This window comes from Lissotriton vulgaris, chromosome 10 (assembly GCF_964263255.1).
Source record: "Lissotriton vulgaris chromosome 10, aLisVul1.2, whole genome shotgun sequence".
Classification (NCBI taxonomy): Eukaryota; Metazoa; Chordata; class Amphibia; order Caudata; family Salamandridae; genus Lissotriton; species Lissotriton vulgaris.
The window spans coordinates 540,449,441-540,521,529 of NC_141698.1; the positions used below are offsets into that span (position 1 = coordinate 540,449,441).

At 44.2% G+C, this 72,089-nt stretch overlaps 1 protein-coding gene across 1 annotated transcript; it reads left to right on the plus strand.

Annotated features, from left to right (window-relative positions):
- The first annotated feature begins 18,545 nt into the window (after window positions 1-18,545).
- Window positions 18,546-53,415, plus strand: LOC147688487 (uncharacterized). Its single transcript, XM_086941380.1, has 3 exons — window positions 18,546-18,958; window positions 24,448-24,574; window positions 51,535-53,415. Exons 1-3 carry the CDS (start codon window positions 18,761-18,763, stop codon window positions 51,999-52,001), a joined length of 792 nt encoding a protein of 263 aa, XP_086797506.1. The 5' UTR covers window positions 18,546-18,760; the 3' UTR covers window positions 52,002-53,415.
- The last annotated feature ends 18,674 nt before the right edge of the window (window positions 53,416-72,089 follow it).

Here is a 72,089-nt window from a genome sequence, read left to right on the forward strand (position 1 = left end):
GACAAGTGACCACTGGTCTTTGGGAAGGGTACTCTGACTCTGAGGTTCTGTAGAGCTCTGCACTAAGACATAGCTTGGGCGCTATAGGAGCTTTTAACACACCGCACGATTGGCATAATTTCGGAGCGGAGGGTGAAGGCCCCAGCAGCTACGCAGGCAGGTCTGGGGCACCTTTGAGTCTGTTGAATAACCTTGTCATTGATGCCAGTTTCACGACTATGGGCTTATTCAACCTGAACCATGCCCACTATCACTTTTAATGCACTAGACTCTAGGGTTTAGCAACTAAACAATGTGCCTACAAGCCCACTCCCAGCATATTTTGTTGTTTGTTTTTTCCTTTTAATAAACAGCAACACCACGTTGAGTGTCCTTATACTCAGCTGCGGTCTGATGAAGCAGCACTTGAATCCTTAAGAGGGGAGCTGATACACACTGACCCTGATGTTCAATTACTCCATCTGGTTACACAGAGGTTTTTATATTCTAAATATAAATAAAGGCACACTTAGAATGTGATATGCATGAAATCACATTGTTTTTATCACTTGTATAGATTCAAAGAGGTTGTGTACGGTGAAACACACCCACTGGAATTAATAGGACCATGTACCAATATCTCCATTTGGTTTTTTGATCCTTTTTGTTTGTACTCTAGGTTGGCTGCTTTTCTCCAGGGTAACGTCCTACCCAGAGAAGAAGTGGTATGTAGAACCACACCACACACTGTAGATAGTTTTCATTTAGTCACTAGGTCCTGAGGAATCGCCAACTGATCTACTAGAGACATTTTATAGGCGAGAAACATGTTGACCACTAAGGGGTAGAGCGTAATTTTTGTCAGATTAAAACAAAATAGTCGCCCTCCTTCTTCTTTTTACTTTTTAAGCAGGTTTGATCTCTCCAGAATAAAAATAATTATAGAGGATTCCCTTACCTGTTTTAACCCACACACAACATCTACATCTTACCAGGCCTTTCACATCCACGGTACCTATACGGCAAGGAACAAAAGTTCTCCGATAAAGAGCCCCTTTATGGGTGCCCGTCGAGCATTGCAGCAACGGCTCGACGAAGAGCAGACCCATATGATGAAGCATGACAACTAGCTTGCTGGGTGTGTGAGGGTCCTAGTTCCGAAAGGACATATTCCCTACCTCACCACCACTCTGAGTACTCACCAGGTGGCCAACTTGCCACCCAGGAACACCGTACCTGTTTTTGTCTTCTAGCACTGCCTGATTGCCTTACAGGCCAGTCTAACTCTGAAAGGCTTCACAAACTGACTAAGCTATTTAGGTTTCACCTAGACAGTGCATGTGCTGTCTCTACGACACATTGTGTTTATATATAGAGGGCTTACAGCACACCCATAGCTCAACATTTGTTAGCTTCAGCATTGATCTCATTTCCTTCCTCCCTGTTTGTCTTTGCATGCCTGCATCATGTCATTTTTTTGTATTTGCCACACCCCAGGAGCATGGACCAAGTACTTTTGTCCTTCCACTGATCCCATTTTTGGAACGACTTTTTTCGGGGGGTTCAGGCACTCCATGAGTGCTTTTGTTTTAGGCCATCGCCCATATCCCTGTCCATGTAGCTTCTATTAACCCTTCCATGTTACTTCTTTTGCCTTTCAACCCCTGCCCAACAATGTAAGCAAATTAGCTCATGTATAACAGTTAATAGTTCCGTCATTGTAGCACAGAGTATACTTATCCTTGCACAGTAAATTGTGACTGTGATTCTGTGTTCCTTCTAAATAAAGAATGCTGCAACATTATTTCTTGCCCTGCAAAAAATCTTTACTGAAATAAAACGTTGTTTCTACTGCTTTGTTCTACTTTGTCCAAAATACAGTGATCACCAGTGTATGCCTCTGTGAAACATTGACAATACCCTTGAGAGTGGCTTCTCTTCAGAGATTAAGGACGACATAAAATTTCAACTAAGAGTCTGACATAGGCCTTTTTCTGCATTCCTCTAGACCACTGCAATGTATGCCACTGCACTCTTAGACTCTACTTTACACCATTGCCCTCGATGCCACTGAACTTGATGCCTCTGAACTCTATGCCACTGTACTGTATGCCACTCTACTCAGCAGTACTCTAGACTACCACTGCACTGTCACTCTACTCTACTCTATGCCACTGCCCTCTACACCACTCTAATCTACACCACTCTACTCTACGCTACTGCTCTTAACACCATTCTACTCTGCACCACTCCACTCAGCTCTGCACCATTCTACTCTACGCCGCTGCACTCTATGCCAGGCCACTCTAATCTACTCTTCACCACTTTACTCTATGCAACCCTACTCTACACCACTCTACTGTATACACTACTCTTCTCTACATCACTGTACTCCACACTTCGACAGTCTATGCCACTGTACACCACACCACTGCATTGTACACCATTGCAGTATACGCCGGTCTGCGCTACTGCATTCTGCGCCACTGCACTCTACATCACTATACTCTACTCTGCATCACTGCAGTCTATGCTACTGCACTCTACACTGCACCATTCCACTCTATGCCACGCTCCACTCTATGCCACTCCACGGCAGTCTACTTTTTTCTGCACCACTCCACTCTAAGCCACTGCACTCTACTTAACCTACACCACTCCACTCAGTGCCACTGTACTCTATGCCACTCCACGCCTCTTTACTCTGCACCACTTTACTCTATGGCATTGCATTCTAAGCCACTCTACTCTGCACCACTTTACACTGTACCACTGTACTCAACGCCACTGACTCTATGCCACTCTACTCTGTACCACTGCACTGAACGCCACTGTACTTTACACCATTGCACACTATGCCACTGCATTTTGCACAAGTCTACTCTACTCTGCACCACTTTAACCACATCGCTGCTGCGGCTATTCCGCCGCAGCGCTAAGAGGGCGGGGCAGCCGTGCGGCGGCCGCATGCTGGTGACGGAACCGCTCCGTCACCAGCCGCGGTTGGGCTGTGCTCGTGACGGAGCGCTTCCGTCATGGCCCGCCCCGCTCAATAGAACGCGCCGCGCAGGCGCGGCGGCCGGGCCATGACGGAACCGCTCCGTCATCAGCACAGCCCAACCGCAGCTGATGACGGAGCGGTTCCGTCATCAGCATCGAACCGGTTAAGCCACTGCACTCTACCATACACCACTTTACTATATGCCACTGCAGTATATGCCACTACAGTCTGCACCACTGCACTCGACTCTGCACTACTCCGCCGTACACTATTGCACACTATACTAGTCCACCCTGTTCTACTTCAAGCGTTTCCACTCCACCGTATGCCACTTTACACCTCTCCACTCTGTCACTCCACTCCACTGTGCACCACTCCACACCACTCTACTCTACTCTATGCCTCTCCACATTGTGGCACTCTATGCCACTCTACCCCAATCCACTCCACACAGTGCCACTCTACACCACTACACGTCATTTTACTTCACACTACTCTACACAACACCACTTTAATCTACTCCCCTCCACTCTGTCACTTGCTGCACCTTACAAAATGGCACTCCACTTTATGCCACTCCAGTCTGCGCCAATCTACTCTACCCCACTTCATTTCACTCTACACCACTCTATTCTATGCCACCCGACTCTATGCCGTGCCACTCCACTGTACGACACTCTAAACCACTCTACTCTACTCCACTCTATGCCAATGCACTCTACTTCACTCCACTCTATCACTCTATACCATGCCACTCTACGTCACTCTACAGCACTTCTCTCTACTGTATTCCACTCCATTCTATGCCACTTCACTCTACGCCACCCCAAACCACTCTACTCATCTCCACTCTATGCCATTCCACTTAATGATACTCCACTCTTTGCTACGCCTTTATACTCCATACCACTCAGCATCATGCCACTCCACTCTAATCTCCCCCACTCCACTCTGCTGTACAATATGTCTAAACGACATTGGCAAAGCCGATAGCTCTTGCATGGGCAAAACCTACTGGCCTTGTGTCCACCATGGCACACCATATCTATGCTAGTAATTTCTCTTCTGGGACTGGCTGGCCTGCTCCTATGATTGCAGTTCTCCAAAATTAATCCCAGAACTGATAACAGCCTTTAATTTATATGAGGTCGAAACAATGTTGACTCGTATACATTTAGACTCCTAAACCATGTTCTTCCATGCATCTTTCTAAGTCTAGTCGCTAGTTCACCGGTATACATGTTACTTCCTCATGTTTTGCGCTGTATGAGCACTTTCATCAGCACTCCATTATTGAGCAAATAGTTTCCAACGTATTTAAGGGTATGAGTTTAGTATTTCGGTGTTGGTCTGGTGTTATTGTGTGGTATTAAGTATATCTTAAATGATTCATACATCCATTAACCCATGAATAAGTCCACAGTGAACAATTGTTTTTGTGACACCATATTTCCAGCGGCCCTGATCCTACCATTTCTAGAAACTGAATGAATCTCTCTCAAGAGTGGGGCCCCCATGTGCAGCTATCTGTCATCCTCTTTAGTGCCACTACACACACAAGCGCAGCTGCATGTGCACAACAACACAGTACATTCAGCCCCTGCCAATCACGTGCAACGCCAAAACACTCTCCTGACCGGTCACACTGCATTTCCACACGCAATAGTACTTTATAAAGTCAAACCTTTCAATTGTCATTTTTTTTCTGCTCCGTTATATTCAAAAGCGGTACAAAAGGGGGTGGTAATGGACGGAGCATCTGAACCAATCAAACACTCACACCCAGTCAAAAGATCTGGGTTTAATCCATCACCGTTCTTTAGCCCACTCTGCCACCCCAGTTCAGACATGGCTATATGCAAATCAGTCTGACCCTGTGCCTGATGGGAACAGTCCAGCCCGAGCTGCCAAGCCATGCCTTCCCTGGACCGGAAACAAGCTTCCGAGGACCGGCATCTGGGGTGGCAGAGTGGGCTAAAGAACGGTGATGGATTAAACCCTGATCTTTTGACTGGGTGTGAGTGTTTGATTGATTCAGATGCTCTGTCCATCACCACCCCCATTTGTATCGCTTTTGGCCGCCATAAGTGTGGCAGGGTATGCTCAGACGTGAGTCCCTTGCTCACTTTGCCACTGGATTCAAGCAAGCCGGGCTGAAGACGGCTGGAATGCCAGAAACCGGTCCTCGGAAGCTTGTTTCTGGTCCAGGGAAGACATGGCTTCGCAGTTCGGGCTGGACTGTTCCCATGAGGCCCAGGGTCAGACTGATTTGCATATAGCCATGTCTGAACTGGGGTGGCAGAGTGGGCTAAAGAACGGTGATGGATTAAACCCTGATCTTTTGACTGGGTGTGAGTGTTTGATTGATTCAGATGCTCCGTCCATCCCCACCCCCTTTTGTATCGCTTTTGGCCGCCATAAGTGTGGCAGGGTATGCTCAGACGTGAGTCCCTTGCTCACTTTGCCACTGGATTCAAGCAAGCTGGGCTGAAGACGGCTGGAATGCCAGAAACCGGTTCTCGGAAGCTTGTTTCCGGTCCAGGGAAGACATGGCTTGGCAGTTCGGGCTGGACTGTTCCCATGAGGCACAGGGTCAGACTGATTTGCATATAGCCATGTCTGAACTGGGGTGGCAGAGTGGGCTAAAGAACGGTGATGGATTAAACCCTGATCTTTTGACTGGGTGTGAGTGTTTGATTGATTCAGATGCTCCGTCCATCACCACCCCCTTTTGTATCGCTTTTGGCCGCCATAAGTGTGGCAGGGTATGCTCAGACGTGAGTCCCTTGCTCACTTTGCCACTGGATTCAAGCAAGCCGGGCTGAAGACGGCTGGAATGCCAGAAACCGGTCCTTGGAAGCTTGTTTCTGGTCCAGGGAAGACATGGCTTCGCAGTTCGGGCTGGACTGTTCCCATGAGGCACAGGGTCAGACTGATTTGCAAATAGCCATGTCTGAACTGGGGTGGCAGAGTGGGCTAAAGAACGGTGATGGATTAAACCCTGATCTTTTGACTGGGTGTGAGTGTTTGATTGATTCAGATGCTCCGTCCATCACCACCCCCTTTTGTATCGCTTTTGGCCGCCATAAGTGTGGCAGGGTATGCTCAGACGTGAGTCCCTTGCTCACTTTGCCACTGGATTCAAGCAAGCCAGGCTGAAGACGGCTGGAATGCCAGAAACCGGTCCTCGGAAGCTTGTTTCCGGTCCAGGGAAGACATGGCTTGGCAGTTCGGGCTGGACTGTTCCCATGAGGCACAGGGTCAGACTGATTTGCATATAGCCATGTCTGAACTGGGGTGGCAGAGTGGGCTAAAGAACGGTGATGGATTAAATCCTGATCTTTTGACTGGGTGTGAGTGTTTGATTGATTCAGATGCTCCGTCCATCACCACCCCCTTTTGTATCACTTTTGGCCGCCATAAGTGTGGCAGGGTATGCTCAGATGTGAGTCCCTTGCTCACTTTGCCACTGGATTCAAGCAAGCCGGGCTGAAGACGGCTGGAATGCCAGAAACCGGTCCTCGGAAGCTTGTTTCCGGTCCGGGGAAGACATGGCTTGGCAGTTCGGGCTGGACTGTTCCCATGAGGCACAGGGTCAGACTGATTTGCATATAGCCATGTCTGAACTGGGATGGCAGAGTGGGCTAAAGAACGGTGATGGATTAAACCCTGATCTTTTGACAGGGTGTGAGTGTTTGATTGATTCAGATGCTCCGTCCATCACCACCCCCTTTTGTATCGCTTTTGGCCGCCAGAAGTGTGGCAGGGTATGCTCAGATGTGAGTCCCTTGCTCACTTTGCCACTGGATTCAAGCAAGCCGGGCTGAAGACGGCTGGAATGCCAGAAACCGGTCCTCGGAAGCTTATTTCCGGTCCAGGGAAGACATGGCTTCGCAGTTCGGGCTGGACTGTTCCCATGAGGCACAGGGTCAGACTGATTTGCATATAGCCATGTCTGAACTGGGGTGGCAGAGTGGGATAAAGAACGGTGATGGATTAAACCCTGATCTTTTGACTGGGTGTGAGTGTTTAATTGATTCAAATGCTCCGTCCATCCCCACCCCCTTTTGTATAGAGCGCTGGGATGCCTATTGGTAACCAGGCGCTATATAAAACTCAGAATAATAATAATAATAATATCGCCGTTATATTCAAAGGCACAACAACGCCTAACGCGATAAAGGCATAACGCTCCTCATCACACACAGCACCAAACTTCTTCCTGATAGAAAGGCCACACTTGAAACCCAAGCCCTTTAACCAAGAACAATGCAAGGACAGTGTCTACTTCTGCTCTGACGCTGGCAGCTGCCCCCCACCCCTCCTCTTACTCTTATACCCTTTCTTTCTGTCTAGCTCCTCCTCACTTACTGAAAACAGTGACTTGAAGAAAGGGTTCTGCCTTCTCTTTCCTTCTTTCGTTTTTGTCCCCTGTGAAGTGGATCCAAAAAAGAAAAACACTTTTGCTGGAATTGTCTTTTTCTGACATTTTTCAATTCCAAAGTGCAGCCTTCCACAGAGAGAAATAAAAGGTTTAAAATATGAAAAATAAATACATTACTAAATAAAGAAAGACAGAGTGGTTGAAAAGTGGCCAGATTTACTTTATTCACAGCCAAACACATTAGTGCCACTTTACAGAGCTACTTTTGTTTTCTCGTCTTTCTTTGAACAGCATTGTTTTCTTTGGCTGGGGAAGTGCACCGTTCATGGAGATGCTGTAATACCTGGTTAATGGGGTGGATTGGAGAACAAAATGTGTACAATGGCTCTGTGTTTATGGGTGTGATCTTTTTAAACTATACTGCTTACGTTTTGTAAGGATATAAGCAATGGACATTGAAAAGGGTCCCTTCTGGGCCCTGTTATCATGTCCTAAACATTTCAGGCAAAAACACTCACTGATTTCTGAATAGTGAGTGAAAAAGTGTTAAGGTAACCATGTTGTTTCTACTTACATTTCACTTGATTTACTTAATCTTCCATTCCCTATGAGGGTTTGCTTCTCCAGTATGTTGTTACTTTTTTTTTAAGGCAACATATTACCTTTTTGCGCAATTTGAATTTAGTCACATCCAGGTGTTTATAACGGGGCACAATTGGGTTGTAGCTGATGGAAGCTTGAGTTTCTCTAAGTGAGGCAGTATGGTGTTCAGTGGGGGAGAGGATGTGGCACTATAGTTAGAGCTGCTGAATTTGGATCTGTGGAACCAGGTTCAGCCTTCATGACTATCCCACCAGACCACTCTCCTGAGGAAGCACATTCCCATGCTAGACTTTAGAAGGCCCGCCAGACCTTGGACACCCAGGTGTCTTAACACCAGCATGTCGACCTTAGTAGCGGCAAGTGTGGGTTGACCTTGAAGGCCTGTCCACTACAATACATACTGAAGTTCACATTCAGGCTTGTGGGCAGGCCTATAAGGCAGCACACCCTAGAGCAACAGTGACTCTGTCACTGAGGTCACAGGACCCTTGAGCAGGTTAGGGCGGTGCGAACAGTGTGACCGTACTGGGGGCTGATTTCGGGTGGGCACGTAGTGTTTGCAAGTATATTATGGTTTTAAAAACACTTGCTGCCTCGCTCAAGGCCTTCAGCAATTTTGAGCAACAATAAAAATTTCATGATAACTCCAATGATTAAAGTTCTTCTTAGAGAGAGAACAGAGTTTTGTTTAATGGAAGGGTTACATCCTCGAAAGGTAGCGCAGAGGGTTAATATGCCTTCTGCAAAGAACATGTAACATACAGATCACAAAGTGCACATCACGTAACGAGGTCAGTGGGTTACTGCTTTTGACGGAGAAATCCTTCTGATACTTGCAGTTTATAAGTTAAAATCCTAGCATACAACAGTGAGCTATTAACTGTCATCAAAAAGAAGCTGCATGGAAACTGCAAGGTATACATTATAGCATTATTGTTTCTTCCTCCAGTCTTTGATTAGCCTAATGTTGCAAAAAGTGTTAATTTGGATAGAAATCCATTCTGATTATTAAAGTGAACCCCCAACCATGGTATTAGGTTTTAAATTCTGTGTTTGTGTTTCTCTAGACCAATCACTATTAAATTATACTGCCAACTAGCATGGTTGTCATGTGACTCCTACACCTTGTAGTCCTTTATCTTATGTAACATTTCCTATACAGTGATTTACACACATATGATTGATTGTCTCTGTGTAATGTGTGTTCTGACACCGTACACAATTATGTAAATCAAATTAAATGTATCTGAGAGAGTGCCGTTAGGGAGACTTGAAGGGCACTGTTAACGGGTGGTAGTGAGGGAGTTCTGTGGCGTAGTTGGTCATGGGGGGCACCAACAAACATTGTTGCAAAGGGCGCCACTAGCGCCACTAGCGCTAAAGAGTGATAAAGCCAGCCCTGCCCTTGAGGCCAGTCCGCCTCACCCATTGGTACCTCCACTGGCCTTGTTTAAGCAGTAGTAGCCATAACTCACCAGGGATCGTCAAATCAGGATTTGAACTCACATCAAACTAAGTTTGAAAACTTCACAGGCTCTCTGCTTCATGCACAATCATGTTTAACATGTGTTGCCTGCTGTGGGGATACTGGAATTATGCAGCAATGGGAGACAAAATTATGTTGCAGTGTTGACTAAATTACGCAGCAAAAAAAAAGGCTGCAGCGTAATGCAATATATTTTCTGATACTTTATTATTTTGACATTTTTACACGTGCTAACAATCTCTGCAAATATTTTGCCTCGTTGGTACCAGTGTAACATACAATGCAGCAGTGAGAAAGGTGAAACGTCAACCTTTGAAAAGCGCCTTTCCACTTTGCATCAGTTTGAGATACAAACAATGCATTAATTAAAACTGAAAGATTATGCAGCGGATGATGTATTATGTGGCAAATATGGCAGTGCCATAATTATATAGAAAGCATTTGCAAACTAGGATATTTTGCTATTCATATTTGAACTACTCTTGTGGGGAAAAAGGAGAAGTGCTAATAACAGAAACTGCACGGCTCTGAGACAAATGGCTTGTGATTCCACTTTTAAGTGTAAGTGGGACATTCCGTGATTGGAAACATATCCCACTTTGTGAATGTTTTTAAATGTCAATAACTCAATTCAATTGAATTCATGAAGCTTTATTCGGTGCATGTATATGACCATAAAAGCACAAAACAGAATATAACAATCCATTAAAAACACACATACATTTCCTAATTCATGAGCTAATTCTACAATTAATATTAACAATCAAAATGCATTAAAAACACATACTTTTCCTGGAGTTGATGCATTGGTTAAAAAACGTTGCAGTATAAAAACAGATGTCTGCCGATTGCAAGTTAAAAATTAAAGTCATAGCATGTTTAACTGTACGTACACCATATTTGACAAACATGGGTTTCAAAAAAGTAATACGAAAATTTGTGTACAGTTTACAAAACAGCAGAAAGTGCAAAGTGCTCTGAATGGATACACCATCACACATACATGGCCCAATTGGATGTTTCTTGATATTTGGGTGGGCCACTAAATAATGTGCCATACCAAATCTAAGTCTGGTTAGCCCAAATTTATGTGAATGCCTAGTTACCATGGTTAAGTACGAAGGAAAACCTTCCACTGAGCTATATCTGTTGTAAAACATGACAGTGGACATAGATCCAGTGGCAACAGCCTGCTTCCTCCCCCCATATGCCAAGAATATACTTTTCAATTCAGCTTTAGGTATCCTTGATGCTGCACTGGGATCAATTAAAATGTTCAAGGTAAAGATTTCTGAAAAACAGGCAACAACATATTTAACCCAAGGTATCTCTAGATATTTATCCAATTGTAAACAGTCCTCAATAATTGATCTGTTAAAGGACTTCTCATCCTTCAGCCAAATTGACCGCCAAATCATCAATGGCCTAAGGAATAACAGATAGGTTAAATAATTGGTGGCTAGTTCTCGATGACTCAATTCAGTTGGAGCTGAAGTGGGCAAAAATAGGAGCTTTTTTAGAAATAAATTTTCCTCCAGCTGTAAATTATGGACGCAGCTGTGGCCCCATACTCTTGCCCCATACAGCGCTATAGTAACACATCTAGCCTGGTAAATCTTGAGCATATCCCTTGTACGGCGATTCCCAACCTTCGCAGCAAATCTATAGATACCATGGGCATTCTTTGCCATTTTGTTCCGAATGTTGTTAAATTCATTAGTTCATTTCCTGTCTTTAGAGAAGGTAATACCTAGGTAACAAAATGTGTCAACCTGCTGCACCTTTTCACTGTCTATAAAAAAGCCATTTGACAATTTACTTTTGGCCCCACAGAGCATAATGTGAGTTTTCCCTTTATTAATTACTAATTTTCTGTCTTTAATAACGGAAGAAAAACTGTCCATTAATCGCTGTAATCCCACAGGGGTTCTAGAGAGTAAAACAGCGTCATCGGCGTATAATAACACCGGTACCGGGACACCTTTAATCTGGGGGGCGTCTGTATTAACCTTTTTTATAATAGCATCAATTCCATTAATAAATAGAATAAATAGGAGGGGGGCCACTACGCAGCCCTGTCTAATTCCTCTTTTAACACTGAATTTTGGGGTGCATTCTCCTTTAGTTCCAAAGCGCACACTAGTTTACAGTTTCTCGTACAGCCTAGCGAGAAAGAAAATTATACCATCGGGTGCCCGTAACGTCTACAAGGTTGGCTAAAGATAGAATGGTCTACCATGTCGAATGCACTACTCAGGTCTGCAAAGCAGAGGTACAGGGAGACCGGTTTCGCTTCTGTATATTTCCCAATCAGTAAATCAAGGTTGATGCACTGATCGAGTGTACCCCGACCCTTCCTGAATCCATACTGGCTGTCAGCCAGAATACCATCCTGCTCGACCTATTCCTCTAATCTCCCCAGTATGACTCTACTCATGATCTTAACTGAGGAGTCAAGGAGAGAAATGGGGCGATCATTTTTAGCGTCAGACCTACTTTCCTTTTTGTAAATGTGCACTATAATCGATTCTCCCCAGGTTGCAGGGGCCTCAGTACACACGGCTGCATTAAAAACGGTGGTCAAAAGAGGTCCCCAAACCTCTGGTGCAGCTTTGTAAACGTCTATAGGCACGCGTCCAGGCCCGGGGCTTTCCCTCCCTTGCTAGCACATATGCCGCATTCAACCTCGCTGACAGAAATATCCAGCGGCAAAACAGCCCATCCATTGGGACCGGCATCTATAATTCTATTAGAATTGAAAATATTAGAAAAATGGGCTATCCAACTATCACTCGAGACGTTAGAGGTTAATTCAGGTTTCTTTTCATCCTTAAGGAAAGAAGAATTAACCGTGGCCCAGAATAAGGTGCAATTTGATTGCTCTGCTGCTTGGTTAAGGGAATCCCAGGCCTGGTGCTGCAGTTCGCTCTTCCTCTGTTTGAGCACAAATTTATATTCCAATCTCAAATTAATAATTACATTTTTATCCCTAGGCTTTTTTGTTAATGCCTGCTTGAGATCAGTTAATGCAGCGGTACAGTAATGGGCGAACCATCCCGGTCCGTTCCTACGTTTCCCACTACTACGTCCAGTGAACTTAGCGTCAATAGCTTTATTGATTCCATTAAAAGAGGATAAAACCTTCTTGTGATAAGATCTACTTTCCAAAATAGAGACTATGCCCAGCAGGCTCTCCTTAATTATGGAGCTGATTAATTCTTGGGCCTTTTCCCCTGCCCATCTAAGCCTTACTCCATTGGTCCTGTGTGGTTCTATATTAGTGATTGTACTCCCTACACTGACTGCGCTACCTGCCCAAAAAGTAGTGTCCAGGATGATACAATTATGGTCACTTAATAAAGTTACATCAACTCTAAGGGGAGCACAGCAAGAGATGATATTGGAGGAGACAATCACATGGTCAAATACAGAGCTAGTATGCCGGTTTTTAAAGGTGGGAATGGGTAAACCATTTACATCTTTACAACACTCCAGTATTTCCATGTCGTAACAGCCCATGAGCTTATTCAATGCTTCCTCATAGCTGTTGTGCCCGAAATGCAGTACATCCCACCCGGCATTATTAGTGACCCCACAAACCTTTAGTGATGACAGTTCACATAGTGCAGTGTTGAAATCCCCAACCCAAATAAAATCAAAAACAACATTCACTCCCGAACATAAATCTTCGATGGCGCTGGCCAAATCTATTACTACTTTGACCCTAGTGCCATCAAACATGTTATTGTAATAGTTAATCAATAAAATGTTACAATCTTTGTCCTCAGTGAGCCAAAGTATCTGCACAAGTGTCAAAAAACCTTAAATAATCATGTGTATTTATTATTATTATTATTATTTTTAATTTTATAAGGCGCAGAGCTACCAAAATGGTTTCCTGGTGCATTTTGACAGAAAAAAAGGAAAGAGTTAAAAAAACAACCAAGTTATTAGAAGTATACCTGCAAATTATTGGTTAAACAACCAGGTGTTTAAATGTTAATTAAAATTTCTGAAAATAGTTTCGTTCATGTAAAGTGGAGGAAGGAAATTCCACAGATGAGGACCCAGGTAAGAAAAGGACCGCCCTCCCATTCGTGATAGTCTGGTCTTTGGAACTGAAAACCTAGCCTGGGTGGAAGAGCGAAGAGAGCGTGATGGAGTATGGAGTATAAGAGTGGACAATGGCCTATAGGTATTGAGGGGCGTTACCGGACTTCACTTTAAACATGTAGCTCAGGGCTTTGAACTTCACACCATTCTCAACCCTGAGCCAATGAAGATCACGAAGGGAGCTTGAAACAGAGGCCAGTCTAGGAATCTGACAGAGCAACCTAGCCGCCGCATTCTGCACCAATTGTAGTCTACGTATAACATCCTTATTGGCGCCTAAATACAGGATGTTGCCGAAGTGCAGTCTAGACGTGATAAGAGCTTGGACTACAGTCTTGGTTTTTTATTTTCTTTTTTACGTATATCTCGTAGTACTCCGGAGCTCTTGGAAATGCATACCCCCCTCATGTAGGTCTTGAATCCCTCCCACAACATTGCCTCCGTGTCAACTGACCCAGCGTTGAAGTCAAAGTAATCCTCAATTGCTTCCAAGACTTCCTGTCTGAATATCTCATCTAAGGCACGGTTTGGGAACCTCAACTGCCTCTCAAAACCTTCGGGACGAGGAATTTTCAGTGACATCAGTACCGGGGAGTGATCAGAATATGTTCTGGGCAGCGTTTGGAGCTCACGGAACCAGCGAGAAATTTCCGGAGATGCCAACCAATAGTCAATTCTGGTATATTGTTGGGACCATATATGCATACCAACGCAATCTTGTGGCTCAACATTGTGCCCACCACAATTACATATCTGCCTTCGACGTCATATGTTACAGAGTGACACTTGAAGGGGAGCCATTTATGTATGAGAATGGCTGCGCCCCTGGCATAGTTGCTATAGTTTGCAAAAAATCTGTTCGGGCCCCAGGAGCATGCGAACCGAGCCTGATGACTCGTAGGAAGGTGTGTCTCTTGAAGGAAGGCTACATTGACCCCGTGCCTAAGCAGATAATGGACAAACTGACGTAGTTTGTGGGTGTTGTTTAAGCCCCGGATATTCCATGTAGCAAGAGTGACGCCCGAAGGGCCAGTGTTGTAACCTAACTGTGCCATCTTAGTGACGTGATCTGAGGAACGAAGAATAACCAAAACTCGTACCCGTCTGACGTGACTATGAACAAATGTATCGTACGGATGTATGACATTACAACGCATGCTTTTACTACGCATGCCTTTACATCGCAAGTTTTACAACGCATGCTGTTACAACGCATAGTGTTGAGGGGTGCTGGATAGTGAATAATTTAATTTACTATTCCAACTCCAGTCCCCGTGGATAGTAGGGAAGTTGTTAGATAGTAAATTCAATCTATTCCCTATCCTAGAGCGCCCTCCAGCGCAATGCGTTGTAATGGCATGCATTGTAAAACTTGCGATGTAAAGGCATGCGTTGTAAAAGTTGCGTTGAAAAGGATGTTCCCCGTATCGTACATTCAGTATAAAGCAATAAGAACCAAACCCCTCCAGCCTCCCCCAGCCCAGCCTTCCCGCCCATCCAGAGAGGCATTACCAACTTTTCCAAAACAGTACATGGTACCAGTAGCACCCTCAAAATGGTGAAAAACAAACAATTTTGGTACATTCTATCGTCGCCAATTCTATCCCTAGGTGTACACTAATGGCGGGGTGAATGCTATCCTACGGCCCAACAACCTTAGCAAAAGATTATATGCAACATGTTAAATCCCATCAGTTACAACAAATAATCGGCAGCATGTAAATCAAGAGTCCATCAGTCAGCAATGACCAGAGTTCGAGAACAAATCCACACTGGCAGCTGAACCACTATGTGGGGGTGAGGTAGTGTCTGTCTCGGTGGGGCTCTTATGATTGAGTTTGTAAGTGCGGCAAAATTCCTGCACTTCCGTAGGGTTCTCAAAAACTCGGACTCGTCCGTTTACCTCCGCCCGTAGCCTAGCAGGGTATAGCATACCATATTTCAACCCGAGGTTCCTAAGCGCTGCCTTAACTCTGAGATATTTCCTCCTTGCGTCTAGAACCAGAGCAGTGAAATCAGGGTATAGAGATAGCTTGGAGCCATGCCTGGAGAGTTTGCCTTGCTCACGTGCCAGTCGCAGTGCCGTCCCTGTCTCTGAAGTTCATTATTCACGCAATTATGGGCCTAGGTGGGCATCTTGGGTTAGGACGGGGGCCAATTGAACTATGAGCACGTTCCACCACGAAACCAGAAGTGAACGTCTCTTTCCCGAACAAGTCTGTCAGTATTGTCTTTACTAGGTTGTCCATGCGTCCAAAAGCTGTGGATTCGGGCACACCCACAAGGCGGATGTTGTTACGACGGCTTCTTGCCTCCAAATCCTCATTTTTTGTTGCCACCTCCTTTAGGATCCGTTCCATGTAGTAAACCCTTTTCACAGATTGCCCCATTCCATCCTCCAGGTCTGATGTGCGGGATTCTACCACATCAAGGCGTTGATCATGCACCTGGATCTTTGCGCCCAGATCTGCTATGTGCTTGTTCAAGGATTTAAAGCGGACATCTAGCGCCTTGAATCCTGCCTCATCTCCAACAGCAATGGATTCAAGTGGTTAGCGTCATCCGTCAAAGTAGAGGGAGGTTGCCCACCTTCCGGCATGTCGCTAGGCTGGTCACGGGTAGGTTCCACAAGTTTCTCGAAGGGAAGTACGCGCTGATTAGGGTCTCTGCGGCCCATGCCGCGACTGCACTGGAGGGCGTGAAAAAATGGTGGTGCCAGTACAGACTGTGTGTGAGGCTGCTGACGAAGTGCGGCAGGGGGAACCTCAGGTAGCGAGCTGCTTGTAGGATCACATTATCGCAGTGCCATGCAGGCGGCAACCACAGTGTGGCTCTGGACTGCGACAGAGGGAGCGCAGTAAGAGTACTCAATGGAATCAGCACTCCAAGTAGCAGAAGGAGAGAGCGTCTGCAGAGTGGCAGCTTTGGTGGCAGCTGGCGAGGCGCAGAGCAGGCAGGCGCTGTGTATACGTCTAAAATGGCCCTGTGGTGAGAGAGGCGTTTGCTCATGTATCAGCCCGCTCACTCAAATGATAGCAGCCAAACATGGAGGAAGGCCGCGGGAAAATCGCTGCTGTTTCCAGGCGGGCGGTGGGGAGGGGGGGCAGCACAACACGCACTCAGGTGCCGGAGTTCAATGCTGTATTTGCCCCCGGGAGGGCTGAAGAGACGCTGTACCTAGGGCCGTGGTCAGGGTCCACTTTGGGGAGAACGAATAAGCCTCTTCCCCGCAGCCACCAGCACTCGTGGCTCCCGGGGCTCAGTGCGTGAACCGCATGGGAGGATGAACAGACCTCCTGGATCGCGGGATTCCCGCTGCACCACTTAATGCGCTCTGGTCGCACCGAGGAGGTCGCCGTACTTACTGCACCACCCTCTTAGTTGTCCCAGGCCGCCTCCTCACTCCGCTTCAGGTCCCGCACTCGGGCAGCTCAGAACCGCTGTCATTTTGTAATACGCTTCGGCAGGGAGCAAGATGGAACACGTCTGTCTCTCTTTTCCAGGCTTAAATCCACACTGCAGTCGACACCCTCATGGTCCCAAACTGGTCTTCCCACTGTCACAGGATTGTACGCCGAATTTGCGTCCGAGAAACGGTTGTTTGGTTGCTGTAGCCGGGAGAGCTTCAGCTCCGTGCGGCCATCCTGTTAACGGCTTAGCCATGCCCCCCTGGAGAACAGTTCTTTGAGTGGAACTAGGCAACATCCAAAGAATCTTTCTAAGCCATTTAAGGATGGTAAAGCAGGTAGATGCCACCTTTGTTGCTTGCTGCTTCATTGATAGTTGGTCGTCAATGATAATCCCCAGATTACGGACTTGAGCAGTGGGTTGAGGGAAAATTCCCATTTCAGGCGGCCAGTGCTGAGGGCCCCAAAGGTCCTTGTTCTTTCCCAGAATAAGTACCTAAGTTTTGTCGTCATTAAGTTTTAGCGAATTGGCTTCCATCCAACCAGCAATTTTCCTCAGACCCTTCTGAAGAGATGATGACTTAGATCCGCCAATAAAGAAAAAATTATTTGGGTATCGTCAGCATAGGAAAAGATTGACAACCCCGCTTCTTCAGCAATAGCAATGTGTATTCAGTGGTTGAATTAAATAACATAATAAGCTGTAACTGGTCAGTGAAATGTCAAACAAATACTAAAAATGTGGATGTTTTGCACATTCTGGGCACACCTCTGACTCCGCCCACTGATCCAATCCACTGGCTATTCCGGCCCTCTGAGTCTCTGCCCACAGTTACCCTACTTCAGGGGTGGTAGGCGCTATATATATTCAACTACAATGCAATACAGTATTGCTACTCAACCTGCCACCCTAAATGCTCTGTGCACACAGCCTATCTTACACACTGGTCGCTTATGTACCCTCCCGAGTGAATGGTGCGCTGTGGAAATACACATAATATATGTTCAGCCTTCTTATCCCCATGTGCTTTAAATACAGCCTCACTGCTCGGGTTCAGCCTCCATCACTCCCATGTGCTCTGTGCATATAGCCTGACTCTTCGTGTTCAGCCTCCATACCCCATGTGATCTGCGCAAACAGCCTCGCTCTGTGTTCACCCTCTATACCACCATGTGTTCTGTACACACAGCCTCGCTCGTTGTGTTCAGCCTCCATACCCCCATGTGATCTATGCACACAGCCTCACTCTTCTTGTTCAGCCTCTTCCCCTCCCATGTGCTCTGTGCAAACAGCCTGGCCCTTTGTGTTCAGCCTCCATACCCCATGTGATGATCTGTGCAATCAGCCTTACTCTTCGTGTTCAGCCTCCATCTCTCCCTTGTGTTCTGTGCACACAGCCTCACTGCTCCCTTTCACCTTCCATGCCTCACTTGTGTTCTGTGCACACTGCCTCACTGCTCACGCTCAGCCTCCATCCCTCCCAGGTGCTTTCTGCATGCAGATTGCCGCACACACTGTCAGTCAGCCCTGAGCCCCCGGCTCCTCCCCGGGGCTGCTATCTAAACACACATTAACTCTACGTCCCCACATCTGGGCTCGGGTTGCGCTGTGTGTGGCACCAGACAACCCGGCACTCCCCACACCCACCACACCACTCACGGACGGTGACCACAAAGGCAGAGCTGGGAGCACAGAATGTAGTGCCAAGCGGCCCTGTGCACGCTGCCCTGTATCTGGCTTCCACACAGTCTCTTCCTGCAGCGGTCCCGGGTCCTGTGCTCACACCATGCCCCCGCGAGGGCCCAGGGGTGCTCTCTGGTGCCTGGCTCTCGGCCTCCTCTGTGGCGGCTGTTGTGGGACGGGCGGCCTGGCCCACAAGTACCAGGAGGCCTCCCTGGACGACATTCAGAGGGACATGGAGCGCGCGGTGCAGCTCCTCAACAGGAAGAGCTTCCTGCCCTGGCAGAGGGAGCAGATCAACCAGGTGAGGAAAGCCCGGCCTAATGGTGCGCGCGCTGACGAGGCCCCTCCGCGCGCTATGCGACTTCTCTGCGTAGCTCATGTGTGACGTCCCTGCGTGTCGTATCTGGGGCTTCCCTGCGTGCTCCCACCTGTGACTGGTCCTTGACTTTCCACTATGGCTTCTCCGTGAGGTGTGGACTAACGAACAGAGCTGCTGAGTTAGGATCTGAGGAGCCAGGTTCGGGTCTCTGTGTCCGTTCATCATCTTGTGATTCTGGGCAAATCTCCTACTCTCCCTGGGCCTAAAATGAAACACTGCCCGAATGTTAAGTGTTTCCCAGGTTTTTACCTGTCTGATTCACTAATGAAAGTCGCTTTTATTTTGGTGCCTGGCCCTATTGTCTGTCCCCGTCGGACCCTGCACGGTGGCGGCCGCTTCAGAGCTTTCAGACATGGTGGAAAAGCCAAACAGCCGAAGGCAGCAGGATTGCTGGGTGAAAAAAAACAGCAAACTTTGTGCTGTTTATCACACAAGCCAGCACAGTTACATATTTTATTTGCTGTCACCCTTGCAGCCCCAGCTAGCCATCTGACATCAAAACAGATCAGAGTTCCCTTTAACCCGTTGAAGTTAGTAAATTAACAATGACGGCGTTCAACAACTGCTCTGCTGCCATAAGGGTTCGACTGAAGGCAACAAACTTAAAGGAGTGTTAAAAGGAGCCTGAGTGCAGCAGTGAATGGCTAAGACGAGAGCAACTGCTTCCCCTTCCCTCTTTGGGTTTCAAGCGGGTCCCGTTTCAAAACTGGCGAACCACTGGGGTGCATACAGAAGAAGTACAAAATGAAGCCTAAGCTAAAGTACATTCTATCATGCACAGGGACATCTTAAGCATTTTGGAGGTCCTGGGCCAAAGGTATTTTTGGGGTCCCCTGTTAGGAACAGCTGTGTATTATTTATGATCCAGTTTCAGCTCTTAGATGCCTCCTTTGCCCATGTCACTGTCAGTGCACAGACACAGTTGTCCAAATTCTAAATGTGTTTATAACTAATATTCAGATATAGTTATTTGTTTCTTAAATACTGCAGCACCTCACTAAAATTACTGCAAATAATCTCGGTGACACCCTCTTATTTCTCATATGTGAGGGCTTTTTTTGATCTAAAAGAAACTGTTTTTAGGGGTGTTGCATAAAACATAAGCACAATATTTCTCTGTAAAATGTCTGTAATACACTCTCACACATCACCTACATTAAAAAGAAATAAAAAGAAAAAGGTATTTAAAAAACAATCTGTTTAAGAATTATTCAAGGTCATCAGGGAAAGATTCTGCAGAACAGAGCTGGCTCTATCATGGGGCCCCCTTAAAGGCAGGGGCCCTGGGCCAGAGCTCACTTTGCTCAGGCGTTAAAACGTCTCTGATATGCATTCTTGATAGAAGAAACACTCGCTTGCAAAGGAGCAAGCTCTTCATCTCCCTGTCTTCAACAAGGAGTTTGTTTTTATAACACCAGTGCAACGGGGCTACCAGGGACGTGAAGGCCTAACTAAGCTAAAAAAAAAGAAGACAATTAAACATTTTTGGGGAACTTTACATGCTGCACCCCTAGCTCCTAGGCGCACTTTACAGAGAACGTTCATTGTTGCATCTCAACACCAAACGCTGTGCATTAAACAGTATGGTATATGGTTAGCAAATATAAGACTACAGATGTGAAATAGAACGGCGACTCAAGCCGCTGTAAGATGGGTTTTTGAGTCAGACAAATTCACAACTACAATCACTATTAGTTGAAGTGATTTTCCCAGAATCGCCCATTTCGTTCCTAAGTAGATTTCCTACTACCTGACTGGTTACGTTTTTACTTGGGGCCTAATATAATCTGTATTTGAAACTGAGTTGCTTTCATTGCGCTAAATCACCGACCAACCATGTTTAAGCAGTGAATGAAAGGCCTGTCTTCTGGACCTCTTTGATGTTGCACTGAATTTGTTTTTTTGTGAAAGGGGTCAGGGAGGCCTTCATTCTTGCTTGGAGCAAGGAGTTTTTATCGTCTCAGGAGTAGAATTATCCTTGGATATTAGTGGCCTCGTGGTGGGATATGCTGCAGGAATGTGTTTGTCTGAAGCGAAACTGACAAGGCGGGGGAGGGAGGGCCACTGAAAAAGTGGTGAGAGGTCACCAACTGTCATACAAAAGTGATTTCATTTCCTTTAGGCCAGGGTAATATAAGCTGTTGAGTCAAGAATGGCATGGGGTGCAGATGTTGGTGGGGAAGGTACGGAGAGGAAATGTGTGTGGGTGTGCACAGCCACACGAACCAAGGTACTGGCTAGTCTGTGAAATATCTGCTACCACCAATCTCAGTGACAATAGGTGTCTCCCAAGTGAGGCATTCAAAGCCGCCTGTCTTACACATGCCCATTTTGTCAATACCATATTTGTGGATTCCACTTTTATTTTTTTCCTCTTTGCTTCTCCAACCATACAGACTAACCCAACGTCTGTGGTAGTGCTGATCAGAACAAAACTCATTAGCTAGAACACATATGCTGCACGTCGGTATAGATGTGTCATCTAGTTGGATATTGTAGAACCGCAACAGTACAATTCTCTCACTGTACAACACATACTCAAAATCCAACAGCACAGTTTAGATAGGACATAGCGCACAAACGCCAAAAGCAGCAGAGATAGACCATGTGCTTGGGATTCATTGAGCTCCGAACAGAACTCTTCACCATGTCACACCATGTACTATTTATCAAACAAAATGGCATATAAAGACAAAACAGGTAACCTATATCCTACTCAGACCAGTGATGTCATTAATTGGCTTCTAGGGCACCCAACAGCACCTGCTAACGACGATTGTCACACTCTGCTGTTGGGCAAGTGGCATGTCTTCGATCCTACAAGCTATCCATCACCATCACCCACAACTCACTGAAGCTGACACATTCATCTAACATAGGAACATATGCATTTGCGCTGTTATTGCACAACTTCACAAGTCGAGGCACACAGGGGTTGTGATGGAAACCTCTGAACCGGTTGGAAAGTCACCCCAGCCTCCTTAAAATGCTGCCATTTCATTCCAAAGGCAGAATGTTCACCTCACATGTGCACATAACACAGCACATGCGTGCCTGCTAAGCTACACCCTCAAATGTTCTTAAGCTTCACCCCCCAAAAAAGGAAGTATTTTACTTCGTCTAGGGCTGAGTTGCGTAATGCATCCACTCCTTTGTTTCACATTATGGTCAAAGGTTGAAATCCCGGCAGGTTCAGTCAGCCTTTCATCCTTCCGATGTCAATAAATTGGGTAGCATTGAGTTGGCTATCTCTAAACACCTGTTATTCAGTATCAAGATGTCCCGAGAAATGAACACACACTTTACTAAATATACGTTTTGTTATGTTATGCTGCTCCACTTATTCCGGCTATGACTTTTCCTCCATCTCAATTACTATTGCTCTCTTTATGTTGATCTTCCCAAGTATATTGCTGCTCTATGTCAGGCTACTCAGTATGTTTGTGCATGTATTTTAGTTGCACTTTTATCCTATTCATGCATTTCATACCATCTGGCTCAGCATGGTTTCTTTGCTTTTTGTTTAGTTTTCTTTGTCTTGTATTTAGAATTGGCTATTCTTTAGTAAATCCCAAGCTATGTTGGTTGGTTTCGTTATACTCTCCTACTGCTTCCTAGTTTCTTGTGTCTGCTCCCTATCCTACACATGCTCTCCTTTTCACTCTTTTTGCTTGTCATATTAATGCCTAAAATGCCCTTAAATATAATTTTCCTCATTTAGTATCCAATTTTGTATCTTCCTGGATACACTGGTGACCAAAAACATTAACTTAATTAAGAGAACTTTTGAAGACGTATATAGCTTCATAAACTGCCTAAACAACTCTAATTTACTGTTAGTTGAGTGAAAGAATTCTTTCCAATTTCCCAGTTGGCTTCTGTGCTCAACGGGTTCAATGCTGTGGATAAAAGAGCTACGGAAAGGCTCTACCGGCCAATAAAGACCCGCTCCAGAGTTAAAGGCCCGAGCCAAAGACAAGATCCTTTAACAAGGGAGTGAGTGGCCTTTAATGTTGGGTAGAGCCCCCTACGGAGGGATCTAAGGCTATTAGAACATTCTGCCCAGAGGACAGAATGTTCTTATTTGTAAAACAAAGGCCTCATGGAGCCCGAGGGGGTTGAAATTCTTTAGGGCTCCGTGAGGCCTTTGTTCGCATTAACAGCTGTGAACAAACAGTGGAATGCTGGAGCTCTGGGCTTCTACCGGCCAAGCAGCCCGGAGCACTCCATTGTTTTCAATAGAACTCCCAACATTCCAATGTTCTAATAAATAAAATACATTTAAATAAGGCCACTCTCTTTAGGGTGTTGATCTGTGCTTAACAAGTCTGGGAAGGACTCTCAAAGTGTACTCAACACCAGGTGCAGGTTTTGTGACTGCCTGCACAGAGAGAATAGCCTGTGTTATAATATTAGAATATAGAGTTTTAAATATCACCTGCACATATATCGACTTGCACTATATCATCAAGGTAAGTCCATATGTAGGTAGAAGAGTAAATCTTTACTCCCATTTGAATTAGTACATTGTCCGTACAACAGTAGACAATATTTTGGAGTTATTAAATCTGAAAGTTGATAGTTCATTGATCAATATTTTGACATAAACCATAAGGTGGGCTAGTCTTTTGTCGTAACTCCTCAAGAGGAGTATTGTTGAAGTTAAAGTAGCTCCAACTCGACTGAGGTCAATCACCTTATTACCACCCACACTACTTGCCTTCTCACCATCAGACTAGTGGTTAATAACATAGAGAAAGGCCTTTGGGCAATCTACCACATATGCCAGTTCTACTACAATATGGCGGCGGTGTGCTGGGCTGTCTGTGTCAGGCCTGTTAAATGATTTAGGACAGGCCTGGTCTCACTTACATTCCACTAAGTTCTGCCACACCACCCCCCAAGCCCAGCTTGTCCCTTGTGCATGTGAAAACTACCGGTGCCGTTTATATGGATGGTGGCCACTGACATCACTTGGAAAACTGGGAATTCCTATTGCATGCCAGATTGTTATTGGAAACACGTGCATACTTAGCTATTGGAAATTGTCAATACCGGTATTTGTAGATGGGAAATTGACAATATAGGCATATTGGGCCAAGAAATTGGATACTGAATGTAGAAATTGGTGCAGTTATACTGATTTCCACAGATTATTCCTCATTCCAGCTGCACAGCTCATAAAAACCCATTAAAGGTGTGGCTGTATTAAAAAACGTGTTGCATTTTTCACATAAAAACAGTATTCCTTACTATACTGAAACAATGATTAACAATTTGTGATTTATAGACAAGCTTCTTTTTCCCCCACTTATCTGTATTATTAGCAGACATTTTGATATTTGTAAATCTCCACTGAAAAAATGTTTTTAAAAAACTCATTTACTATGTGTCTCTATCGCACCCTGTAGATGGTGCCGCGGCTGCACCTGGGCATGATCGAGCTGTGGTTGGAGTTCAGGCGGCTTCAGGAGGAAAAGGAGAGCATGTGGAAGAAGATGAACGCCATGCTGACCCGCGCATTGTCCGCGTGCCAAGGTGACGCCAGCGGTACACATCCTGCCCCTTCTCCATCTTCCTAACTCTCCCTCTTTTCCCACCCATTTTTATTACAGCCCTCCCCCTCCCAGTCATCCTTACTCTCCCTTGCAACTTGATGCTAAAAGTCAATTGGGTGCTGCCAGGGCTTTAAGTGGTATAAAAAACTAACTGTGGTGCTCTAAAAGGGGCGTGGCAAACCTCTTAAAGCAGTGTGTCCAATTCAATTAGGGGAGTGGCACAAATAATGAGAACAAGCATTGTGTACGGCCTCAATATAATGGTGCAATTCTTAATGCACAGTTTCGCTAACCCTAGAGGGTACGGGTCATTTTCCTCAAGACTGTATTGTTTACAGCATGGTAACACATGTACTTTTTTCATCTCTGCATCGACTACAACCAACTAAAATAACAACAAATCAAATAGGCTAAAATATGTCCCTGACATTAATAAACAATGCACACCGTAGGGATGCAGAGTTTAACAGTATTTACTCAGTTTTACAAATGCAGATTGAAAAAAAATGACTGCACTCAGTCGTATTACAGTAATTCAATTTGTGAACTACTACTGAAACTGGGAGCATCCAACAAAACCAGCGGCAATGTGCACAGTCATCTTTTCCTCTGTAGCTTATCACTATTAATGTGGTGAAATCATTTTGTGTCTTTAACCGCATCGCTGCGGCGGCTTTTCACGCTTTGTGCGGCGGTTTTGAAAATACCGCGTTACATGAAGAGCTCAGCTCGTCATCAGCACATGGCAGGTAAGCCTCATGAGGAGCTGAGCTCGTCATCAGCGAGGAAGGGGTTAATGACTGCATAAATTGCCAAACCAAGATGAACAGTGATCGCTATACATTAATTTAATCACAGTACACCCACCCACACTGTTCACGAACAGGCGGTCACCATCCATGCATTCAGGGGTAATGGACAATCATGGGTCCATCAACGACTCCCTCGTTCCAGGCCTGCCTGATGTCTGAATGACAGTAGCGCTGGGAATGACACACCCCATTAAAAATGCAACGCTATTACTTCTGACTGCAGAGAATGTGCTACAATCGACTGACGATTTGCCCCAATTCCATCACTTAATGCTCACTTTTGTTCAAGAGTAGAAAGCCCCCGCTTCAGATAATTATTTCTCTGTGATGGATTTTGAACAAACTCATTTGCAAATACAAAAGCTTAATCGCTCATGTCCCTAGCTGCAACATTTCAGATGTCCTGTCTATAATAACCCTGTAAAGCTTAGAGGGGATATGAGGACCTCTCACCACGCCCCCACTTCAATGGCTGACACCACGACAATGTTGCTGCTCCTGCGTTGCAAAAAGAGAAGGAAATCCAGAGAGAAAAAGACTCTCTTTAAAGGATTTTGGTTCCCCTACAATGCTCACCTGGCATGAAGTCATGCTGTAACTTCTCCACTATGTGCATGCTCTCACTGCAGTCAGAAAAAACAGATGGCCTGTACCAGGGAATAAAACAGAGCCCGATAGGGACCCGTTTTGAAGCCCCCTTTTAAAACCTGCTGGTGCTCAGCACCGGCAGGACCCGACTCACTTAAAGCCCTGGCTGCAGTTGTATTGTACTGTACTTGCATTTATATAACGCTTAGTGCCCACACCGCCAGCGCTCGCTCCACCTTGAGCCCCATACCACTTTCATACCAAGGAGACTCATGAGACAGAAATGTGGAAAACGGTGGTGCAGGTTTATTTTGCATAAAAAGTAGCAGATAAGGTGGGTCATCTTACAGGCGATCCAATGCGGCAGCCCCTCGCTGACCCGCATGCCTAATTAGCCATCTTGCAGGGTAAGTCGATGCTCTTGACGGTGCAATACGTTAACACTTTATTTCGTTCTACTCCCGCCCCCCCTGTCAGAGCGGAGCGATGAGGCACACCCCTGGTCGGTTCAGGCCCCCCGACCGCCCGAAGGACTAACGGGGCGCCGACGCTGTTTCCTGGAACCCCCTCGGCTCCAGGTTCTTGGCTCAGGCACCCCTACTGTGCCAGGCAGAGGTATTGACTGTATCCTTCTGCCGCAGAGGTACCCTTACTGTCCATCTGCTTCCAGATCGCCCTGTGACTCCGCCTGCAACACAAAACAGACCATTAGTTGTTCACAACTCGCCTGCCGCTCTGCTGTGGGTCAGGGCTAGGGTGGGAACAGCGCAGAGCAGCCCAGGAAACGCGTCAGGAAAAGACCGAGCACTGCTAGCTGTGCTAGTTATAGGTCTCGTGAGTCCGCCTCCCGCTTGCTCAGTATCACCACTCATTGGCCGTTAGACAAAGGGGGCGGCTCCCGGGCCGGCGCGCTATCGTTCTGCTCGCGCGGCATGTGGCACTAAGACGCTGTCTCGCTTTAGCTCCCCTTCGCGTCGCGCGGCCAGCGGCATAGTGCCCACACCGCCAGCGCTCGCTCCACCTTGAGCCCCATACCACTTTCATACCAAGGAGACTCATGAGACAGAAATGTGGAAAACGGTGGTGCAGGTTTATTTTGCATAACAAGTAGCAGATAAGGTGGGTCATCTTACAGGCGATCCAATGCGGCAGCCCCTCGCTGACCCGCATGCCTAATTAGCCATCTTGCACGGTAAGTCGATGCTCTTGACGGTGCAATACGTTAACACTTTATTTCGTTCTACTCCCGCGCCCCCTGTCAGGGCGGAGCGATGAGGCACACCCCCGGTCGGTTCAGGCCCCCCGACCGCCCGAAGGACTAACGGGGCGCCGACGCTGTTTCCTGGAACCCCCTCGGCTCCAGGTTCTTGGCTCAGGCACCCCTACTGTGCCAGGCAGAGGTATTGACTGTATCCTTCTGCCGCAGAGGTACCCTTACTGTCCATCTGCTTCCAGATCGCCCTGTGACTCCGCCACAGCTCTGGAGGAGGCCCCCGTCAACGCGGCAGGAAAAGACCGAGCACTGCTAGCTGTGCTAGTGCGGCAGGAAAAGACCGAGCACTGCTAGCTGTGCTAGTTATAGGTCTCGTGAGTCCGCCTCCCGCTTGCTCAGTATCACCACTCATTGGCCGTTAGACAAAGGGGGCGGCTCCCGGGCCGGCGCGCTATCGTTCTGCTCGCGCGGCATGTGGCACTAAGACGCTGTCTCGCTTTAGCTCCCCTTCGCGTCACGCGGCCAGCGGCATACCACCCCTGAGCAAGCGTCGACGAGCTTTAAGCCAAGCAGCACAATGCTCCGGAATCCAGTCCTTATTACTACCACTACGAATAAACATTTAAAAAACAACGTGTAGGCTCATTCCCAGCCATATTCTTCCCCTCCCATGTATCCCTCTCCTCTCCATTTTTCTCCTGTATTTCTCTCTTCTACTCCCTCCGCGGGCTTAGCCCTATACTCTACTGCTCTCCCTTTCGGTCTCCCCATGCCCCGGTACTAGGTATCTATGCAAATTTGCTATGCTCTCTCAGTCTCTTTACATTTTTATATGGCATCTGTCCATATACTTTCTCTCTCAGTTGTCCTCTGTCTTTATTTCCATACTCTCTAGGGGTCATATTTACAAGGAGCTAGCTCTACAGCAGCTTCATTTTTTAAATGCAGCAGCTGCACAATCAGTGCCCCACACTGCTCCATATTTACAAACTGATGCACTGGACCCAATGCGTCCGTGTGTAAAGGCCTACTTCACATTATACCTGTATTTAACTAAGAAACAATGGCTCCTGCGGTCCAATAACTACTTTATTATAATAGGAAAGACTGCGCAATGGCACTGATAAGAGTTATTTGTTTGATATCTGAGAAAGAGCGGCCAAACACACATAGGAAATCATTTTTGGTAAGCAATTTTGTTTATATAATAAGTTGAAATAACATCAAAATACAGTTTTAGTATTTCTAACATTCAACAAGAAATCAAACAAATTGGTGAAAGGTGTCCCAGTGAAAGTACAAGGAACCTATAACGAAGGTGACATATTTTGGGACATATGTACATGGTTTCCTTTAAGACACAAAAGCGACTGTTATGAGGTATACATTTTGTAATCAACCCTTCATACAATAAAAAGTACTGTGTGTTGGTTCGCTTTTCTAATAGTCGACGGCCTTTCTACCCTGTGTGCAATGAAAGGTCTCTTCAGGACCTACAATGGTAGGGACACCTAAGGAAATGAAGGGATGATGTCAGTACTAGGCTGATGATGGACAGTATTGCAGGATTGAGGAGGGGCTAGGATGCGAAATACCTGAAGGATGCTAGGCACTCACTGTCTGGTGCGAGCAGTGTCACCATGTGTTTAAGTGCAGGAAAAATTACTCCCATGGTGACCCAGCCGGGCACTGTGTGATAGGGAAAACAAGGCTAGTTAGACAAATAACAATGTGAAGCATGAAACCACATTCCAGAGTGTTCTGGAGACTGAACTTACCCCATGTGAGGGTAGTGGTCGACAGTACTAATGGTGGATGGCACGTCTTGGGTAAATCTGCTATCAGGCTGATTCAGGTGATGGTGCTGTGTAACAGAGAATGGGACAGTAAGACCTTAGTGCAGTATAACAAAAAGCGGAATGCATAACGCATTTGCGGACCCACTTACCCAGGCCTTGTTCGTGTGAGTGCCTAGTGGCCGGGAGTGAGACCGAACACCGTAGGTAGTTCGTGGAATGACAGGCTGTGATTCCGTCTTCTGTGCTTCGGTAGCGTTAATCTTAGTCAGTAGAATCTACAATGTGACAGACCGATAGTATAATATAATCTGCAGGGGGCTGGGCATAAGTAGGATACACGCCGTTGCGTTGTCTGTGTGCCTTACCTTGCACGTGTCTTTTCCCGGGATGATGCAGAGCTTCCGAGTATCAATCTGCGCTCGGTACAATGACAAGGGCCCAATGACCTCTCTGACGTATTTAAGGATATTTTTCCCGCCCGCGGATGGTCGAGTGTCAGAGCAGCCTAGGCTGCGGGATTCTGCACACTGATCCGGGACGGCATATTCTTTTAAAAATAATAGCACATGCCAATGTTCCAATTTGTACATATATACTTTACATGCAGTAACAATAAATGTGCTCTTCCGCATTTGTTGTGACAAACTGCTGTTTCCTCAAGGATGCGCACACTCTGCGATTTAAATTAGACATTTGCAATTCATAACACATTTGGTGCATATCAATTTTTGCTCTTTACACAGTGGATTACAGCCCTTACTCTTCAATCCACGCTTGACGTGTATTCATACATGCACACGTGTACGTTGTATCAGGCAACACATGCGGATCAATTGTGTATGTATTGGTGGAGTCTGCTCCTCCTTAGCAATCTTGGTTACTGTGTTTGCTATACATACTTAATAAAAACCAGTCTATCATAGAATGCAGTGGAGGGTTGTGTTGTGGAAATGACCTACAATCGCGGTGCTATTCATTGCATGTCCATTGTTTACATGGCATATATCTCTTGTGGTTTGGTCTATTGTAAACCACTACGGACAGTGTACTGGGGGTTTAGCTACTTAATGTTGTCACAAATCCATGCCACTCTTCAGCAGAGTTGAGCCCTTGGGCGATGGAGTCAGTGCGTTCTATCCATCTACATTCAAGCCTCTGTAGTATATGTGTGATATTCCCTCCTCTCTTTGGTGTGGATGCTTTGTCAATTACTTGCCAACTTATATCATCTGCCGTGTGAGTTTTACTGGTAAAATGATTTACTAGTGGAGCATTGGCTACTGAATGTCTGATTCGGCTGAGGTACTGTCCTATCCATGCTTTGACAGGTTGTTGGGTTTGGCCACCTTACAGTAACCCACACGTGTATGTTATGCAGTATACCACATTTCTCGTGTTGCACTTGGCAAAAATTTCAAGCGTGTGTTTAACATTTGCGTGTTCACAGTGAAAGTGCATGCCACACAATTCCTACATTTGAAGTGACCCTTTATCTCCGGTAGGCCCCAGGCGGATTGCAGTGATCTGGCGGTAGGAGTGGAGTCTTCTAGTGATGATTGAATCAGGTGGTCTTTGATGTTTTTGCCCCGTTTGAAGGCAAACATGGGAGTCTCAATGCTAGGATCCATAGTTATGATGATGTGCCAATTTTTTGTGACTAACTTGCGGACTTGTTGGGTATGTACCCCAAAGGTGGTGACACATATCAGTTTGTTCACAGATTTTTCTTTGGGAGCTAATAGCGTTTCCCTTGAGCATAACCAGGCCCGTTTGAGAGATTTTTTATTAGCCCATTGGGATAACCTCTAGCCAACAGTTTATTCTTCAATGTATTGGCTTCTCTCATGTAGTCCTCCTTTTTTGTGCAATTGCTGCACAGTCGAAGAAACTGCCCGAAGGGTAGACCATCCCTTAGTGCTCGTGGGTGTTGGCTGCTGTAGGCGAATAGCGTATTTCTCTCTGTGGGTTTCCTATTTAGATACATATATAATGCTCCTTCCTCATATTGTATGTTCAGGTCCAGAAAGGCAATACTGGAATTGTGTATTGTAGAGGTGAAGGTGAGATGTCTCTGTATTGTATTCAGATATATGACAAAATCATTGAAGCCAGACTCGCTTCCTGACCAGATTAGGAAAATATCATCAATGTACTGCTTCCAGCACAATATACTGGAGCTGTATATGTTGGTGTCTGTGAGGGCAAATTGATGTTCTACGTAATGCATGTATATGTTAGCCAAACTTGGAGCAAAAATTGCTCCCATGCTGGTACCAGAGCATTGTTGATAAAAGGTACCCCCTGAGACAAAATAGTGATGTGTTAAGGCAATAAGTAGTTGTGAAATAATGAAGTCGGTAGGCACTCGTGTGGGTCTTGCTCTTGTATCTAGAAGGCTAGTTATCACTGTAATAGCCTCTTCTTGCGGTATATTAGTGTAGAGAGAGGAAATATCCAATGTGGCTAGCCAATCTGTCTCAATGTTGTAAGGTCTTTTTTCTACAAGATTGATCATATGCATATAATCTCTAACACATATGTCTTGTAGTGGAACATAGTCTTTAATAAAGAAATCAATGTATTTGCCAATGGGTTCTAGGACTGACCTACATCCCGAGAGGATGGGAAATCCTGGGGGATTTGTTGTGCTCTTGTGGATTTTTGGGATAGTGTACAGAACAGGGGTCCTAGGAAGTTCCGCATCTCCCATGTACGTTTTCCCATAGATTTTATTGCTTAAGACTTCCTTTGTCTTTACCAATTCCCTATCCACATATTCTATCGCTTGACCTATTGGTGTCCTTCTGTTGCTACCAGATATCTCACCCCATACTCTAGTGCTCTCCTTACAAAGCTCTCTTTCTGTTTCAACGATGAGCCGATCTCAAAGGCTAGGGCTCACCCTCTCTGTCTCTCTACCACTGACCTATCTCATAAACTAAGGCTCACCCTCTCCGTCTCTCTACTATGGACCTATCTCATAGGCTATAGCTCACCCTCTCCGTCTCTCGAATATGGACCTATCTCAAAGGTTAAGGCTCACCCTCTCTGTTTCTCTACTACGGACTGGCTCATAGGTCAAGGCTCACCCTCTCTTTCTCAAAGGATAAGGCTGACCCTCTCCCTCTCTCTACAACAGACTTATCTCAAAGGCTATAGCTCACCCTCTCCGTCTCTGTCTACTACGGACCAATCTCATAGTCTAGGGCTCACCCTCTCCATCTCTCTAAAACAGACCTATCTCAAAGTCTAAGGCTCACCTTCTCCGTTCCTCTACTATGGACCTATCTCATAGGCTAAGGCTCACCCTCTCCATCTCTCTGCTACGGACTGGTCTCATAGGTTAAGGCTTACTGTCTCCATCTCTCTACTATGGACCGATCTCATAGACTAAGGCTCACCCTCTCCGTCTCTCCACAGTGCCTATCCCAAGCTCTGTGGCTCCGCCTTTCTTTCTTCTCCTGCTTCTAAAATATATGTACCCCTCGCTCTATGGTTCCAACTCTCTGCCCTTCTACTTCTGTATGAGGTGCCTATCCCCATACTCTTCAGACTCCTCTTCCTGTCTCTAACAGATATTGATACTCCTACTTTCTATCGCCCTTCTATCTCCTTCTGTCTCCACCAAATATTTTTACAGGTACAGAGTTGTTGCGGGAGGTCTACATGGGTGATAAGGTGTAGAATTTGTGCTTTTCGGTATTGGATGGTTGGACATGAAATCCAGAGCAGGGAGGTCACTACATGCAGTATATGTTTTCCAGGGATCACTTGAGGTGAATTATTTACTGTTTTTTTTACAAAATGGCAGTATGTATATTGATGGAGATGCAACTCCATACTTAGAACAGTTTAGTTGGGCAAAGTTTATATCAACTATGCATCACCAAAATGACTACTATAAGCCGGATTCTATATGTCCTATAGAAGATGATTAACCCTGTCTCCTGATAAAGTTAAAGAACTATGAGGCGACTTGTTGTCTCCTGATTATGGATAAAGATAGGAGAGGTAATTGGGTTTTCGTATTATATTTCCTCATAATGCAAAATGTCATATCTGAAACCTTGTGAAAAGAAAAAGGCATAATAACATAGTCAACTAAGCAGAGAGTTGTTTCAGAGACATATAATTTTAAGTACATTGGGCAGTAAAGGCGTTTGTGACTCTGGCATCCTATAGAATTGTCTATTTTGCCTGATAGCCGACTGACTATGAAGTGTTTACCCACAGTTAGAGATTGGAATGTAGATATAGCTGATATATAAGGCTGTGACAAACCCAGCCCTCAAGGAAGAGACAAACTAGAAAATCTTGTACCTCTGGGATACCCATATTGGATCGATACGCTTCTCCAGACACCAGCAGATCCAGACAAAGTAGACAAGCTGGGTTGTTGGTACCCAAGAGTCCTTAATGACCCATACGAAGATTCCTTCTCAAATCTTAGAAAGTGGCAGGACATTCTGAAATCTGCCAACCCACTAGAGTCTGGCGTCTCTGAATGATCAGTGTCAGACTACCCGCGCTCAACTGCTGAGGGAATGATCAAAGTCATTTGGGAATGTCTACAGGCAATTCTAGAATTTGAGAGAATCACACATGTGATTGTCAAATTGGCATTATCCACAGTAGGAAATCCCAGCCATACACGTAACAAGATCCTGAGGATTATCGAGAATGGGAGAAACACCTAACTCAAACCCCCTGTCACCACAGAAGGAACACACATTTTAAGTTACTAAAAAAGCAGCAAAGTGTACAACTCAACACTCAAATAAGAAGCACAGTTAACGACTTAATATGATAACTTTTATGAAAGAAATAAACCATAATTCCTAGCACTTTAATTCACAACACATCCAAAGGGAGGGACCTTCACCTTTCCACTAGTCACCCCTTAGTGAATTCTGTAAGCCTCTTTCTCTGCTCCCTTACATTCTCCTCTTTGCTTTTCACAAGATATGTCATGTCTTTTGACGTCTGTTTCAAGTTATTGTTTTTTTGCTTGCATTTTTATTTAATGGGTAAGAGATCAAATGTTGGTTTCAAGGCCCGAGCTAGGGTGAGTCTGTGCTTGCGAACCAGAGATACTGGTCGATGCAGTAGTGGATCCATGAGTTTCACTGTCTAGCCCTCTCTGTTGTAGGATGGGTAATGGCAGTGGCGGCTGGTGACATTTGAAAGTGGTAGGGCGTAAAATTATTGTCATACTGCACCGCAGCGACCTAGCGTAGGGAGACGTGAACAACCTACAGGGGGTTCTCTCCCAAGGAAAGAAGCTGTGCGCAAAATTTGATGCTCCGGCACTTGATGTCTCAGCGATGGCCCCAGGAGCAATCCGACAAAGTCACAAAGGGAGGGTAGTATGAATCCCCAAGGAACAACCGGCTCAGGAGTGAAAACATGCTGTTTCAAAAGGGCTCGGGACGACCACCAGGGAGGGAAAAATCTACATGAACCAGGCTCAGGCGGCCTGGATGGTGACCAGACTCGCCGGTACACATCGGTGACTGGCAGAGTCCAGACCGCCACAGGTAAGAAATTGGCCACGTTTGGTAAACTCCACCCCAGCTCATAACCGTGCTTTTGCAGGGGCTGGAAAACGCTATCATAATCATAACTGAGGCCCAAAAGACACCAAGGTCTTAACAAAAGTGTAAAAACAAGCCAACCCCGGACCTCAACCATCACTGCGCCTCTCCCTGCCACCCACCCCATTCGGACAATCCTCTGTTGATGTAGTGCAGCTGTGTCTGCTCTCACAAAACACACATTTAAAAAAAACACTTGCAATAAAGTTTCATGTTTGCGGTTAAAATTCATTTTCATGTACTGGTAAGCTCACAACAAAGGTGAACTTTGCAATCGTGAGTTTAGAATTGCAGCCCAGTTCAAGGAAGAGCAGACCAACGAGCGTCTTGCTGTAGAGGAGAGATAACCTACAAAGTCAGTCCAGTTTATCATTTGAATGTTCCCTGCTCTGCGTGCGCAGTTGGCGACCTCCCTGGGGGCATGGTGGTAGCATTCAAAAAACAGAAGTATGCATGCATGTTTAGAACTTTCCAGGGGCTAAGGCACACTTAAAATGAATAGGAATGCAATGGCTTCTATACAGGGCCACTGGAATTATGCAGCGAAGAAAGATCAATTTTAACAATGGGGTTGACTAAACTTTGCAAAAAGAAAATGTAAATTATGAAGCACACTGCTGCACACACTATATAAGTATTACTTCACTCTTGTGACATTGCAATGCACATTAATACTATCTGGCCAAATATCTCACCTCATTACTACCAACTTAACGTAAATACAGCCATCAGCAACTCAAATGTGACCACTTAATTTTTGCAAAAAATGCATGTCTCTGCGCACCACCACCTGTGCTATCTTTTTACTAACTTCAGTCGTTTGAGCTTCAATTATTTTTTGGAAATCTGCAAATTATGCAACAACTGGTAGATAAAATCCATAATGATGTGGAATACGGAGCTGGCACGAAATCGATTGTCTCCAGCGGCTCTCGCTATTGTGAAATTCAGAGATGTACTAATAGACTAGCGAAAGGCCAGAAGGAGTCGAGTTGAGCGAGTGAGTGCCAGATTCAGCCACAGCAGAATTGCATTTAGGCAGTAAATACGGATAGATGGCAGAGGTTTGTAAAGCATGGCAATCTGAATCTACAAAACATACATGTGGCAAAGACATTTGGAGCAAGAAACGCTGCACCTGCCATTGAGACCCAACCATTGTTGCAGTGAAACTGAAAGTTTTTTCTGTTAGAAGTCAAACATTACCTCACATAAGTCAAGCCTGCGGCTGCGGGCTAACGTTTTAGAGAGAAGATACACAGAGGTTTTTTTAGGCACACGAGGACACGCTGCTTAAGCGGCCTTAGACTTAAAAGCAACAAGAATGCACAAAACGTCAGAAAACCACAAGAAAACATGGTTTTCTGACGTTTCTCACTGCCTGCGCATGGTGACATAAAGTATAATTTCTACTCTCGCCCAGCAGCCACCACAATTCTTAACTTACAAACCGTTTGTAAATTAAGAATTGCAGTGGCTGCTGGGCGAGTGTAGAAATTATACTTTATGTCACCATGGGCAGGCCGTGAGAAACGCGCCTGAGTCAAAAATACACACCTGACAGACATAGATACGCATCCCAAGAAACGCACGTTAAATTAAATGTGGGAAGTAATAAGTGCACCGCCTGCTGAAGCTTTCGCCCCTCCAAACGTCCTCCATAACACACATTCTACGATACTTATGCACATTGTTGTAAATTGACTGCGCATCTCAGTGGTATTGGAATTCGTGTGGGTGACATAGAGGCTTTCAAAACCATGGTTGGTGGCACTTGAAACGGAGGAGCCAGCAAATCTTTTTCCCCTTCCTGCTTCTTTTGCCCCTTACGCTGTACCCCTCCTCGTGTAATTAAAGTGATTAAAAAAGCAGACCCACATGCAGTCACGGACGGCATTACGAGCGTGGGGGGAGGGGGGGTAAATAACTTAAACTTACCTTGGCTTCTTAAGTCCAGACTCCCGCCATCGCTGCATTTGAATTCCTCTGGGCTCGTCGTCATCAGGAAGGCGGCAGGCAGCCTCCCTCCCCTCCACGGCAGCCAGCGCTCTGATTGGTGCGGCCGGCAGCCCTACCTACGTCATTTCTCTCTGAATGCTGCAGCACAGCAGCATACAGAGAGACAGGGAGAGTGGGAGGGGTTACTCGAGGGCTGGGGGGAGCGGCTTGCCTACTGTGTTAATACTGTCTGTTTGGGTAGCCTCTCAGGCTGTCCAAACAGACAGTATTACCAACAGTTGGCAAGCCGCTCCCCCCTGCCCTCGAGTAACCCCTCCCACTCTCAACGAGGAACTTGACTTCTGCTTTCTTTCCGTGCGAGAAGGCAGAAACAAATGGTAGTTATTACGGTAATAACTACCATTTGTTTCTGCCTTCTCGCACGGCGAGAAAGCAGTGGGGCGGCGCCCAAACGCCCCCATAGAGCAGCCGCCACTGGATACGCATCCCAAGAAACGCACGTTAAATTAAATGTGGGAAGTAATAAGTGCACCGCCTGCTGAAGCTTTCGCCCCTCCAAACGTCCTCCATAACACACATTCTACGATACTTATGCACATTGTTGTAAATTGACTGCGCATCTCAGTGGTATTGGAATTCGTGTGGGTGACATAGAGGCTTTCAAAACCATGGTTGGTGGCACTTGAAACGGAGGAGCCAGCAAATCTTTTTCCCCTTCCTGCTTCTTTTGCCCCTTACGCTGTACCCCTCCTCGTGTAATTAAAGTGATTAAAAAAGCAGACCCACATGCAGTCACGGACGGCATTACGAGCGTGGGGGGAGGGGGGGTAAATAACTTAAACTTACCTTGGCTTCTTAAGTCCAGACTCCCGCCATCGCTGCATTTGAATTCCTCTGGGCTCGTCGTCATCAGGAAGGCGGCAGGCAGCCTCCCTCCCCTCCACGGCAGCCAGCGCTCTGATTGGTGCGGCCGGCAGCCCTACCTACGTCATTTCTCTCTGAATGCTGCAGCACAGCAGCATACAGAGAGACAGGGAGAGTGGGAGGGGTTACTCGAGGGCTGGGGGGAGCGGCTTGCCTACTGTGTTAATACTGTCTGTTTGGGTAGCCTCTCAGGCTGTCCAAACAGACAGTATTACCAACAGTTGGCAAGCCGCTCCCCCCTGCCCTCGAGTAACCCCTCCCACTCTCAACGAGGAACTTGACTTCTGCTTTCTTTCCGTGCGAGAAGGCAGAAACAAATGGTAGTTATTACGGTAATAACTACCATTTGTTTCTGCCTTCTCGCACGGCGAGAAAGCAGTGGGGCGGCGCCCAAACGCCCCCATAGAGCAGCCGCCACTGGGTAATGGTCCTTCTGGATGAAGGAAGGACATGCCCTTTCCCCGCATCAGTATGGAGCAACGCTGGACCCAATGAATATGGTTCAGTGACTGCTTTGGAACCTTTATATCACTTTGTAAGTGCACTCCTACATTATAGAGTGCTTCTCTGGTCAGGAGCGTAGCTTCAGGAGGGGTGTTTAGGGCATAGCATTCCCCTAATAAATGTATTTTCTGATAAATAGTTGAGTACAGGTGATTTCAGTCGGGTATTGTGAGATATCAGTCAGATTTCACCAGGGATATTTACATAAACACAGACAAAAATGCACACAAACTCGTTCCCTCTCTGATTTGAAAGCCCTCAAAATATTGGTTATTTTACTAAATATTTTTTCTCTCTTAGTACTCCTACCAATCCGATTTCCTCTCCCTTTGCACCACCCCTAAGGCCCCTCTCATGTGCCTTGCTTGTCCTATGTATGGAAACATTATATGCCAGTCTGATTGTCGGAAAATCTGAAGCTCAACCCAATCTCACTGACCAAGCTACACCCCTGTCTGTGGCTGCAACTGTTTAAAGTCAGAAACAGCCTTCATTTTTCTGTTTAAAAAGTATGGACGACAGAGCTTCCGGCCTCGCATATCAAAACTTTTTGCGGGCCTGGGTCAACTAACTGGAGAGAGTAACTTCATAGGATGAAGAACTTTAAAAAAAAATGTTCGACAGGAAAAGAGAAAACACATCAGGTCTACCATCTGGGAGCCATGTTAGCTGCCTTGTTATTAAGAAATGGGACAGCTTTGCTTTAAAATCTATAAATACGTTTTGCTGCAGGAATTTCAAAAAGATTATTTAAAAACGCAGGCCCTGGGGCACAATGAAAATTCTTCCCTCACTGCCCCTCTCACCGGGCCTACTTGCAATAGAATCTGTTTTCTGGCCCTTCATATAGACGTCTCAGAAACAACATGCACGGGCTGGTTTATCAAGAGATTTAAGTTGGGCGACTTTAGAACTCTCCTGCCAGGGCACTGCGCCACAGTTCAGAAGTCAGTTTATCTGCCATGTGCGTGAGGTTTCCTGTGATAAAGGCATTCACTACAACTTTTTATTGCAAAATATCAATATTTCAAGTATTAAAGGACATTATCACATAACTTGTAAAGCGCTCTGATACCTTCGGGTCTAGGTAGCGCTATATAATACTCAAAATAATAATAATAATAATGTAGACTCCTGTTGGATCTGTCGCTGGTGAGGTTTACAGACAGACATCTTCAAAACCACAGCTAAAGTAAATGCTGCGTGTCACCCCCACCACAGACCTCTCGGAAGTGCGGATACCCAATGCCTGGAAAGGCAGCTCCTATTGTGCCCAGAAAGACAGACAAAGGCACATACCTTTTTAATGCCCACCTGCAGACTTCCGCCGCTCACAAGCTCTAGGAAGGCCCGTCTACAAACAGTCATTAATTCACAATCCTAAGTAATTTTGGATAGACAGTGTGACTTGTAATAACAGGGAAGCTCGACCAGTTCCTGTAGACCACCATTAGGACCTCACAAGAACACACACATTTGTAGGATTAAAACTACGGTGTTCCTGTGAGATCTGCCCAGGCTTAGCAGGTGAGGCGTCGTCACCCCCTCTTATTTTTATTCCCACCAATTATCTCCCCAGCTCTTTCTCTTTAGCTACAAGCAGGATGGGACTTACCTATAGGGCAACCTGGCAGTGCCAGAAGGGCTAGTCTGACAGGTTATTTGTGGGTCGGTTTTTTGTGGGCTACTTGTGGGTCTGTTTATGGTCTGAAGAGACAGTTTTTACAATTGATTTCCCTGATATCACAAACATTGGCTACAACAAGCACAAAAGCATGCAGTCTGCCTTACCTTGCAAAACACATGTGCAGCTTCCGTTACAGAGTCAAAACTGCCCCTATTTGCAGAATGTGGACCACTTTTGAGCTATCTGATTCGCTAACGTGGACCCCTTTTATTTTTATACCTGGATCAACTTCTGTCACAGTCCGACCCTTGCTATGAGCGTACCCCCTACCCGGCTTTCAGTCTCCAACAACTGAGTCCAGCTATAGCTTGTTAGTTTATTCCTGATCCACTGGTGTCTGCACACTTAGGATCGGATTTACTAAAAGTCAGGCAGCTCAGTTGTGAGTGAAAATCTGAAGTGTCGCATTGAGCGAACAGTAAAAATTGCTTAACACTATCAGTCATTTTGAGGCATAGGCAAAGTGAGCTCCGTCCCAGGGCCCAAGCCTTTCAGGGGGGCCCCTGATAGAGCCAGCTCGGTTCTGCAGAGAGTCTTGCTCTGGTGACAATGAATAATTCTTACACAGATTGCAATCGACTGTCATGGTAACTATACACAATATCAAATCCAAAATATAGAATGGACAGAATATCGAAGTCAAAATATCGAATGGACATAATATCGAATGGATATAATATAGTGGTTAATAATATTGAAATGCAGGTAAGTAATATCGACTGTCAAAATATCGAAGTACATAATATAGGCATTAAAATATATTACATTTTTAATAATATGGATTTTTTGTGTGTTTTGTATGTTAGTATATGTGTTAAAAGTGTATATTATTTTGTAATGTATTTTTATTTTTTTTTAATTAATTAATTTTATGTTTTTTAATTTTTGCGTAATTTAATTCTGTGGCGGATTGTGGGTTTATAGGAGAATCGGGTGGGAAGTTATTTAATTATAGTAAATAAATATAAATTTTTAGGAATTATTAATTCTTTTTAATTTAATTTTGCGTTTTAGTTCTGTAGCGGGTAGAGGGTTTATAGGGGAATAGGGTGGGAAGTAATTTCATTGTAATAAAGTGACATTCATTTTTATTTATTGGTATTGAAAATTAATTTATTGTTTAATTATTAATTATTAATTAATTTGTATGAATTGGTATTTACTTTTTCTTAATTGATTAATTGATAATTATGTTCATTGTATTAATTTCAAATTTGGAGCGGGTTGTGGTTTTATAAGGGAATTGGGTGGGAAGTAATTTAATTGTAATTAAGTAATTATTTAAATTATTTTTGTGTATTGATTAATGTATTGTTAATTAAATATTGGTAATTTTTGTATTAGTAATTTTTTGGTATTGAAAATTAATTGGTTGTTAGTCAATTATTAATAGGTAATTAGTTTTTAATAAATAATATTTATTGGTATGTATAATTAATTGATTATTAACTATTTTTTACTGGTAAATATTTAAATTTTTTTTTATTGGAATTGATAATTCATTTATTTTTAAAAATGAAAGCATTACTTTCCCTACTGTTGCACTCACTGGAGTGGGAATAGTAATTTTTACCCTCCCGCTATCCAAAGCTTTATTATTATTATTATTATGTTTGCACTTGTAAAGCGCGCTGCTACCCAGAGGTTTCCTGGCGCTGTGCAACGCTGGGGAACCCGTCCTGGCTTTCCCTGTGGGATGGTCCCTGCTGGGAGTCCCCAGGGTGGAGCCAGGCATCCCCGGCGTTGGGGGAGAGGGGGGCCGTTGTGGAGATTAGGCAAGCTAATGCCCAGAGTTGCCGAGTGCGACCCCCAGATTAGAATAGGCACCGAAGCGAGAATTATCGAGTCCGCTGACCCAAGTCCACGACCCTGCCGCGTCGGGAATTGAACCCTGGTCCCGGCCGACTTCTGCTCCCGGGTCTGCCGCCTCTAACTGGTGAGCCACACCGCTCCACTTTCCCTACTCTTGCACTCACTGGAGTGGGAATAGTAAATTTTACCCTCCCGCTATCCAACGCTGATGGAAATTTATTTTTAGATATTACTTACATTATTTCTTAATTTTAATATTTTTTAATTAATTTTAAGAATGTTTTATTTAATTATATTGATTATTTAATTAAGTTAATATTACTTTTAACATATTTTTTAAAAATCGATATTTTGTCTTCGATATTTTTCTACTTACCTGTTTGTAGATAGGGAGTCGATATTCTGAATTTTGATATTTTGGTGTCGATATTTTGTCCATTCTATATTTTTAGTGTCAATATTTAGTCAGTGATCCGACTCTCACACATCACTCATATTCAAAATAAATGAAAGGAAAACGGTATCTGAAACAGACATTTTGCAGAGAAATGTTGCGTTTGTTTCATTCTTTCATATCAAAGCAGGAACTCACATATTCATATGTCACAGTGATTATTGCAATAATATAAGTGAACTGCTGCTGTGTTACAATATTGAAAACTCACCTCACTATCCCTAAATATGAGATGTAAAGACATTTAGAAATGGACCAGTGTGCATGTCCACTTTCAGTGACCTGGGGGACCTTCCTGTACATAAACAATCCATGGCATTTTGCTTTTCCATGTGTGCTGCACAAGGCAGCACACATGGAAAATACGAGGCAAAATAATGCATTTCTCCTCTTTTCACCAACTTAAGACTCCTATGTACGCTGCCCTTGTACATAGGGGGTAGTGTCAAACTCAATGGGTGTTGCGGTGGAACGCCCACGCAACACCCACTGCCCACCCCTTTCACGCCACCGTTAAGGCAGCATTAAGTGAGTTAACACTGCCTCATAAATAAGGCTAAGCCCCTATCAGTACCACAACGTCGATAAAAGTGACGATGTCGTGGCGATAGGGGCTTGTACATATGCCCTTATGGGTGGTGAAGTGTTTGAAATGTTATATCCCCTACAGCCAGTTGCTGACTGCTTTTAAGAAACCATTCCTTCTACTTTCGCCCCTCTCCCCAGTATACCCTTCTAAACAGACTCCCTCATTAACAAGCATTGGCAAACCTAATAGGTTTCGCCTTAGCGAGAGCTATTGGCTTTGGCAATGTGCTTTAGACATTATGATTCGGGTGCAGTAGAGTGGAGTGATTGGGATGGATTAAAGTGGAGTGGGCTAGATTTGAGTTGGGTGGAGTGGGGTAAGTGGTGAGGAGGAGTATCGGATGGCCAGGTGCATTGTGTTGTGGAGTGAGTGGCAATAAATGGAGTAACATGGAGTCGAGTAGTGTGGCGTGTCATAGAGTGTCATAGAGTGAAGGGGTGTAAAGGGCAATGCCATGTCGTAGAGTGGAGTGTCCTAGAATGGAGTGGCATGCATAGATTGGAAGAGCTTAGATTGAAGTGGTGTATTGTGGCATATGCATGGTGTGGTAGCACACTGCCATTACAAACAACACATTTTCAGATGAAATGACCAATACATTTGCACTGATTTATGATTTTACTACAGACAAACGATAATGTGTGTAAATGTTATCATCTAGTGTATTGATGTGTTTTGATCAAATTTTTATTTCCACCACTCTACAGAATTACAAACAAATATGCTTCATTTGCACTAATTCTGATATATTCAAAAACATCAGCACAGTTTTTTTTGTCTGCTAGATAAAAAATATCATCCTACGCCCTCTCCTCTTACATGGATACCCAGCAGGATTGTCACATAAATTCTCTCACTTTGAAATCAAAGAAAGAAAATAAACCCTTTCTGATTGAGCTACGTTTATTCATTCAGTTTGGTTTCTTATTTTGAAATCTCGCTCAAATAGAAGGATAGAGTGCAACCCTTTAAAGTTTTTTAAAAAACAAGGCTTTCATCACATAGGTCCTCATATTGTGAGGTGGGTTTGGACAAGCCTGCAGGAAAGTAATTTCAAAACAGAGTTCAAAGACAAGTGGACTGGAAGAGAGAGCTTGGCATTTGACAGCTGTCTATGAATGCACAGCTAACCGAGCGGCGGAAGGTAGATGTAGGCCTTTCCTCTTCACTACGAACTAATATGTTGACAGAAGTGAAGCGCCTACCCCGAGCTCGATGAAGTCCAACACGAGCATTACTCTAGTTTTTTGTTCATCTCCTAAACCTTAGGAGTGAATTCCCAGATATACAGTTTAATCATCTGGAAGACCAAGGATTTAGGACAGGATGCGTCTTTTAGGGGACCCACACCTCCCACTTCCTTGTTTTGGTCCTGAGGAATACCGGGGATTACCCCTTATGGTAGAAACATGTCGACCAACACATAGCAGAGATACACAGGTCGTAACTCCCCTGCCAGTATCTCACCATACGTTTTAAATTTTGTCCAGTTACCTTTTTATTAAAGCTAATATTGAAGTGCTAACCAGGACAATTTTAACACTCACACTGTTTTTTTGCACCCCACACTTCACTACCTGCTCCACTGTAACCCAGGTGTTGAAGCACACCCAAGTGACGCTAGGCCACTTGGGTGGGCCCCGATGATGAAGCAAGTCACCACTAGGTGGTGAGTGAGGGGTTTACTAACAAAGGAACAGTGCTTCCTTGTCAGGAAAAGAGCCTTCACCTCCCTCATCGGGTGGTACTCCTCCTTATGTTTATAACAATGCACAGCAAATGTGACAGGATAAGAACAAGATTAACACCATGAGCGCTAGCGGAATTCCGCTTACACGCTGGGGTTTGCGAAAATGCACTTTACGTGACGAGCTGGGCTCGTCATCAGCGTGCGAGGAGGCTACGCCATGACGAGCCCAGCTCGTCATCAGCGTGGAAGGGGTTAAAAGGCCTGTTTACAGAAAGGGAGTTTGTGGAAGAATACAGTAAACAAGATTTGGGCAACTGGAAGGAGGAACTCAAGTTGGACAGCCTAAAGCATGGGTACTCACAAACATTTTCCCGGGGGCCGCAAGTTTTGTCTATGGTGTGACCGAGGGCCACACTGATGCCAAGGGGGGTGTAAAGTGGGTGTAGGGGAAGCAAAGCATGTATATCTAGAGGCTGTCTTTAAAAATGAAGGTGTTCCTAAAGTTAGGGGCCTAGATATTTCCTTTCCCGAACTACAAGTAATCTTTACATAAATATTTGCTGTTCCTTTAACTTTTTTTTCATGTTAATGCTGAGTAGAGTAAAAGGCAGCCCGGTGCTGCTGCTGCCCGGAGGGCCGCATGCAAAGGTCCTGAGAGCTGCAGGCGGCCCCTGGGCCGTACTTTGAGTATCACTGGCCTAAAGGAAATAAAGCGAGCAAGAATAAAACATGTGAGCTACTAACCCCTAAAGGCCTAAACCAATGGTAAGCAACGGAGAGAATACATTCCTAGGTCAGGTTTCTGAATTTCCCCAAGATATCTTTAGCGAACCAGACAGGTGCGTGGTCTGGTTGCCACTTTCGTGTTTGGTGGCTACAGCACATTTTGCTTTCTTGTGAGGTCTTGCAGCTCACCACCCTTTCTCCCTCAGCTATTGTCTTCCTTGGCACTGAATCACTGAGCGATTGACTTAAGGTATTGTCAATAACTTCTTAAATCAACTCACATAAATTGTTCAGTCTCGTTATACTTCGATTGGCTGTTTGGGTGATTTTTCCTGCCTCAGATAGAATTGATGAGGATCTCTTTTAGTCACTGAGTCATGCAGAAGGCGTAAGTGCTTATACAAGTATCTGAAAAATGAAAAGTTTTTGGTGCACCCCCTACTCAAACAAGCATTTGCAAAGAAAATGGCACGCTATAGAAACGTCACACCTATTGGCTTTCTTAAGACTTTTTAAATAGATAGGGGTGCAGCTATGATGCTTAAAGCAATCAGACAGCACTGAGTGTTTGAGACCTCTAGGAGCAGGGTTTCATCTTGACTTCAAAATTTGGAAGTTTGTGTGGAAATGGCAACAGCTAACACTTTGGCAGGCGTTCAAGTTAATTTAGAGAGAATGTCACTACTGACGCCAGCAATTATAGTCTCGCAGCCATGCAGACATTAGAGAGGACAAAGAAGTGATTGATAATTTTGCATCATATTAGCTGAACGAAGCGAAGGAACTCAATTGAATTATTGACTGAAGGCAAATAATCAAGCACCAAGGCCAAGAGACCCTTTCTGATTGAGCTACGTTTATTCATTCAGTTTGGTTTCTTATTTTGAAATCTCGCTCAATAGAAGGACAGAGGTGGGTATGGGTTTAGTCAAGGAATTTGTTAAGCCTTGATAATAAAAAGTTAAGTGCAGTAATGGGCAAGCCATTTCTGCAAAGTAAAGGAGGCGTTAGTTGTTTAATGTTTACGTTTTTATGTTTGAATTATGTTATATTGTGTAAAAAGCTTTCTGTGGCATGCTTTCCGCCGTTAGTTTGGCTTTGCATCGCCTTTGGGGTTTAGTGACCTGTTAACCTGATTCTGAGGATTCCAACGTAGATGGGCATCTGGTTTGGTGTATGAGTTGCAACACTGAAGCCTTCTGGAGTTGTGGGTATGGGGCACTCGGATACACTGTATGGAACTGGCTGCTTTGTGATTGGCTGCGTGGGAGTGGAACGCAAGTGACATGCTTCAGGGTTGGCAGTTATAGCATGCACTGTGCTAGCAAGGCTTCTGCTGTTTCCATTGGAAACACTAGTGGAATTAAATTCTGCTCTCACTGAAATGGTTGAAGCAATATTTGTACCTCGCTACATGCATTTTAGTTAGTAACATCGCTGTCTTGTTTGATTGCAACAATTGCATAAGCAACCGTTTAATAATGAAGCATTAGAATGGTTTATTACACGAGACACTACAAGTAAAAAAGCAATGAAAATTGTTCAAAGACTAAAATGCCCAGTATGTTGAAAATTTGCTTAAAAATTGATTCTGAAAAACAAGTTTCAAAGGAGGTAAATGAACGTAAGTGAAATTGTCAACGGTGACAGTGGCAAATGTATATTTAGTGTAAAATAATTAATTTGTCACAGTCAGTGCATGTATCCTACAGTTTGCTACAAAGATTGTAATATCTCAGTATCTCATTCGGTACGATGAAGAGTATGCTTCTGGTTTTCACTAAAGGGATCCGTCCATTCTGGGAGTTGTAGTAATTTCTTCATTGCATCCAACCCGACTACTACTTTTGGCAACATCTATATCTATACTAATATAATAAAGAGAGAGCCCAAACATTTGAGGCGCGTAATCTCAGAAACCACAGCACCAATCGCAACACCCAATACAGCGTTGGAAAGAGCAGTTGCAGCAGAAGGACATAGGCTATGCAGACGCCCATCATATACATTTAAAAGGTAAAAGAACCGTGCCAGAAAAGTAGTCCCTTGTGGGCGTGTCTGCGTTGTGCTGTGAGCGTGTGCTGGGGGCGTGACAAACGCTGGGGGCGTGTGATACGTTCCGCCCTTCATGCCATGTCTCATAACGTATGCTGTGGGCCTGTCCTGGGGGCATGTGCGGGGCGCAGGATTACGGCACCAAAAAAGCGAGCTTTGTGCCCAATATTTCATTGTTTTTTCGTCCCAGGTTCTGTACATTCCAGCTCCGGGTGTCCACCCTGCTCCCTTTAAATACCCCTGCACCCCATAATCATAACCCACCCTTACTCCTTAAAATACCCCAACACCCTTAAACACTAACCCATTTTAACCCTATAAATATACCCTGTACCCCAAAAGCCAAACCTATCCCTAAACCCTAAAAATACCCCTGTACCCCAAAACCCAAACCTAGCCCTGAACCCTATAAATATCCCTGTACCTCAAAACCCAAACCTAGCCCTGAACCCTAAAAATACCCCTGTACCCCAAAACCCAAACCTAGCCCTGAACCCTAAAAATACCCCTGTACCCAAAAACCCAAACCTACCCCTGAACCCTAAAATACTCCTGTACTCCAAAACCCAAACCTAGCCCTGAACCCTTAAAATACCCCTGTACCCCAAAACCCAAACCTAGCCCTGAACCCTAAAAATACCCCTGTACCCCAAAACCCAAACCTAGCCCTGAACCCTAAAAATAACCCTGTACCCAAAACCCAAACCTCCCCTTGAACCCTAAAATACCCCTGTACCCCAAATCCCAAACCTAGCCCTGAACCCTAAAAATACCCCTGTACCGCAAAATCCAAACCTTGCCCTGAACCATTAAAATACCCCTGTACCCCAAAACCCAAACCTACCCCTGAACCCTAAAAATACCCAATACCCCAAAACCCAAACCTAGCCCTGAATCCTAAAAATACCCCTGTACCCCAAAACCCATACCTATCCCTAAACCCTAAAAATACCCCTGTACCCCAAAACCCAAACCTAGCCCTGAACCCTATAAATATCCCTGTACCTCAAAACCCAAACCTACCCCTGAACCCTAAAATTACCCCTGTACCCCAAAACCCAAACCTAGCCCTGAACCCTAAAAATACCCCTGTACCCCAAAACCCAAACCTACCCCTGAACCCTAAAATACCCCTGTACCCCAAAACCCAAACCTAGCCCTGAACCCTTAAAATACCCCTGTACCCCAAAACCCAAACCTAGCCCTGAACCCTAAAAATACCCCTGTACCCCAAAACCCAAACCTAGCCCTGAACCCTAAAAATAACCCTGTACCCTGAAACCCAAACCTACCCCTGAACCCTAAAATACCCCTGTACCCCAAATCCCAAACCTAGCCCTGAACCCTAAAAATACCTCTGTACCCCAAAATCCAAACCTTGCCCTGAACCATTAAAATACCCCTGTACCCCAAAACCCAAACCTACCCCTGAACCCTAAAAATACCCCTATACCCCAAAACCCAAACCTAGCCCTGAATCTTAAAAATACCCCTGTACCCCAAAACCCATGCCTATCCCTAAACCCTAAAACTACCCCTGTACCCCATAACCCAAAACTATATCTGAACCATTAAAATACCCAAACGCCTCAAAACATATACCTCAGTACCCCAAAACAGATATCCCTATACCCATACTTACCTTATCCAAATTTTTTTTTTAAAACATGCTTTTACCATTCATGCATTCACGAATTTCGTTGTAAATGTTTGCGTGGTAAAAGCATATAAAATGTAATGCCATGCGTTATAATGGCATTGCGTGCGGAGTCATGGTACTTTCGTAATGAAAGTATGCGGAGTGATGGTATGCGGAAAGAAAGTTTCGGAATAATGGGTGTTTACCCTCCTCCGGTAAGTACATTGGTGGCACGGCGGCCCACATCTCCAGCAACATACTCATATTTTTTCACCACCCATTTGAAAAATGCACAGGTCTCTCTCATTGATGGCCAGCACTGACATACACTTTTAGACACACCTCCCGCCACAAGTTCTAGAATTGCGAACTTAAGAGCTGGGGAGCTACGTTCGAATCTCGGCATCAGCTCAACATCCTGTGATTCCAGGCAAATCGCTTTGTCTCCCCGTGCCTACCACAAATGAATGTGTTCTTCTGTAATGTAAATTGTGCTCATGCCATGTTGTCGAGTTCGCGCTATATAATATTGCAAGGAAAAATAAAGTAGGGAAACTCGAGTTCACACACTACTGAACGCGCACTCTTAAGTGCTTCAGCAGTGCACTGTGAATCGGAGCGTTTCACAGGCCTGTCACAGATAAGAAATGCTATCAAAACGAAATCCTACAAAACAATATACTACTGGCCGGCAGCAATTCATACCCGGACAACGTCGGGACGGGCTGCTAGTTGATGTATAAAAGAAAAGATCAGTTGTGATACATGTTGTTTGGTGTGGAAGTGGTGATCTTGCAACCCAAAATGTAATGTGTGTGAGTCCCAGCGTGATGTACTGAATTGCAGTGATAATTAAATTATGATTATTAGGCAACCGGTGCAAATGGCTTGTAGGGCCCACTTTTTAATGACCTTTAAGAGCTCTTACCAAAGGGGAAACTATTTGGTAGGAAGAGTGAAGTATTCTCCCACTAAGTAAAATAGATTTCTTGAACAATAACCCTGTGGATCTCATCAACCTAGGGTCTAAAGATTAAGCGGTCTGTCGCGATGTCTGTAGAGCTCTACCATTTTCAGTGCTACCTTGTGTATGTATGTTGTCTGGGAGAGAGAGAGAGACAGACAGAGAGATAGAGAAAGTGTGTATGTGTGAGAGAGAGTCTGTGTGCTTTGGTTTGTATGCATGGGTATCTATATATCTATTGATCTACGTGCATGGGTTGTGGCACATCTGATGGCTTGCGTGCATAGATGTTTGTATGCATGTCTGGGGTCTGTGTGCATGGAGGCCTGTACATTTGGAATCTATGCATGGGGATCTGTACAAGGACATCAGCGGGTCTCATTCTCCAGCTGCATATGTGCCTCTATGTGCAAATTCTGTTTTTGTGTGTAAGTATGCTGTACGTTTTTGTGCTTGCATCAGAGGAGAGTTGTGTGGTGGGAAGGTAGCCACCACTGGTTGGTGGTATGCACAGGCTAACCGTTACCGTTGAGGCTCCTGACGTAAGACAGATATTACTAAAACCTAACATAAGCTAAGGTCCGATTACCGGAGGCCAGGATATGATTGATAGTTACATAGAACATGTGAGGGTTTTTCCGTCATTTTCCCCACGGCGTGGTGACAGAAATCACCAGGTCTCTGTTTTCTCCTTTACGCGTCGTTAGCTGTAGTTCGGTGAATAATTGCAAACTGTTGAGTGTCAATGAGAAACAACTGTAAAGACATATGGATTTATATAGCTAGGATTTACAATTTCGGAATAGGCATTGTGGTTAAAATATTACTTCTTTTACAGAGTGGGCGAAGTTTAAAAAGTGGTGTGTGAGAAGTTGAAACACTAAGCTTTTTGCAAGCTTGCCAAATATTTTTTTTGAGCTTTTCGAGGTTTGTGCAGTTTTGGAAAAGGGGGCAAAATGGACGCCCTGGGCAGGAGCAGAAATGTTCCCACTCGCGCACGACTTGGCAGCCCCCACTTATTGTTCCCTGGAGGCACCTTGAGGCTCTTTTTCCCATTCTTGGATGCCAGAAGCCTTTAAGCAGGACTTCTGGTAGCAAAAAAAGTGGGAAGTAACAGTAGCTGCTGTGTTTCCCGGTTGTCAATCAGAGACCAGGGTAGCTGTGAGTGACAGAAAAGGAAGCAGTTGTATTCAGCTTTGTGTTCTGACTGCAACACTTCAGGGAATGAGGTCAAGTGAGGCACAACTCTTATCTATGTGATCGGAGAGTTTCCCGATGTTCCTTAAAGTTTAATTTCGCAACCCCCTAGATTATATTAGTTTGTAACGGAAACCGTTCAGTATATCCTAATATTAAACAGATGTGTAATGCTGGGAAAGGATTCCAACTCACGGCCCACGGGTTACAGTAGAGGTCAGCTACATGTGCTTACATCACAGAGCCATACTATCAAGTAAACTAGGATTTCCAAGGGTTTGGAGTGCAACTTATGTTTTTCAAGAGTTGCAGTTTGGACCAACCGCCTACCTTGCTATCTACACAGCTTCTTTATTCAGTCCTCAACCTTTCTTCTGGTTCTTTTTTTTTTTTAATGCTGTGTGTGACCGTTTGCGTAGTGCAGTGCTGGCGTCTGTGTGCCATGAAGTTATGCTAGTTTTCATTTCTAGTTTGTGTTATGTTATTGCCATTTGTTTGGCCTCGTAGCTCTGCTCCTTTGTTTTGATTTTAGGCATTTGGAGCCAATGAGACAGTTTGTCTCTGTTCCAGTGGGATCTTGAGGTGCTAGCTTAATACAATCATTAGCATTATTTTGTGTATTGATATTTTTTCCCAGTTTCCATACCTTCTGTGTCTCCCCCTTTTTCTCCCTCCTTAGTTTCCCTCCACTTCTGGTCTCTGATCTGACCTGTCACTCTGATTCTTTGTTCCAGAGGTTGCTACAGGCATGTCCAGCATGAAGAGTGACATGTCCTCCAGATTCACGCAAGTTGAGGGAGCGATATCTGGACTTGTTTCCAAAGTGGGAAACCTGGAGGTGAACAGGCCGCAGGATCCTTACGTCGCTAAGTCCGGTGGAGCGCAAACTCCTGTCAGAACTGCTGTCAACAGCCTGAAAGGCGACAACGGGCTTAAGGACGGAGATTTGGACAGAAGTCGTGGCAAACCTGCCTCATGCAGGTCAGCCACTGCCACACCATTTCATCCTTCAAACAACGCTCTTTGTTCGGCAAGGATACTCCATCGCGTGTCCAATCTCACGCAGATCCTAAATGGCCACACCGACCTGCTGGTGGAGTTATATGAAAGGGTGTCCGCTCTGGAGGAGATTGGGAGACCCACTGAGGCCATGGGGCCCTGGATACCAGACATACCTGAAAGCAGCGGGGATGGTGATTAAAAGCAACAGACTCCAAGCATTTCTTCTTTTTAAGTGATTATGAGTGTGGTGGCGGCTCTCCATCTCCTCTTGACCATATTTGATATCCGGATTAACTTTGTTGGGTCATCAACTTCTATTAAGATATATCTTTTCGTTCTGCAGTATAAAATGACACATCTGTGGACTCTTGGACTTTGAAATCTCTCCTTCGTCGAACTGATCATAAGCATGGTCATTGCTATTATGAGTTTCTACGCCTAGGCAGTTTCTCCATTATTATCTATTAACCGCCCTTGACTTGTAACATGATCCAAAATCTGCTGCATAGTTTGAAGATTTCTAAAAAAACAGTTTCTAGCTCAAACAGTTCAAAAGTTACTAAAATAAAGAGCAACACAAGGTGCCACCTAATGGCAGGCTCCTTATAAAGGTCAATTGGTCACATTTCAGTTGTTAATTGCTGTATTCAGGCACTAAGTATTAATGTGTGGTAAAAAGACAAAATAGTCAAATGAGAATGCTACTGAATGGACTGTATTATGCCTCATCATTTGCTTTTTCCTACAGCATAATTTAGTCAACCCGGGTGAACAAACTGGCCCTCCATTGACTCAAATCCAAGTGACTTTGCATGTCTGAAGACCACTTCCTTCTCTGAGTGGCCACGACTCTCCCAGTAGCGACTTCTCTTCCATTCAGTTGACTCCGGCAAGCTAGTTCTGCCTCGGGCCACAAGGAGTAAACAGTTCTTCTGATTGAATCTGTAGTCTCCAAGACACCACATTGGCTCCATTCCATTACTTGCTTGCTTATAACATACAATTCACTCATTAAACTCTGATTGGACAGATTCCCATGTACAAATGTGCCTCTGCATTTTCTGAACACCAGGCATTTCTTCGGTATGTGAGTTTGGGCCTCATGGTGACGTTTGTGACATATGTATGTGTTTCTGTTGTACATCTACAATGTACAATTCACTCACTTATATATATTTGCTTCAAACCTTTTTGTTTTATTCTAGAACCAGTTTTCCTTCTTTAACCCCCTAAAAATAACTACATTCCAGAATAAATGCACTGGAATTTAATAAATCTAGTATCCATATTTCATTGAAGACGACCTGTTGATGCCTCGCTCTTTTCCAGAATCATGTCTACCTCAGCTTCCCCGCTACACTTCGCGGCACTTTTGTTGTATCCAAGGAATCACAGGAGAAGAAGGTTAAACTTAGGTATTAAGTTTAATTCAGAAAATCAAGTACAGCACTAGATCCATCAGAGTGCACATTCAGCCAGCTCCAGTCTTCAACTGAAGAACAGGAGCAGAACATTCCACCATTACCTAGCAACCAGATGCTAGGATGCCAAACATAGGAAAAGCATTAGCAATAAAGGAACATAGGAAAACATAGGATATAACACACCTCCTTTCCCACAATAAACAAAACAAATTAAAATAAAGAGATAAAACAAAAAACAACAATTTGCAATTGGAAAATCAATTAGGTAATGTAATCATTCAAATATTTCGGTATAAACTTAACTCTGGATGATTTTAAACAGGAAGCAGGGACCTCAGAAGGGCCTGAAGCAACTTCACACATATCTAGAGAAGTCGAGTTAATATCATTAGAACTGGTCAAAGGAGTGGATTGAAGGGAATCTTCTTCATGAAAATTAGGGTTGTCAAAGAGTGATAGAGCCCCATCAGTCACATTGGAACTACATAAAGGAAGATTACATGGAGAGGAAGTGACAGGGTCAACCACATTGGGAATACCGTTTGAATCTGAAACATCAACAGAAGCAACGTCTGACCCCTTTACTTTTGAAACGGCCCTTTTACTCCACCATTTACCACCAGTAACTTTAACAGCATGTTTGCTGATTTGAACAATAAACGTCTCCGGATAAAACTTTGAACCTTTGGCCTTACAAGGTCTTCGGATTCTAACCTTGTCACCAATGCTTAAAGAAATTTCTTTTACATGTTTATTCAGATCATATCTGACTTTGGACTTAAGCTGAGCAGAAGCAACTTTATCTTTAACAATATCCAGATCAACCACATCTTTACCTCGAGATGTTTTGCTGACAACCCAACCAGGGGATAACTCATTAAAGGATTGTCTCCCTCTTAATAAGAGGAAGGGAGTTACGCCAGTGGTAGAGTGTGGTGTGTTGTTGTACGACCAAACTCTGTCGAAAACAATGTCCTGAACACAAAGATTAGAAGAAACAGCTAGTTGGACTGCGTCCTTCAGGACACGATTCGCTCTCTCCACTAAGCCGTTGCCCTGAGGGGAGTACAAAGCAGTGGTAAGGTGTTTAATGGCAAAGTTATCCAAAAAACTATTCATTTCATAAGATACAAATTGTACCCCATTATCCGAAACTAAGAACTTGGGAATACCTTCGGACTGGAAAAGTTTCTTAAGACATTTTATGACATTATGAGTATTAGGTTCTTTTAAAAACTCACAGGCAACCCACTTGGAGTGATAATCTACAATGGTGAGTATAAATCTGAAACCCTGGTTTAGACCACCAATGGGCCCTAGGAAATCCATACCTAATTTCTCCCATGGACTGTCAGGGAAAGCAACAGGACACAAGGGTTTGTTAACAGTCCGCAACGATTTCTCTGCATGTGAACACTCATTACAACCACTCAAGAAGGTGTCCACACAAATGTCCATCCCTGGCCACCAATAGTGAAGTCTCAACCTTTTTTTAGTACTTGTAATCCCTCCATGACCTTTATGAGCAATCTCAATAATCTTGTCTCGAATGGAAACAGGAGGAATGAGGGAGACACCTCTCAAAAGGAAATCACCCTCCAAACTTAATTCATCTCTAACCTTAGAAAAGGGAAAAAGATCCTTATCAATAAGATTTTCTCTAGGCCAACCTTCAGCAATATATTTCTTAAGTGTAAGAAAAGAAGAATCTTGCAAAGATTCTTTAATCCAATCGGATTCAGAAACCACATCCTTTGCTAAGACTAGTCCATCCAAAAGATTAACTACTACTTCTTTGTCATCAAGAACAGGAGAAAACTTTAATTCACTTGAGGGACACCTGGACAAAAAATCTGCAGTGAAGTTCTTTCCACCAGGGATATGTCTCATGACAAAATTGAAGTCATAAAGTTTTGAAAGAAGACGACTCAATCTAGGGCTAGCATTCCTTAAGCCCTTGTCATTCCAAATAAAAATCAATGGCTTGTGATCTGAAATTAATACAAACTCACGGCCCCAAACATATGTGGAAAAATGTCTAACTCCCCAAACACAAGCTAAAGCTTCTTTTTCGATAGTACTATAGTTTCTTTCAGAAGGGGAGAGTTGACGGGAAGCAAAGGCAACAACATTTTCAGTCCCACCATCAGCTTGACTGAGAACAGCACCTAGACCGGTATTACTGGCATCCACTGTAATGAATGAAAGAGAGTCCCCATCAAACGGTTTGAGAGCTGGGGCACGTATGATCAATTCTTTTAAGGATTCAAAGGCCACTCTATGTACTTCATCCCACACGAATTTGACATTATTCCTAGTAAGTGACCTCAAAGGCTCACTAACATGAGCAAAATTCTGTACAAATCTGGAATAAAATTCACTCAAACCCAAAAATGATCTCAATTGATCTTTGTTAATGGGTTGAGCGCAATCACGAATGCCTTGCAAAAGATCATGTTTAGGAGCGATGCCTTTGTGAGAGATGGTATGACCAAGGTATTCAACCTCACTAAGGAGAAATTTGCATTTCTGTTTTTTAACAGTCATGCCATGGTCACTTAAAATACCAATAACTTGATCAAGTTTGATGAGATGTTCCTCCACAGTGTTAGTAGAGATCAAAATGTCATCTTGGTAGGCCAAGACATCACGAACTTCTCCAAATAACTGAAACATTAGTTTCTGAAAAACTGAGGCCGCTGAAGCAAGACCAAAAGGTAACCTCAGATATCTAAACAAACCAAAGGGAGTGTTGAAAGCAGTTAGATCTTTAGATTCTTCACACAACTCTATCTGGTGGTAGGCTGCTCGTAAGTCTATGGTAGAGAAAACCTTTGTACCTCTAAGCTGAGCCAACATATCTTGAATACGGGGGAGAGGAAAACAATCTACCTGAATATTTTTGTTTAGAGCCCTTAAGTCTACACATAGCCTGAGTTCATCACAGTTCTTCTTAAGTGCGACTACAATTGGCGAAACCCACAACGAAGAGTCAATGTTTTCAATGACTCCCTCTTTGCTCAGTTGTTGAAGATGAGCCTTGAGTCTTTCCATGATGCTCAGAGGGACATGTCTCACCTTATGAATTACTGGAACAGCATCAGGTTTCAAAATAATTTTATGTTCATAACCTTTAACTGATCCAAGTTTGTCAGAAAAAACATTGTTGTACTTATTTATGATACTTTCTAAAGAAAGTTCTTCAGTAACTAGAGCATTAATATTGAATGTACGGTCTAAAGAAATAGGATTTCTGGTACCAGGTCTTAACACTAAAGGGAATTTACCTTGATCTCTCCAACCCAAGACATTATAACCTTTTTTTGAAACATAGATTTTGGCTTCAATAGAACGGTCTTCAAAGGTTAAACTGTCATTAAAGAAACCCAATAAATCAATGACTTTGCCATTAAACGCAACTGTACGTATATCGGGAGGTAGGAGTGAATTTGTATCCCAATGTTTAAGAAACAGGAAATCCGCAATGATGGTAATGGGGGATCCTGAATCTACAGTGACCTTAACAAGAATCTGACCAATTTTAAGATCACATATAGGATCATAAATAGATGGATCTTCATGATCATCTAACATGTCTACAGACAACAATATTTTCTTTACAATCTGTTCTTCACATGTATTAAGATTATCAGAATCCGAGACCTCAAGGTACATTGTCTTGGATTTAAACTTGCAGACTGTAGCAAAATGACCAATCTTTTTACAGTTCGTACATTGTTTTTTTAAGGCAGGACAAGAAGTTGAATTAGCAAGGTGTAATTTTGATCCACATCTGTAACAAGTGGGAGGTTTATCAGACTTCTTCCATTCGAGTTTTGGAGATTGACTACGTTGAGAATTTTTTAAGGAAGAGGATTTTACTAAATCTACATGTGTCGATTTATTATTGCCTAACTCTTTGGAAGCAAAAGCAGATCTTTCTATACCTCTAGCTAACTCCAAGGTTTCTTGCAAAGAGGGGTTACGACAACACAAAATCCTTTCCTGAACTTTGTTATTAAAGCAATTTACAACAATTTGATCCCTGAGATACTGATCAATAGGACCTTCAAATTCACAAGTTGCAGCCAAAATTCTCAACTCAGCTAAAAATATATCAATTTTCTCATATTCCCTTTGTTTGCGTGTGTAAAATCTATGTCTTTCAACAATTACGCTTGGTTCATCCTTAAAATATTTTTCTAGACGAGCAATAGCCTCAGTGTACTCATTCCAGTCATCTGAGGGAGGTCTAATAACAGGGGGTTGATGATCAAAGATTCTTTGACCCTCAGCACCCAAAGCACTATACAACATTGCATTTTTCCTAGCAGCAGGGAATTTCACGGCATCAATGGCAATTATATAGCTATTAAAGGCTTTAAACCAGTGAGACCATTTAATTTTAGGTGTACCCGGTTCTGGAAGAAATGAAGAAGGAAGAACTGCAGTCTGTTGAGCCATTCTGAATAAATTACAGGATTAAAATCACACTTGATACAAAATATATATATATCAACTGTAATAAAAATGTAGAACTAACAATGTTAACTGTGAGTATCAAAATAAATAACGCACATTGACGTTAATCTGTAATGTAAATATGAAATATCAGCTATGTATATTAGTGAAAATAATCCATACATTAAAGTCAACCTATAATGTTGGCTGTGTGTATCAGCGTAGAAGATACACGAATTTGCAGTCAGCTGTGTGTATCAGCGTAGTTAATACACGTTGTAGTAAATGAACAGAATCAGCTGCGTGTATCAGCGTAGAAGGAGATGTATGTAGAAACAGCTGTGTGTGTCAGCGTGGCAAACACACGAGTTTGTTTCAGAAAAAATTGTTGACAACACACGTTGCGTTAAATATGCAGGAGCAGCTGTGTGTGTCAGCGTAGGAAACACACAAGCGAATTAAATGGTAGACTCGGACAACAAGTAGAACAATGACAAAGTACCTTGTGAGTCGCGATCCGCGATCGTGATGTTGATGAAGTAACTAAGCAACCACAAAATGGCCGCTACGTGGTGCGTGCGCGATGATGTGTTCCTCACCGTCAGATCATGACGCGCTCTGTTGTGTTCCTCACCGTCAAATCATGACGCGCTCTGTTGATAGAAGGAATGGAGGCTGAAGAAGAAGGAATGCAGCGCGCGTCTTCCTCGTGCTGCACAAACCGTCACAGAAACGGTAATGGCGATTTTTTTTGAATGGCGAAAGTTCTATAAGGTAGAAGGCAGTGTATGTTAATGTCGATTTTTTAAGAATAATTAAGAAAATGAGATAACGAATTGAGGATTGTTTCCATCAGCATTTAAGAAAATAAACACGCTGCCAGATCAGCCGCCGGTGCCATCAAGAGCACAAATAAAGACAGTCAGGTAATAGACGCTGTCAGGTCTGCCGCCGGTACTATCAAAAGCACAATTCACAAGACAGTTATAATAAGAGTTAGATTATGATAAAAGCTAAAATAACTGAATTGGTGGGCAGCCGCTGGTGCAATCAAAACACTTTGGGAAATACAGGCGCTGGTGCAATCAAATCACAAGTAATAAAGTAAAATGCTTACTTTTATATGAAGTAAAAGGTTGTCTCTTGTAAGTACTCAGTTTGAAGGAAGTTGACAGAAGGTTTAAGTTCCTGGAGGAAAGTAAAAATATTGAATGAGCGCTGGAATCTGATGAAATCTGTAAAAGTTGAAAATCTTGAGCGTAGGTTCGCAGGTAATGCTGACTTGACCACCTCGTCGCCAATTTATGTTGTATCCAAGGAATCACAGGAGAAGAAGGTTAAACTTAGGTATTAAGTTTAATTCAGAAAATCAAGTACAGCACTAGATCCATCAGAGTGCACATTCAGCCAGCTCCAGTCTTCAACTGAAGAACAGGAGCAGAACATTCCACCATTACCTAGCAACCAGATGCTAGGATGCCAAACATAGGAAAAGCATTAGCAATAAAGGAACATAGGAAAACATAGGATATAACAACTTTGTAGAGTGACAAAGCCTGTCTTCCCTAGAAACGCACCAGTGTTTCAAGGTAGCAGTAGCATGGTCTGTATCCTCAAGTGAGGTAATTTATGCTACCTTTAGAGCACGTAAAGATACATAGATGACATGAAAATCGTTTGTGTGCCATTTATGAGACAACCAAAGAAATGAGGCCATTAAACTTAGAGTTCAGATATCACTGAAAAAAGCAAGAACTAGCATTTACCGCTTTGGGCGCTAGACTAAATGTAGATTCTTTATAGGTGCATTTTATAATCAGAATCCCCTTTTCCTGACTCTCATTTCTCTCCCTCCAGACTGTCTTTTTTTCAGCAGGATGGATCCACTTGTGGAAACAAGGGCGGGAACACCAGATATAAGCTTGCACCGGAGAACTCCAAGTCAGTCCAAGCTATGCCCTAGAATGACTAAGGTATTTAGAGATTGGCAGATGCAACACATGCACCAACATTTGACTGATGTCTCCTATTTAGATTGTATACCTATGAGTACAATCTGAATAGGACTGACAAATTCACAAGACCTTAAAAAAAATCAAAGAGCCTTCTTCTGAGCCTGCTAGAATGGTGACCAGGAGTATTGTCCAAATGCACTTCTAAGCCCTTTATCAGCATGCTTGAGAACTTATAAACGAATTCTGTCCCGGTAGGAAATTTCCCCTGCTTTGCCTTTTTAGTGCATCGTGGAAGGACTTCATCCGGGGGCCAGATTGCCTTCTTCTTTACCTGCAATATTTAGAAACAGTTGAAGATAACATATATGTGCGGCCGGATAGAGCCGAAAAGATCACTGATTACTTTATGCACTTCTCGAACACATTGTCCTTGCACAACTCTAATATTATAAGGTAAATAAAACTGCTACAATCTTTTACTCTTTGTAAATCAACAAAAACATTTGAAGTTTTAAACGTTTCTGTTGCCAGGTGATGATTTTTCTCACACTTCTTTTCCACTCTTTTGAAGACTTTTGATCAAAAAATACCTGCATGTTTCTTGACAACTAACTGTGTGAATTGGTATTATTTATACATTTTTATATTTGAAATAAACATAAGTTTACATAAGGTATGCTTTGTATCTATTTTTAATATATTGTCATTATGTACCAGACAAACATATTTTCTGTGAAGTTGTAATATCCCAAAAGAGCAGCTGTTTATTTTGATCATGTTACAGAATAAAATGCCACACATGCCAAAGGCTTGTCACGGGTCACACAACACATGAACAAATACTAAGCTGGACACTAAACAAATCTCTACTAACCATACACAACCAAATCCAACCAACCATACACAACCGATGGATGGGAATCCCAAAACCGTATGAAAAAGGTATCCGGTTTACTGTAATATGCTATAGAAGGTGCTCTATAAATGATGATAGCATACCACATCGCAAATAAGTAAATTATATGTCAGAACCAATGGGACGCAGTGTTACAGTAACAGGAATGGCTCCCATCAACGACTTAAAAGGGGGTGGGGAAAGTCCTGCAACCGCAGTCAGCAGACTCATGCCTTCGTTGCACCTTTCTCAACGGAGTACACAGAAGGTTCTTAGCCTCAGGTGTCACATGGAATATAATATCTGTGGCTGTCTTTAGTTGACTCTCAGCACTTCAGCCAAAACTGTACTGTTTCCACCCAACTTGCATTGGCGACAACCTAACAAATTCAACTTGCGCTTGCGGTACTGATGAAGGGTGTTCAACACAAATGTCGAGGCTAAACTGTTGCAATGTTTTTATTATTTCCTGTGAACCAGAGACACTGTTTTGTCGCCTTAAAGAATCATTAAAAGTCTATTCCTCCAAGACCATGCTGATTATCTAAGTGAGAGTTTACATTTTTGTCATCTTTTTAGGTACTTTGAGCACTTCACGATCACCACAAAGTCGCAACTATGTTGCAACTCGTAAACTCATTTTACAACAAGACAAAGAGGTGGTACATTATGCAGATTCTTAGGTTTCATCTTCATTAAAGCTTTGATAATCCTCATTGTAGCCCTGTTACAGCAGCAGCTTCCTATCCATAAATCTCGTTGTCTTCATTTATACTGCTTGGAAGATCATCTTTTCCTAAAACCTAATGTCATATTACAATAGGAATAAAGTGTCTCATTACAAACCCGTTTGTAGTTGGCTGGTGTGAGATCAATGTTCAGAGGAAGAATAGCTATGACATCCGGATCTATGCAGCCAACTTCCTTTGGCCACTTTGTCGCTACTGACCATGTACTGCAAACATGCCGGTGCAGACCGAGCCAGGAAGGATTTTGGAAGGACTTACGAACAGGATTCGCTGTACACCTCTGCAAGTTGCCTCTAGCATTTCTGAGTCAGATTCCCATAGTAGATTGAGACATGCTTTGATTTTTATAAATGTGCTGATTGCCAATTCAGGGCATTTTCCATTTTCAAAATGCAGCCGATAAAAGGCTCTAACCTATAAACTTCATAATGTGCAACAAATCATAAAAACACACAATATGATGCATGGAATGTTGCACATTGGCAAAACATTCACCCCCAGTCACAGATTTGGGTTTAATCCATCGATATATTGCTCACCATGCCACCCCAGTTCAGACATGGCCATATGCAAATCAGTCTTGACCCTGTGCCTCATGGGAACAGTCCAGACCGAACTGCCAAGCCATGTCTTCCCTGGACCGGAATCAAGCATGTTAGGACCGGTTTCTGGCTATCAGCCGTCATCAGCCATGATAGCTTGACTCCAGTGGCGTAGTGAGCACGGGACCCACGTCTGGGCATAGCCTTCCCACAAATCATTAATACAGCCCATTTGAGGACCACTTCAGACTGAGAAACAAAAGTAACATGATGACCACAAGAAGATGCAATTCTGACTTTAGGACATCCCGTTTTCTCAGGCAGTGATAAGTGGAGAGCTGTAAAACTAGTGCATACTATGTACGTGGGGACACATGTATAGCATAGGCAGGGGATCACAGAAAGCTGAACATAAAGAACAGAGGCCAAAGAAATATGAAGAATACTTATAGGGAGAAAGGGAGAGGGTGAGTGTCTGGTGAGATGGAATGTCTATGTGTATGTTAGGGAAAATGTTATGAGATTCTGCGGCTACAGCGTTTTCGAAACAATTATACTGCACTTGCCACACAATCAACCATCTACTGACTCATTTGTAGGTTTCACCAAAATTATTTTTATCTCAAACGGATGAAAAGTTACTAAACAAAAGTACCACCAAAGGTTCTGATGCAGTGTCCGGATCATCATGCAGAAGCTAACTGGTCTTCTTTTAGTGGCTGATTGCTGCATTCTGATAATAAACTGATACTGGGGTGAAACGTGTTCACCGCCAGTCTTAATATGTGCTAGAAAGACAAAATAGTCAAATCTTAATAGCACTTAATGTGGCACATTACGCTGTTTAAATTGCTTTTTCTCGCCGCATAATTTAGTCAATCCTGCAAAATTATTTGCTCCTCCATTGATACATGATTCTATTGAGCCTGAAGGATGTATGTAAGGATATTAATATAATGTGAAAATAGCTAGGAAGCAACAAAAAAGTATTTTGCACTCTCCATCGAGAAGTAGACAGGGTCTTCCTTTAGAGTTTGAATGGCAAAAGAGCGGCATGTATAACAGGGGTGACTTCAGTGGGGGTAGGGGTGCGGGATATCCCCCGCCACCACTCTGGCAGTTGTACCGGTCCTCCTGTTAAATAATGGGACGTGTGCTGCTGCCTGGAGGGTAGCAACAGCATTGCTTGGGGCACCATTAATCCATGCCCCCACCCAAACGAGTCAGCCCTTTTATCTAGGGGGCATATGTGAACACTGAGAAGTGCACGTTGAACCCTAGCTTCTCAGACTACAAGAACTGCTACAGAGTAGCAGCTTTCCTGGGATACTAAAAATGAGATACAGGAATGTGACCTGAAAACTGAAAGGCACTGGAGCTTTCCTGGGATACTAAAAGTGAGATACAGGAATGTGACCTGAAAACTGAAAGGCACTGGAGCTTTCCTGGGATACTAAAAGTGAGATACAGGAATGTGCCCTAAAAACTAAATGGCACTGGAGCTTTCCTGGGATACTAAAAGTGAAATACAGGAATGTGACCGGAAAACTGAATGGCACTGGAGCTTTCCTGGGATACTAAAAGTGAGATACAGGAATGTGACCTGAAAACTGAAAGGCACTGGAGCTTTCCCTGGATACTAAAAGTGAGATACAGAAATGTGACCTGAAAACTGAATGACACTGGAGCTTTCCTGGGATTCTAAAAGTGAGATACAGGAATGTGACCTGAAAACTGAAAGGCACTGGAGCTTTCCTGGGATACTAATAGTGCGATACAGGAATGTGACCTGAAAACCGAATGACACTGGTGCTTTCCTGGAATACTAAATGCGAGATACCGGATTGTGACCTGAAAACTGAATGACACTGGAGCTTTCCTAGGATACTAAAAAGTGAGATACTGGAATGTGACCTGAAAACTGAATTACACTGGAGAGTGTGATGAATGTGAAACCTTTTAAAGGCAGGTAAACTCTATCCACTTGAGGGTTCCCAAGTATGACATCACCTGTCCAGAACACGAGGTTACAGTTTCAGGCACCACAAACACATGTGCACAATAAATGTTGCATGTCGTGCTTAATTTGTGTTGGTGTGTTGGTAATGGCCCTTTTTGCAGGGTTATCCCCACATCTTTTGCTTCTTCCTCCTATCTTTTCCTGGCCTGTTTATGTTGATTTTAGGACTCTGGGCACTTTACCACTGCTAATCAGTGCAGAAGTGCATATGCTCTCTGTGTAAATTGTGTTATGGATTGGCATTTCCATGATTGCATATTTGATTTACTTGTTAGTACCTAGTAAAGTGCACTGAGTGTGCCAGGGCCTGTAAATCAAATGCTACTAGTGGGCCTGCAGCACTGATTGTGCCACCCACGTCAGTAGCCAAAAAAAAGATAACTCAGACCTGCCATTGCAGAGTCTGAGTGCAGTTTATAACTATTATTATCAAAAGAAGGAGTCTTGGGCTATTACTGCTCAATCCGAGCAGAAGGTCCACACACGACGTGCCCAAATTACACGAAATGCAAAAGTTGTCGTGTTGTTCCTAGTGTCAAAGAAAAAGATTAGTGTAGTCTGTAATGCTAGTGGATTAGAACAGTGTAACCATGTGGTCGCCCTGGGAATCCATTTTGTTGGATTGAATGCCCTCACACACCCTTTCAGGTGTCATGCTTCATCATTTGGGCCTGCTCCTCGTTGGGTCGGCGGTGCAATACCCAACGGGCAACACCTCATAGAGGGGCTCTTTGGCGGAGATCTTTTTCCAACTGACGTATAGATGAAGTGCGGGTATGGGGCCAGGATTCAGGGTAGACGTTAGTGTGTGAAGTAAAATAAAGCTAGTAGTACCAGAGTCAATTTTATTCAGGAGGGCTACTGCTTTAGTTAAAAAGGGGGGTTCCTAGAGGAGAGTAGTGGAAAGTGATGTTTCCTACTCTCTTCTGGAGGATGTTAAAGTCCGGTCAACATGTTTCTCGCTACTCTACAATTTGCTGAGCGATTCTTCAGGACCAAGGGGACGAGTGAAAAAGTGTCTGAGAGTATATATAACTGTCTACACTATTATTACTTGGTATGGTGTATGTATGCTCGTTAGGCTACCATCCTAGTGAAAGAACAGGTGAATATTACCCTTCTTCAAGTTGCGATTGTTAATACCTAAAGTTAAAAACAATCAGACAACAACAGTGTCCAGCAGGTAAAGCTTCAGGAGATGTTCCACCATGACGTTGGTGACTGCCTGAGCTTCATTTATATGCACCTACCCATCGCCGCTGGAACCGGTTGTGTAGCTTGTCCAGTGGTGTAGTGAGCCGGGACCCACGTCTGGGCATACCCTTCCCACATAGGGCGAACAGCAAAACACACAAGATGATGGACTGAATGTTGCACATTGGCAAAACATTCACCTCCAGTAACAGAACTGGGTTTAATCCATTGTTATTTTGCTCACCACGCCACCCCAGTTCAGACATGGCCATATGCAAATCAGTCTTGACCCTGTGCCTCATGGGAACAGTCCAGCCCGAACTGTCAAGCCATGTCTTCCCTGGACCGGAATCAAGCATCTTAGGACCGGTTTCTGGCTATCAACCGTCATCAGCCATGATAGCTTGACTCCAGTGGCGTAGTGAGCACGGGACCCACGTCTGGGCATAGCCTTCCCACAAATCAATAATACAGCCCATTTGAGGACCACTTCAGACTGAGAAACAAAAGTAACATGATGACCACAAGAAGATGCAATTCTGACTTTAGGACATCCCATTTTCTCAGGCAGTGATAAGTGGAGAGCTGTAAAACTAGTGCATACTATGTACGTGGGGACACATGTATAGCATAGGCAGGGGGTCACAGAAAGCTGAACATAAAGAACAGAGGCCAAAGAAATATAAAGAATGCTTATAGGGAGAAAGGGAGAGGGTGAGTGTCTGGTGAGATGGAATTTCTATGTGTATGTTAGGGAAAATGTTATGAGATTCTGCGGCTACAGCGTTTTCGAAACAATTATACTGCACTTGCCACACAATCAACCATCTACTGACTCATTTGTAGGTTTCACCAAAATTATTTTTATCTCAAACGGATGAAAAGTTACTAAACAAAAGTACCACCAAAGGTTCTGATGCAGTGTCCGGATCATCATGCAGAAGCTAACTGGTCATCTTTTAGTGGCTGATTGCTGCATTCTGATAATAAACTGATACTGGGGTGAAACGTGTTCACCGCCAGTCTTAATATGTGCTAGAAAGACAAAATAGTCAAATCTTAATAGCACTTAATGTGGCGCATTACGCTGTTTAAATTGCTTTTTCTCGCCGCATAATTTAGTCAATCCTGCAAAATTATTTGCTCCTCCATTGATACATGATTCTATTGAGCCTGAAGGATGTATGTAAGGATATTAATATAATGTGAAAATAGCTAGGAAGCAACAAAAAAGTATTTTGCACTCTCCATCGAGAAGTAGACAGGGTCTTCCTTTAGAGTTTGAATGGCAAAAGAGCGGCATGTATAACAGGGGTGACTTCAGTGGGGGTAGGGGTGCGGGATATCCCCCGCCACCACTCTGGCAGTTGTACCGGTCCTCCTGTTAAATAATGGGACGTGTGCTGCTGCCTGGAGGGTAGCAACAGCATTGCTTGGGGCACCATTAATCCATGCCCCCACCCAAAGGAGTCAGCCCTTTTATCTAGGGGGCATATGTGAACACTGAGAAGTGCACGTTGAACCCTAGCTTCTCTGACTACAAGAACTGCTACAGAGTAGCAGCTTTCCTGGGATACTAAAAATGAGATACAGGAATGTGACCTGAAAACTGAAAGGCACTGGAGCTTTCCTGGGGTACTAAAAGTGAGATACAGGAATGTGACCTGAAAACTGAAAGGCACTGGAGCTTTCCTGGGATACTAAAAGTGAGATACAGGAATGTGACCTGAAAACTGAAAGGCACTGGAGCTTTCGTGGGATACTAAAAGTGCGATACAGGAATGTGACCTGAAAACCGAATGACACTGGTGCTTTCCTGGAATACTAAATGCGAGATACCGGATTGTGACCTGAAAACTGAATGACACTAGAGCTTTCCTATGATACTAAAAGTGAGATACTGGAATGTGACCTGAAAACTGAATTACACTGGAGAGTGTGATGAATGTGAAACCTTTTAAAGGCAGGTAAACTCTATCCACTTGAGGGTTCCCAAGTATGACATCACCTGTCCAGAACACGAGGTTACAGTTTCAGGCACCCTAAACACATGTGCACAATAAATGTTGCATGCCGTGCTTAATTTGTGTTGGTGTGTTGGTAATGGCCCTTTTTGCAAGGTTATCCCCAAATCTTTTTCTTCTTCCTCCTATCTTTTCCTGGCCTGTTTATGTTGATTTTAGGACTCTGGGCACTTTACCACTGCTAATCAGTGCAAAAGTGCATATGCTCTCTGTGTAAATTGTGTTATGGATTGGCATTTCCATGATTGCATATTTGATTTACTTGTTAGTACCTAGTAAAGTGCACTGAGTGTGCCAGGGCCTGTAAATCAAATGCTACTAGTGGGCCTGCAGCACTGATTGTGCCAACCACGTCAGTAGCCAAAAAAAAGATAACTCAGACCTGCCATTGCAGAGTCTGAGTGCAGTTTATAACTGCCATCCCGACTTTGCCAACGCACCCACTTTCCAATCCCTAACCTTCCCTTTTCTTACATGTCAGGCACCCCTAAGGAAGGCCAAGGTACCCCTGTGGGCAGGGTGCAGTGTATATGAAAGGTAGGACATGAAAAACACACAAGATGATGGACGGAATGTTGCACATTGGTAAAACATTCACCCCCAGTCACAGATCTGGGTTTAATCCATCGTTATTTTGCTCACCACGCCACCCCAGTTCAGACATGGCCATATGCAAACCAGTCTTGACCCTGTGCCTCATGGGAACAGTCCAGCACGAACTGCCAAGCCATGTCTTCCCTGGACCAGAATCAAGCATCCTAGGACCGGTTTCTGGCATCAGCTGTCAGCAGCCAGAATAGCTTGAGTCCAGCGTCGTAGTGAGCACAGGACCCACATCTGGGCATACCCTTCTTACATAGGGCGAACAGCAAAACACGCAACATGATGGACGGCATGTTGCACATTGGCAAAACCTTCACCCTCAGTCACAGATCTGGGTTTAATCCATTGTTATTTTGCTCACCACGCCACCCCAGTACAGACATGGCCATATGCAAATCAGTCTTGACCCTGTGCCTCATGGGAACAGTCCAGTCCGAACTGCCAAGCCATGTCTTCCCTGGACCTCAATCAAGCCTCCTAGGACCGGTTTCTGGCTATCAGCCGGCATCCGCCAGGATTGCTTGACTCCAGTGGTGTAGTGAGCCGGGACCCACGTCTGGGCATACCCTTCCCACATAGGGCGAACAGCAAAACACACAAGATGATGGACTGAATGTTGCACATTGGCAAAACATTCACCTCCAGTAACAGAACTGGGTTTAATCCATCGTTATTTTGCTCACCACGCCACCCCAGTTCAGACATGGCCATATGCAAATCAGTCTTGACCCTGTGCCTCATGGGAACAGTCCAGCCCGAACTGCCAAGCCATGTCTTCCCTGGACCGGAATCAAGCATCCTAGGACTGGTTTCTGGCTATCAGCCGTCATCCGACAGGATTGCTTGACTCCAGTGGCGTAGTGAGCAAGGGACCCACGTCTAGGCATGCCCGTCCCACATAGGGTGAACAGCAAAACACACAAGATGATGGGCGGAATGTTGCACATTGGCAATACATTCACCCCCAGTCACAGATCTGGGTTTAATCCATCGTTATTTTGCTCACCACGCCACCCCAGTTCAGACATGGCCATATGCAAATCAGTCTTGACCCTGTGCCTCATGGGAACAGTCCAGCCCGAACTGCCAAGCCATGTCTTCCCTGGACCGGAATCAAGCATCTTAGGACCGGTTTCTGGCTATCAGCCGTCATCAGCCATGATAGCTTGACTCCAGTGGCGTAGTGAGCACCGGACCCACGTCTGGGCATAGCCTTCCCACAAATCATTAATACAGCCCATTTGAGGACCACTTCAGACTGAGAAACAAAAGTAACATGATGACCACAAGAAGATGCAATTCTGACTTTAGGACATCCCGTTTTCTCAGGCAGTGATAAGTGGAGAGCTGTAAAACTAGTGCATACTATGTACGTGGGGACACATATATAGCATAGGCAGGGGGTCACAGAAAGCTGAACATAAAGAACAGAGGCCAAAGAAATATAAAGAATGCTTATAGGGAGAAAGGGGAGAGGGTGAGTGTCTGGTGAGATGGAATGTCTATGTGTATGTTAGGGAAAATGTTATGAGATTCTGCGGCTACAGCGTTTTCGAAACAATTATACTGCACTTGCCACACAATCAACCATCTACTGACTCATTTGTAGGTTTCACCAAAATTATTTTTATCTCAAACGGATGAAAAGTTACTAAACAAAAGTACCACCAAAGGTTCTGATGCAGTGTCCGGATCATCATGCAGAAGCTAACTGGTCATCTTTTAGTGGCTGATTGCTGCATTCTGATAATAAACTGATACTGGGGTGAAACGTGTTCACCGCCAGTCTTAATATGTGCTAGAAAGACAAAATAGTCAAATCTTAATAGCACTTAATGTGGCGCATTACGCTGTTTAAATAGCTTTTTCTCGCCGCATAATTTAGTCAATCCTGCAAAATTATTTGCTCCTCCATTGATACATGATCCTATTGAGCCTGAAGGATGTATGTAAGGATATTAATATAATGTAAAAATAGCTAGCAAGCTACAAAAAAGTATTTTGCACTCTCCATCGAGAAGTAGACAGGGTCTTCCTTTAGAGTTTGAATGGCAAAAGAGCGGCATGTATAACAGGGGTGACTTCAGTGGGGGTAGGGGTGCGGGATATCCCCCGCCACCACTCTGGCAGTTGTACCGGTCCTCCTGTTAAATAATGGGACGTGTGCTGCTGCCTGGAGGGTAGCAACAGCATTGCTTGGGGCACCATTAATCCATGCCCCCACCCAAACGAGTCAGCCCTTTTATCTAGGGGGCATATGTGAACACTGAGAAGTGCACGTTGAACCCTAGCTTCTCAGACTACAAGAACTGCTACAGAGTAGCAGCTTTCCTGGGATACTAAAAATGAGATACAGGAATGTGACCTGAAAACTGAAAGGCACTGGAGCTTTCCTGGGATACTAAAAGTGAGATACAGGAATGTGACCTGAAAACTGAAAGGCACTGGAGCTTTCCTGGGATACTAAAAGTGAAATACAGGAATGTGACCGGAAAACTGAATGGCACTGGAGCTTTCCTGGGATACTAAAAGTGAGATACAGGAATGTGGCCTGAAAACTGAAAGGCACTGGAGCTTTCCTGGGATACTAAAAGTGAGATACAGGAATGTGACCTGAAAACTGAAAGGCACTGGAGCTTTCCTGGGATACTAAAAGTGAGATACAGGAATGTGACCTGAAAACTGAAAGGCACTGGAGCTTTCCTGGGATACTAAAAGTGCGATACAGGAATGTGACCTGAAAACCGAATGACACTGGTGCTTTCCTGGAATACTAAATGCGAGATACCGGATTGTGACCTGAAAACTGAATGACACTGGAGCTTTCCTAGGATACTAAAAGTGAGATACTGGAATGTGACCTGAAAACTGAATTACACTGGAGAGTGTGATGAATGTGAAACCTTTTAAAGGCAGGTAAACTCTATCCACTTGAGGGTTCCCAAGTATGACATCACCTGTCCAGAACACGAGGTTACAGTTTCAGGCACCACAAACACATGTGCACAATAAATGTTGCATGCCGTGCTTAATTTGTGTTGGTGTGTTGGTAATGGCCCTTTTTGCAGGGTTATCCCCAAATCTTTTGCTTCTTCCTCCTATCTTTTCCTGGCCTGTTTATGTTGATTTTAGGACTCTGGGCACTTTACCACTGCTAATCAGTGCAAAAGTGCATATGCTCTCTGTGTAAATTGTGTTATGGATTGACATTTCCATGATTGCATATTTGATTTACTTGTTAGTACCTAGTAAAGTGCACTGAGTGTGCCAGGGCCTGTAAATCAAATGCTACTAGTGGGCCTGCAGCACTGATTGTGCCAACCACTTCAGTAGCCAAAAAAAAGATAACTCAGACCTGCCATTGCAGAGTCTGAGTGCAGTTTATAACTGCCATCCCGACTTTGCCAACGCACCCACTTTCCAATCCCTAACCTTCCCTTTTCTTACATGTCAGGCACCCCTAAGGAAGGCCAAGGTACCCCTGTGGGCAGGGTGCAGTGTATATGAAAGGTAGGACATGAAAAACACACAAGATGATGGACGGAATGTTGCACATTGGTAAAACATTCACCCCCAGTCACAGATCTGGGTTTAATCCATCGTTATTTTGCTCACCACGCCACCCCAGTTCAGACATGGCCATATGCAAACCAGTCTTGACCCTGTGCCTCATGGGAACAGTCCAGCACGAACTGCCAAGCCATGTCTTCCCTGGACCAGAATCAAGCATCCTAGGACCGGTTTCTGGCATCAGCCGTCAGCAGCCAGAATAGCTTGAGTCCAGCGTCGTAGTGAGCACAGGACCCACATCTGGGCATACCCTTCTTACATAGGGCGAACAGCAAAACACGCAACATGATGGACGGCATGTTGCACATTGGCAAAACCTTCACCCTCAGTCACAGATCTGGGTTTTATCCATTGTTATTTTGCTCACCACGCCACCCCAGTTCAGACATGGCCATATGCAAATCAGTCTTGACCCTGTGCCTCATGGGAACAGTCCAGTCCGAACTGCCAAGCCATGTCTTCCCTGGACCTCAATCAAGCATTCCTAGGACCGGTTTTTGGATATCAGCCGTCATCAGCCAGGATAGCTTGACTCCAGTGGCGTAGTGAGCATGGGACCCACGTCTGGGCAACCCTTCCCATATAGGGCGAACAGCAAAACACACAAGATGATGGACGGAATGTTGCACATTGGCAAAACATTCACCCCCAGACACAGATCTAGGTTTAATCCATTGTTATTTTGCTCATCACGCCAACCCAGTTCGTCCATCACCTTGTGTGTTTTGCTGTTCGCCCTATGTGGGAAGGGTATGCCTAGACGTGGGTCCCGTGCTCACTACGCCACTGGAGTCAAGCTATCCTGGCTGATGACGACTCATAGCCAGAAACCGGTCCTAGGATTCTTGAT

Bases quoted from the DNA above. Each gene is read 5' to 3' on its own strand.
- LOC147688487 (XM_086941380.1), top strand. From the start codon at position 18,761: ATGCCCCCGCGAGGGCCCAGGGGTGCTCTCTGGTGCCTGGCTCTCGGC. The intron at 18,959-24,447 runs GTGAGGAAAGCC...CGCACCCTGTAG, and splicing joins AGAGGGAGCAGATCAACCAG to ATGGTGCCGCGGCTGCACCT. The intron at 24,575-51,534 runs GTGACGCCAGCG...TCTTTGTTCCAG, and splicing joins CGCATTGTCCGCGTGCCAAG to AGGTTGCTACAGGCATGTCC.